The following is a 72,089-nucleotide window of genomic DNA, read 5'->3' as shown; positions in this document are numbered from 1 at the left end:
ACAGTAATACAACATCCCCTAGCCCTTTCACATTTAAGTTAGATCATGTTAATAGTTTCTACAATAGCACATGTGTGGAAATGACACATCTATCATGTACTAAGACTCTTTAGAGGGAGTTTCTTTCCTTATGCTCTGTCTATACTTGGTTCTCAGCTCTCTGAATGCTCGTGGTCCAACAGAGAACTACAAAGATGACCTAGGGAGCAATAGGACTATTAGATGGAAGGAAATAAGGTTTTTTAATTACTAACCACCACATTGCACTATGATATGAATGTAAGATACTTCTTTATTTTGATAAGGCATTGATATATCTGTGGTAATGTTTCAGGTTTTAGACTTGTTGAGGTCACTGTGGTATTTAAATGAATTATGAAATACCCAATTTATCCAATTCTCCTTTTTCATAATACACCAGTGTACTCCAGTGGAAAATGGACATTCAGCTTGTCCCAACCTGGTAATGGAAAGTTTCTGGAAAATCATGAGTGCCATTTTCAATTGTAGATGGAAATGAAGAAAGCCCTCTTTGGACATACCAAATCAGTGATAATAAAGAGTACAGAGGAACAATGTAGGAGAGGCATGCTGTGGTATAGAGAAGCAGATTTAGCATGCATAAAGGAAGTTGGTTTTAGAAACACACTGTCAAATGGTCATAGAACCCCAAACAAGAAGAAACAAATGAAACTCCACATAGAAGTAGATTTGGTGCTCCTGATTTTATGCCTGAGAAACATCACCATACACACCCGGAAGTAGCTACAATAGGGAAAGGATGTTGAAAAGTTTCTTCTTTTCCTTCTGTTTTAAATAATCTAGTTTAAAATGTTTATTTTTGAAGTGGCTTGCATTAAAATTTTTTTTAATTGTAGGTTCAGGTGTCCATTTGAAGGGCTGTTCCACATGGGGTTTGTTGTACAGATTTCACCCAGGTATTATTTTTTGGTTTTTTTTTTTGAGACAGAGTTTCACTCTTGTTGCCCAGTCTGGAGTGCAATGGCAGGATCTCAGCTCACCGCAACCTCCACCTCCCAGGTTCAAGAGATTCTCCTGCCTCACCCTCCCTAGCAGCTGAGATAACAGGCATGTACCACCACACCCGGCTAATTTTGTATTTTTAGTAGAGACGGGGTTTCTCCATTTTGGTCAGGCTGGTCTTGAACTCCCAACTTCAAGTGATCTGCCCTCCTCGGCCTCCCAAAGTGCTGGGATTACAGACGTGAGCCACAGCGCCTGGCCCTCACTCAGGTATTAAGCCTAGTACCCAGTAGTTATTTTCTCTGCTCCTCTCCCTCCTTTCATTCTCCATCCTCAAGTATGCCCTCCATGTGTCCATGTGTTCCCATCACTTAGCTCTCACTTTTAAGTGACAGCATGCAGTATTTGGTTTTCTGTTCCTGAGTTAGTTCTCTAAGGATAATAATGGCCCTCAGCTCCATCCATGTTCCTGCAAAGGACATAGTCTTCTTTTTTAATGGCTTCATAGGATTCCATGATGTATATGTACCACATTTTCTTTATCTAGTCTACCACTGATGGACATACAGATTGATTCCATGTCTATGCTATTGAGAATAGTGCTGCAATGAATGTACATGTGCATGTGTCTTTATAATGGAATGATTTCTATTCCTTTGGGTCTAGAGCCAGTAATGTGATCATGGGGTAGAATGGCAGTTCTGTTTTTACCTCTTTCAGGAATCGTCACGCTGCTTTCCACAATGGTTGAACTAATTTATACTCCCACCAAGACACGGTACGTGTTGCCTCTTCACTGCAACCTCACCAGCATCTGTTATTTTTTGACTTTTTAATAATAGTGATTCTGACTGGTGTGGGATGGTATCTATCTCATTGTGGTTTTGATTTGCATTTCTCTAATGATCACTGGTTAGTGATGGAAAGTTTGATTTGCATTTCTCTAATGATCACTAGTTAGTGACCATTAGACCCGCTCAGGGCGGGACGGGCCCACAAACGCTCCAAGGACAACAGCTCTGTGGCAGGGGCAAAGGTGCACTCACTCTGGCAGCAGTGGCACACAGGATGTATGGGCACACTCACGCTGGAAGGGAAGGGAAGGCAATGTCCTCTGGCACACACACTCACTGGCAAAGGGGTGCTGGTATTAGTGTTTTTATAATTAGCATAAATAATAGGAGAGAGACATAAATAGGGGGTAGCCATGGGTGAGTGAGTGCAGGCAAAGTGGCCCGAGAGGCTGCAGTGCAGGGAGGGTGCTGGTGGGCTGGCCTGTGTCTGCACAGGCTACTCTGCTGGATCAGTCTGCTGGTCAGCTGGGGGTCCACCAGCACAGGAGCTATGATGTGGCCCCCAGGAGGTACCTGGCTAGGGGCCAAGCTGGGACCCAGGAGAGGCCAGCAAACTGAGAGGTGCTGAGGTTAGAATAGCCTCATGTAGTGGGTGAGACTGCCGTGCAGAATTCAGGTCCCATAGTTTCCATAGGTCTAAAGCTTCCTACCGGAGCAGGTCAAGCCTGGGGGGATGGGCATCCTTGGCCATGCTCCACTACAGACACTTTCACACTAAACCCTCTGGATTCCACACAGACTGGAGATCTGCCCCTACCACTTGTCTAAGCATCTCTCCCTGTCAGTTCAAGTGTTGCTTGTGGTCCAGGGGTTTTCTCCTGCTGGGATTCGGAGGCTCATGGAAAGAGAGGGTTGCTCCTTGCCCATTCAACTCATGATTTTGCAGGAGTCACTGCGGGCCAGGAATGCTTCCTGGTGTGTGGTACCCCCATGCAGAATTCCTTTCCTTCTGAAGATTTGCTAGGAGTGCACCAATATTCCTGATGTCCTGGTCCCTCATGGGAGATGTTCCTCTTGACTGCGTCTAGTGGGACGTCTTGGAGAGGTATATTACATTTTCAATCAGCTGGATACATTTCCCTGGTGCCTTATAGACAACACAGAATGAAATAATAAATGTATAGATAGATTTTCTCAGCAGAATTAACATGTTTTAATATCCACAAAAAACGTTAACCTAGGAACAGAGGGTTCCACATCTGAAAAAGAATCTCACCATTCAATATGTCGAAGACATCAAGCATATCATGTTCATGAGATTAAACACATGATATATTTTTTAAAGGTCTAGTTAATTTGGATCTGGATAAATTATTGGAATAGAAGTAAGGCAGACAAATCCACACTAAGTATTAGGGGCCTCAAATACATAGTTGGAAAATTTTTAACTCTTTCCTGAAAGTAATACTAGACAACTAAATGGTATTTAATTAACTCCCCTCATGAGGAGATGAAGAGGAGGATAAGTTTACTTAGTTTTGAAAAATGAATCAGAATGATTGACAAACAGAAGCAGCCTTCTAGAAATTAAACTGATACTCAAGAGAAGACACATCCCAGGGTGAGTCTGACTATTCCTATATAAGAGCTGTTGCTGTTTGAAACAAGCAAGCGTATTGCAAAATTACAGTTCCTGAGAAAAGGAAGAGCTTAAAAAGTTTGTACAGACAGCTTCATGCAAATCCCTAAAGGTAAGCCATAATTGGGTTGACAGACTATTTTATTTAAGAATAGTTACAAGTTTGTGGATAGAAATGCAACTAATAAAACAGAAAAGCATGAAATTTTGAGACCTTTATCTGAAAATTAATTATTTAACATATAAATCATGTAGCTCTTCACTACAAAGTTAAATAAAATTAGATGTCCGATAATGGTAAAATTGCATTAGTGATGAAAAGTCATTTAAGGCAATTTTGAAAACTAGTACTAATAGAAATGTATAAATATGAGATAGTATTTGTCTGATCACTTTCATTTATCAATGTATTAAGTCAAATGCATTGGCTGACCGGGCTAAAATAGGTATAGGTGCAGCAGATTTGAAGACACAGAAAAAAAGAATTTGTTTAGAAAGTTGGAGAACAAACGTTAAGCAAGTGTAATGGGAATTGACAAGCAGTGATTTCCTCATATTGGATGACATTGACATGAAGTGAAGCAAGACAGTGTGTTTTTGTTTTGTTTTGTTTAATTTTTTGGTCCCATTTATATGCTCTGGCCACTTAGATGGCCAGAGTAAATGTTAGCTGGGTTTAATCAAAGAGTTTTACTTTAATAAGGCAACAGGATGAAGGGAAAATAGAGAGAAGGAATTGTATTTGGTTGAAAGGAACTGTATTTGGTTATATGACAATGGAGAAATTCACTTAGATAAAAAAAGAAATGTAAAAAAAATTGTGATGAATTTCTACATCTTGATTAAGTTATAATTTAATTACTATTTAGCATTCACTGTATTCAGGGCAATAACAGGGAAAGTCAATAAACTGCCTACTGGTATTAGTGTTTTTATATTTAGCATAAATAATAGGAGAGAGACATGAAGTAGAGCAACAATAATGCATGTATTTAGTCTCTCAGTAACCAAGAAATTGTTTAAGAGAATTGATTCTCACTGGTGCATAAAAGGAAAAGTTTAAAATTCATTTTGAGTATGAATTAATCATAATATTCAAGGGCAACATTTTGAATTAAAAAAACTGGAATATGACTACCAATACAAAGAAAAATGATATTCTCAGATGAAATAGTAAAAGCCTACACTATAACTCTACTCTTAAGTGTGAAATAATAAGATGTTATTCCTCCATAATATTTTCTAAACAACAATGCATGCTTCTCAATGCCTCTGGTTGCATTATATCCCAGTATAATAAAATATATTGAGGTTTCATTTCTTAAATTGATTTTAATGCTTAATCAGTTTATTATCTAGAAACAGAGCAAGTACTGGTGAAAATGACTTAAGAGCTTAAGTAAGTATATTCCTGTATCTCATTTAGTTAACCCAAGAGGAAAATATTGTTCAAAATATGGATAAATTAACTGTCTTGAATTTGCTATATCTGCAGATGGAGAGCAAACTAAAAGAGAAAAATCAAATGTGACTACAATAATGGAATTTGTTCTTTTGGGGTTTTCTGATATTCCCAATCTCCACTGGATGCTTTTTAGTACATTTTTACTTATGTATTTGACGATCCTGATGTAAAAATTGACCCCGCTCTCCAGACTCCCATGTATTTTTTTCTTAGCAATTTTTCCCTTTTGGAAATCTGTTATGTAACAATCATTATCCCAAGAATGCTCATGGACATTTGGACTCAGAAAGGAAATATTTCTTTGTTTGCTTGTGCTACACAAATGTGTTTTTTTCTTATGCTTGGAGGCACAGAGTGTCTCCTTCTGACAGTGATGGCCTATGACCGCTACGTGGCTATTTGTAAGCCTTTGCAGTATCCTCTAGTGATGAACCACAAAGTCTGCATTCAGCTGATAATAGCTTCCTGGATCATCACAATTCCTGTAGTAATTGGGGAAACATGCCAAATTTTCCTTTTGCCCTTTTGCGGAACTAACACAATTAATCATTTCTTTTGTGACATCCCGCCAATACTCAAGCTTGCTTGTGGAAACATATTTGTGAATAAGATAACAGTCCATGTAGTAGCGGTGGTGTTTATCACGGTGCCATTTCTGTTGATTGTTGTCTCTTATGGCAAAATTATCTCCAACATTTTGAAATTGTCATCAGCCAGAGGAAAGGCTAAAGCCTTCTCCACCTGCTCATCTCACCTAATAGTTGTAATCTTATTCTTTGGAGCAGGTACTATCACTTATTTACAGCCCAAACCACATCAGTTTCAAAGGATGGGGAAACTGATTTCTCTTTTCTACACCATTCTGATTCCAACTTTGAATCCCATTATATATACCCTGAGGAACAAAGATATCATGGTGGCATTGAGAAAATTACTAGCTCAGTTATTAACATGAGATGAAGACTTGAAATTACAGAAATAATTTCTTTATAGGTTTGTCATGTGGCTTCAATGAAATTTTTTTTAGCTTTGTTCCTATGGTATTCAATAATGAGTACTGAAATTTAAATACAAACTTACATTATTTCAAGGGGTGTTTTATTCACAGAATATAGTTATGTGCTACTGTGCAGTTGGAGCACAATTTAACTCAGGTGTCAAGATCTCATTCTGAAGATCAATGGTTAACTGTTGATTAAGAGACCACCTGAGCAATAAAATGAAAAATAACTGAGTGAGTCATATAATTAGGGGTTAGGATCAGGCTCTGTAATACATCTTCTTTCACCTTCCCATTCCTTCAGATGTATTTACCGCCTTTCTCTGACCCTTGGGTTTGGATTTAACTGATTAGAAACACCAAAAATAGCTAAGATGGTGGAAACAAAGGATATGGGATTTTCTTTGCATTTTACCCTACTTGTTTCTTGTATCTTTGTCCATATATTTTTAAATCTAAATATCCTGAGAATGTTTATTCCTCTAACTGCCTACATCTTACTCTTCTCTGATAACATATTTTCTCTCCTTGTAGCTTCAGGTCTTGCTTTGTTAATATTTAGTTTTCATCCTAAACTAGCCTTACCTATGTGTGTTGGGTTGAATGTTGGACCCTCAAAATAGAAATCTCCAACTAGAACCTTCAAATTTAATCTTATTTAGAAAAACAAAGACTTTCAGCTATAGTGAAGCTAAAGATTGTAAATGAAAGTACCATGATTTAGGTTGCACATAAAGTCCAACAACAAGTGTTATTATAAAAGACAAAGAGGCAGAAGAAGTTTGAGGGGAAAAAAAGTGCAGAGAAACAGAGAAGAACATCATGTAAAGGTGAAGGCAGAGACTGGAATGATTCAACCACAAACCAAAGATGGTCAAGATTCACCAAAACAAAAAGGGGCAAGGAATGAGTCATCCTTAAAGCCTTTGAAGGAAGTGAGTTCCTGCCAACGTTGTGATTTTGGAGGAGCCTAGAGAACTGATGAGTGACTAATCTACTATTGCCTTAAGCCACCCAATTTGCAGTAAGTTGTTAAGATAAACCAGGGGAAATAATATATCACACAAATTGTCCTCTTATTTAAGTTTTTTATTTGAATATCTGGAATGAATTCTGTATTCCACCTTGCCTCAGCTGATTCAGCTGATATGCCATTCCACCCTACCCTTCAATTGTTGCATGCATTTTGGGCAGTAAATTGGCTTCTGTTTAAAAAATATATATATATATATATATATATATATATATATATTCTTCTTACTTTACAAGCTAAATCAATGAAATTTGATCTTGTAGAGGTAATATATTTTCAATAGTTATTACAAACGTGTTTTTTCAAAAACTTTTATAATGAAATTTTTTTATTGATGCAAAACAAATTTGGGAGTAAAGGGAAGTCACTCTCAGAGTATATGAAGACACTGGAGTACATCTTTACCTTACAGTAATGCACAGCCTCTCAAGATAATGTCTCAGAACTGCTCAATTGAAGAAATTCCTACTTCCCTAACATGTAAGAATGCATATGTACTTAAAAAATATAACATCATTTTTGTAAAACCAATAATAATAGCAACTATAATTTCATATAGCATTTTACATGTGCATATTAGGAATGGGATGTTTGCATATTAGCAGTGTCTAGGAGGATATGCATTAGAAGAGAATATTGGCTTCTTCATACTGGCAAGAATTCAGAAGATTTCTGTTTTATTATATTTTAATTTACAATTTATATTTACTACATGGGGAATATAAAGTTAGATCACAAGAAATAATATGTTTTGTTATTATGAAAATATAAAACTATATTACAAAGAAAATATTTGCATTTCTCTTTTTTATTTCTACTAAATGTCTTAAAGAATATTTCCCATCAAGTAGGTAAATTTTTTACATCAACCAAATCTAATTTCGAAAGAAAAATAAATATATTTTGATCTAACAGGAATAAAAACTTATGGCATTTAGGGACATTCTTTCAAAGCATAACTGAAAGTCATTTAATGATAGTATCAGAGAGAGACAAATTTAAAATAATAAAAGTGGGCATAATTAAAAACAAATGACTAACGGTGAGCCTTAAATGATGGTCAATGAAACAATCTAGAAAAAAAGAAAGAGAAAAATATGAACAAATATTGAATTGATGAGTGGATTCTTACTAATATTTAGCAAATCAAATAAATAATAAGCACAATAAAAATTTACGTAACTATTGACAAATGATTTTTCAGTCTTTAATAAATGAAATATGTAAAAATGAATTTGCATATTATCAGAAGCCATATAAGTGATGTATTTATAAAGTGAGCCCTTGTCCTTTTTAATACAAAAAGATATGTATAAATTTTTTTTCATATACTTGCTGACAATGATAATTTAAACAAATTCCAAAATAACAAAGTAAAAAAATAGCAAATATTTAGTCATTTAAAAAAATGGAATTTAAAGTACTTAATAAGGCTAATAAAATAAAGATAACATGAATCTATTTATACTTAATGACAATACAATGGGTAAGTTAATTTTCTTTCTTTTTTTTTTTTTTTTTTTGAGATGAAGTCTTGCTCTTTTGCCCAGGCTGGAGTACAGTGGCCCAAATTCAGTTCACTGCAACCTCCACCTCCCAGGTTCAAACAATTCTCCCACCTCAGCCTCCCAAGTAGCTGGGATAACAGTCACGTGCCACCATGCCCGACTAATTTTTGTGGTTTTAGAGGAAACGGGGTTTCACTATGTTGGCCAGACTGGTCTTGAACTCCTGACTTCAAGTGATCTGCCCACCTCGGCCTCCCAAAATGCTGGGATTACAGGCATGAGCCATTGCACCTGGCCGGTAAGTTAGATATCCCACCATATCAACCCAATTAAGAAAATATATATCTCTAAATATTGTCAAATCATTGATCAAATATTTCCTATCTATGTATCATTAAGCCTAAAGAAAATAAATACATTTGTATTGTTTTCTCTAATTTGAGTATTTGAAAGGATTCACCAGATTATACAGAATGTACCCAAAGAAGGATTTTATTTAAAGTCAAAGGACAGGCATGGTGACTCACACGTATAAACCTAGCACTTTGGGAGACCAAGGCCAGGATGAACACTTGAGACCAAGAATTTCAGAGCAGTATGGGCAATATAGTGAAACTGTGACTCCACTAAAAAATTAAAATAAGCTGGCATGTTGACATGTGCCTGTGGTCCCAGCTACTTGGGAGGTTGAGGCAGGAGGATTGCTTGAGCCTCGGGGTTTGAGGCTACAATAGACTGTGATCATACCAGTGCACTCCAGCCTGGGCGACACAGCAAGATCCCATCTCAAAACCAAACCAAACAAACAAAAAAAACAAATGAAGTTAAAAAATATTGTTTACGAGAAAAGGAAAACTGCAGGCATGCATTGAATGTCTTAGAGTATTCAGCAAGAAGAAATTCCCAGGGCCCTTTCTTTCCCATACACGAAATTACATTCTTGCTTATTAATAACATCAGGTGAACTGTGGAAAGAATATGGATTTCTGGAGAGGTCAGAGAGTAAAGGGAATTGAGGTGGAGTATAATTTCTGTTGTCATTTTATCAAGTCAGTTTGTCAAACTCATTACAGCAGTCACAAACCATCTAAAAAGAAAGTGACTGAGGTTCCAGAGTTGTTTTAGACCTTATACAGAATATCATATCTTATCTTATCTGATCTGATCTTATCTTCACCAAGAGTAAAAATCTAGGCATCCATACATTCCCAGATAAAGAGAGCTTTTCTAACAAAAGGTGTAGATCAACTCTATATCCACAATGGTAATGGTATATTCAATGCCTTTTAAGTGATTGCATTGCCTTTCTAATGCAGCATAACAAATGACTACAAGCTTAGCAATTTAAGAAAACATACATTTATTATCTCACAGTTTCTCTAGGTCATAAATTTGGCACAGGATAGTAGGCTCCCTGCTTAGAGTCTCAGAGGCTGAAATCAAGGTATCAGCTGGGCCAAGTTCTTGTCTGGAGGCTCTGGGGAAGAATATCTGATTATAGCTAGGGTTAGTTACATTGTTGGTAGAGTCTAGTTTCTTAGTTTCTTGAGATTGAAAGACGGGTCAAATTTCTTTTCTTTTCTTTCTTTCTTTTTTTTTTTTCTGAGACAGAGTCTCCCTCTGTCGCCAAGCTGGAGTGCAGTGGCACAATCTAGGCTTACTGCTACCTCCTACTCCCTGGTTCAAGTGATTCTCCTGCCTTAGCCTCCCAAGTAGCTGGGATTACAGGCACGCACCACCACACCCAGCTAATTTTTGTATTTTTAGTAGAGATGGGGTTTCACCATGTTGGCCAGGATGGTCTCAATCTCCTGGACAGGTCCAATTTCTTAGCTGGATGTCAGCTGAGGCCAAATCTTATCTCCTAGAAGCTAATTGCATTCCCATGCCCTCTCCCTTCTTCCATTTCCCCCACTTTAAATCTGATTTTTTTTTTTATCTCTGACCACTGTACCTAGATTTAAGGATTCACATGATTAGGTCAGGTCAACATGAATAATTACCCTAAAGTCAACTGATATTAGACCTTAATTATATGTGCATAATACTTTTACAGCAAGGCCTAGATTAGTGGTTGATTGCACAACTAGGAGACAGGTATAAGTACAGGAGGGAGCAGTAATATTTGGACCATCATAAAATTGTACCTAGTACAGTTATTCAATAAACAACAGTTAAAATCTGAAGAAAATGATAAAAATGTATAAAAGCAAAAGCTAATTAAAATACACTTTCAAATGGGATTAGTAAATTTATGTGAGAAGTTCTGTCTATCTTACTTTCAAGTAAAAATTCAGAAGGCCAGGTGTTGTGGCTCAAATCTGTAGTCCCACCACTTTGGGAGTCCAAGGCAGGAAGAACGCTAGAGCACAGGAGCTCGAGACGATCCTGGGCAACATGGATAAAACCCTGTCTCTACGAAAAATACTAAGAAATTAGCCAGATATGGTGGCCCACGTCTGTAGTCACAACTTCTTGGGAAGCTGAGGTGGGAGGATCATCTGAGCCCAGGAGGTCGAGGCTGCCTTGAGCCGTGATGGTGCCACTGCACTCCAGCCCAGGTGATAGAATGAGATCCTGTTTCAAAAAAAAAAAAAGAAAAAAAAAAAATCAACTTAGAAACTGAGGCAAGCGTAAAGAGTTTGGTCTTAGCAAAATTGGGAGAGAACGAGAAAAGGGCATGGATCAAATAACATTTTGTTTCAAATTAGAATGTGATATGGGAGTGAGTACAAAAGTCTCTGTTATACCTAACAATAATGTTCACACAGATCAAGGAAGTTGGTTAGAAATGATAGCAGGGACTGTGATAATTTTTTTTCTCTGATATATTTCAGATTTAAAATAGTTCTATTTATCACAGACAGGAGATACAGCTTGTTGTCCTTGACAAAAATAATTAACTCTCAACTACGATAGTGTTAGTTTTAAAAAGAAATAGATCATAATAAATAAAGCATGTGCATGTAATATATATGAGTCTAATGTTCCCACATTCTAAGACTCAGGTGCAAGAATTAAGGAGAAACATTAAGAAACAGAGATAAGAAAGGAACTCAAAGACACAATTTAAATATTCTCCAGGGAATTATAGATGGCATTAAGAAGTGTTGCTTTCTCAAGAGTATTCTTGCCGCTGCCAAGATTTAGTGGGGTTGGCGGGGTGGGTGGCCAGGGAACTGAATTCCACTGGATGACTGTTGTGAAGGGCAGCTTTGGCTAGAGTGTCTGTCAAAAATTCTAAATGAGTGATCAGCAGAAGCACAAAGTTAAATTTTAAGGTGACATATGGGAAATAAATGTAATCAGTAGCAAAAGAAGAATATTTTTATTTAAAGATAACATGATGTTTTGGATTTTTTCTTTTGTTTTTTGAGACAGAGTCTCACTCTGTCACTCAGGCTGGAGTGCAGTGGTGCAATCTTGACTCACTGCAACTTCCTCCTCCCAGGTTCAAGCGATTCTCCTGCCTCAGCTTCCCAAGTAGCTGGGACTACAGGCACCCGCCACCATGCCCGGCTAATTTTTGTAGTTTTTTAGTAGAGATGGGGTGTCACCATGTTGATCAGGCTGGTCTCGAACTCCTGACTTCAAGTGAGCCGCCTGCCTCAGCATCCCAAAGTGCTGGGATTACAGGTGTGAGCCACCGTGCCCAGCCTGAATACACGTATATTCTGAAAGAGACATGAGTTTCTGTCATGAGAAGAAAAATTTGTTAAAAGTATTTTATTAACACAGTATAAAGTAATGAATATGCATATTATATTACACAATATATAATTATATATATTAACATGTACTTAAACTCTTCTACTGAGAAAGCTATAACTAAATCTAGCAGAGAGCTATAACAAAATCTAGAAACATACAAATTATTTTAAATGTTATAACTTTTGTATTTGTTATTTTAAAACATTGTAGAAATATGAGAATCAAGATTCAATAGATTCAAAATTCAGCATGTAAACAAGTTTTTAAACACAAAAATTTTATTCAATCAAAGCCTTCATAGTTGGATTTCTCCCTTCCTAATTATGGAGGAAACAAAACAAAAGTAATACTAATCACTTTGAAGCTCAGACAACCCTACGTAAATACAGCTTGTTTAGTGATGGTCATCTATCAGTGGCACAATAGAAACTTATTTGGAGTAATTTCTTCTAAGGAAAATATTGGTTTATATTTACGTACGTTTCTATGACTCAATATATGACAAGATGCTCCCTAGGTTATGGGAGACCAAATTTCTAATATTTTTCTCAGACATATTTTTCCTAGATTTTCTTATAATAGTAGGTTTAAAATAATAATAACATACAAATGTGGTAGCTATCATTTCCAAGTCATCTCTTGATTTGTTTTTCTCACAGTTTTTTTTTTTAGCATCTTCAACGGTATGCTCAAAACTTTAAGCAAACACTTCAGTTTTGTTTTTTTGAGATGTAATGAAAAATTACTGAATTTCAGAAAGCCATTGTTGAAAGATTTATGAACACTGTGATTGTACTTACAGTTCATTCTCTAAATTGAGATCACACTATAATTTAAAATAATCTATAATGGATTCAGAGTCATCCTACTTGATGAGTAAAGAATGTGATAATGGACCGGGCGCAGTCACTCACACCTGGAATCTGAACACTTTGAGAGGCTGAAGCCTGAGGGTGCCTTGAACTCAGGAATTTGAGACCAGCCTGGGCAACACAGCAAGATCCTGTGTCTACAAAAAAATTAAAAAATTAGCCTGGCATGGTGGCATTCGCCTGTGGTTCCAGCTACTTGGGAGGCTGAGGTGAGAGGATCCTGTGAGCCAGACAGGTTGAGGCTGTAGTGAGCCCAGTTTGCAGGACTGCACTCCAGCAAGACCCTGTCTAAAATAATAATAATAATAATAATCATAATAAAATAAAGGAAAGGAAAGAAAATAATTTGACATTTATCTATTAAATAGGATAAAATCATATTCAAATAACATTATGCACATAAAGGAAATGATAACTACGTAAAGAAAACACTTGGTGTGTTTTCTTTTTCTGTGTTAACTAGCGCTTACCATTTCCTCTTTCCATTTGTAAATACGTATTTACTTGGGTCTCCTATGACATTGGATGTTTTGTCAGGAATTTTTGTTCTGTCTTTTTTGAGAATAATGCAGTCTTATAGTAGATTTACATTAAATTAAATCCAAAATAGTTATTCACAAAAATATTATATGCCCAAACTCATTAACACCTTCTATGGGTCTATACAAGGAAATGAGAAACACTGTCTCAGCTTTATGGGAAGTTGTCAGGCACAGAGAAGGCACATGTATAAATTGCCCTAAAACAATATCAAGTGCCAATAGCACATAAATACATAGTTTAGGTGTTAGGGATTATACATCAAGATCGCACTCTAATTTAAAATAATCTATAATGAATTCAAAGACTCATCTTAATTGATGGTTAAAGTATTTCATATTTATAAAATATCCTGGATTACTTGACTATGATGTAACTTACACATTATTATATAAAATACATATGACAGATAACTGAGAACCATTTAAGGAGACCACATCTTGTCTCATGTGTCAAACAGCATCCTGTCTGATAGCTCACTAATGAGATAGACTTTTTCACATGCTTTCTATCCAAAATGAATATTCTCTTCTTTTGATCTTTCAGACAACTATCTAAAAATTATAATGTATTATAATTTTCACATCTCAGTTTTGATTTCCATATGCTGCATCTCAGCTATATTATTAAAATGAGAATGACCCATGGCACGCAGTGAGACATCTGAGGTTAGATAAATGAGGTGAATTTCTTGAAATCATATCAGTGCAATTTATTCTATATTGTCTTCATTAATGGCCAACCACAAGGCTTAAAAAAAAAAGAAAACAAACAAACAAAATCATTTAGTAGACATTTGCTTCATGAGAAAATAGAGTAGGATTGTGAAGCATAAGAAAGCAATGATCATTTTATTTTGATAGAGAAGTGAAACAGGATATAGTTTCAAAGAGAGGTATATGAACAAAATATTAGAACCATAGTCATGTGATGTGGAAGGGAAGGCACATGCTGTACTTGCAAAAAGCCTTCATGGAAGAGTTGAGGCGTTATTGAAAAATACAATTCAAAATTTAATGGTGTACATTCCATTGGGAAATGTGAGAAATATAACTGCTTTTGCTTCAAGATTCTTTTTGTTTATATGTGTGATAAGAAGCCTCACTTTAATTTGTTCATATACAAGCAAAAATTGGAAATGCATAATTCTAGAGCCATTTGCTGTCATTCAAATGCAAATCTAGTATTATATATAATTATTTTAATATGTTAAGGATTTAGTGTGTATTTGACATTAGACTTCAGTTGTGTTCTTTGATCATAAGATTTAAAATAGTAGAATAGAAATGGAGATGATAAATTTTATATGCTACTCATTCAAACGCCTCTAGTGGTTTAAAACCAAGCCAAAAGGATAAATAACTAATTTCACTGTTTTCACAGACTGAAAGCTAACCATGGGAAGTAAATTTCCTTTCAATAAAGGTATACATTCTTTGGAGATTTTTGATATTCTCAATCTCCAATATTTATTTTCTTTCTTTTCTATGTGATAATCATGATGGGAAATGATAGGAAATAATGAAAATCATATTTTAATCATCAGGATTGACCAGGATCACCTGATTCCTATGTATCTTTTCTGCAGTGTTTTTTCCTTCTTTAAATATGTTTCACGTCTCTCACTGTACTTAGAATGTTCATAAAGCTTTGGATTCAGAAAACAAATATTTATTTGTTTGCCTGTGTTAAACAAATGTGCTTTCTCCTGATGTTTGTAACTATCGATTGCTTTCTCTGGACAGTGATGACCTATAACCGCTTTGTGAATCACAAGGTCTCTAACTGATGGTTGGCTCCTAGACTGTCGGAGTTTCAGGGTAGATAAGGCAGACATGTCAGGCTTTCCCCATGCCCTTTTGTGAATCTTATTTTTTTTTAATTTTTTTTAAATTTTTGAGACGGAGTCTTGGTCTGTCACCCAGGCTGGAGTGCAGTGGAGCGATCTCGGCTCACTGCAAGCTCCGCCCCCTCGGTTCACGCCATTCTCCTGCCTCAGCCTCCCGAGTAGCTGGGACTACAGGTGCCCGCCACCACGCCCTGCTAATTTTTTTGTATTTTTAGTAGAGATTTCGAAGTGTTTGCCAGGATGGTCTCAATCTCCTGATGTCGTGATCTGCCCACTTCGGCCTCCCAAAGTGCTGGGATTACAGGCATGAGCCACAGTGCCCGGCCGTGACTCTTATTTAAAAAAAAATAACCTATGTGACATCCCCTCAATACTCAATGCTGGCCTGTGGAGATACTTTTGTGAATGAGATGTTGCTCTTTACAGATGTTGTGCTGTTTGCTATGAACTCTTTTATGATGATACTTGGCTACTACAGGAAAATCATCTTCACCATCTTGAAGTCTCCATCAGAAACAGGACAAGTCATAGGCTCCCCCACCTGCTCATCTCATGTCATAGTTGTGGCTTTATTCTGTAGATCCAGAATCATTACATACATATGACCTAAATCCAAACATTCTTCCATAAGATGCAAATTTTTATCTCTTTTCTATATCATTGTCAACTCAGTGTTTAACCTCATGATCTACAATGTGAGGAAGAGATTAAAAATGGTTTTGTGAAAATTCCTGCCTATTTAATGCATTAGCTACTGATTTATCCATTTTCTCACTTAATTCTGCCATTATCTTATCAGAAATTGTTACCTTATTTTCCTGACTTAATGTTGGCTAATTTTGCTTTCTAGTTACAGAATTTCTCATTTTATGCTGGACTTTCTGAAATCATAATTATAACCAAAGAGGTGGCAATTTCAATGAATAAGTTTTCAACAAACTTATATTTACTCCACAAGTCCCTGCACAAATTCATTAGTATCTTGGGACTATTTACTAAAAAACATAGTATGTCTTACTGAGGGAGAAGAAAAGGAAAAATCAGTTAGGTAAAAGGTTAAGGCTGGTCCTTGGAGAAGCAGCCTGCCTGAAAAATCACAGCTACAGGCAAAAATAGAGCAGCCTGGAGAAAAGTCAGACTGCACCTGCACAGATAAGCAGCACAGAAGCCTTTTGTTCTTTGTGTAACTGGTTTCCCCCCCCTTTTCAGGTATATACAGAGTGGGCTCCGTGGGAAGTTACACAGGGAGGAAGGGGGTTTACCTAAAACAAACCCACAGTTATACAAACAAGAGAAGCGGTGCTTTGTGCCTGCCTAGAGACATACCACAACTACATAGATAAGGGGGAGTTGTGCAGACAGATTTTCAGATAAAAAAAAAGTCACTCAAACAGCTACATAACTGAGAGGAGTTTCTTATAAAAGCTTTTGGATTCAACTGTAAAAACAGAAAAAAAACCACTTGAGCTTCCCTCTCCCCTGCAGAGAGCTTTCTTCTTTCACTCATTAAACTTTTGCTCCAACCTCACCCTTTGCGTCCACACTCCTTAATTTTCTTGGTGGTGAGACAACGAGCTCGAATAACACCTTAGACAATGAGAACAGTGACCTCGACCTGCTTCCTTGTCTAGCCATTCATATCTCAATATTTCCCCTAAAAATCATAGTGTAAATTCTTATTCCTCTCATCCTTTATATCATTATCATTAGCTTTTTAAAAATATGTCAACTAGTAAAGAGTACTGTATATGTTTGCTTTTTGGATACTATTTGTTGAATAACTATAGGCTTATATGTTTAGATGTTGTATATAATCTATACCTTCATGTTGCCTCTTCATGATTTAAAGAATAACCCACAGTAAAGACTAACAATAGAACCTCAGCCAAAGTGTTTCTACACTCATGATTCCAAATAGTACACAGAATGTTTAGGTTTCAATAAAAAAGAGATCTGTGTTATAATCTGAATTGTAAACACCATACTTAAGTGAAAGGATGTTGAAATCTGTATTTCTGCAATTGAGACCAAGACCAAGAAAAAGATGCTCCTTTTTACAGTTTTTATTAAATAATTCTACTAGAGATGGTAGATTATGCATTTTAAGAAAGAAAAAAGTCTGAAAAATTGGAAATAAATCTAATCACTGACAGAAGAGATAAACATATATATATAGAACATCTTTAAGAATCTAAAGATTATTAGAGTTAATAAATGAGTAAACATGTTTTCTCCATACAGTCAAAGATGTCAATTTCCCCCGATATGAACCACAATTGATTAAAATACAATGAAATCCTATTCTCTTTGTGTGTGTGTGTGTGGGTGTGTGTGTGTGTCTAATTTATCACCTGCTTCTAAAACTGTGGAAAGAAAACAGCTAATAGTAGCCAAGGCCTCTTGAAGAAGAGTAAAGAGGGAGGAATCACTTTACTGGGCATCAGGACTTATTTCAATATTATTTCAATGCTGCAGAAATTCTGACAGTGTGATATAATTTTACAGTAGATAAAGGAACAGATGGCACATAATAGAGAGCGCAAAGCCCACTCAGCACATGGACATACTTAAATATGAAAAAAGTAGCGCTGCAGATTACTGTAGAAAGTATGTTTATTTAATAAGTTTTACTAAATTAATTAAATGTTTATGTGTAAACAGGAAAGAAAAAAGTTAACCCTTACTTCACACTGTTTATTAAAACCATAATTTCAGGTAGCTTGTAAACCTAAATATGAAATATAGTACAATAAATATTTCAAAGCTTATGTATCTTATCTTCAGGATTTTGGCATGAGAAAAATATTTTAATACAGTTATTTGCTATAGTGGAAAACACTGATAAATTGAACTTCATTGGTTAAGAAGTTATCTTTCTCCAAAGAAGTAATTCAGAATAAAATTTTACAGTGCAAAGTGATTAAATCCACCATACTTAACGTGCTACCAATCAAAAACACAGAAAATTTGGGAGAAAAATTGATAAGAAACATGAAGGAGCACTTCACAAATGGCCAAGGAAAAAAAGACAATAATCCATTACTAACCAAATGATAATTAAAACCAGATGAGATCCATAATACTCCTATCAGGATGACTCAAATGAAGAGGGAATGATACAGAGAAAGAGAGGGAAAAGAAGAAAAAGACATTGACCACACTGCTTGTATATAAGATGTGAAACAATGGGGACTCATCCAATGCTGGCATGTAAATTGGTCCACCAATTTAGCAACCAGCTTGCCCCCATCCAGAGAACCTAACTGCTACGTCTCTACCCAGCAGAAATCTAATTGCTAGGTGTCTACCCAGCATGGAAGGGAACTCCTGCTAGAATGTTCATCTTAGCATGACTAAGAGTTGCAAATACTTATCGAATTAGAATGGAAAAATGATTGTGATAATTTCACAGAAGGGAAAATTAGAGAATGATCAAAATGTACAAACACAAACATGTACAACATTGATGAAGTGTATCATTGAGCAAAACAAGCTATATTCACTGTATATTTCCTTTTAAATAAGTACAGAAGTAGACAGTATATAAGGATGTCTGATAATTACAACACCATATGACTATATGTATATTATGCATACATAAAAAATATATTTTAGAATTAAATTTATATATTGTAAATTAATATTTTAATATGAATTTTTATTACATAATATATAATTATATATATATTCCTACCTTTGATTTCCAAATTTTCTTTAACAAATGTATCATGTTTATAATGGAGAGAAAAATCCAATACTCTTTAACATTTTTATATCATGTTGCTATTTTTGCCTGAAACAATTCAGTAAAGCAAATTTCCTTTTATCTTCTCCAAAAAATAACAATTGACAACAAAATATGACCTAAGTAATGTGACACTATTGAACCATTTTGGGAAATGAATAATAATTTCTATGAATAGATACACTTAAAAACCAAGCCATATATAATTTCCAACATTTAACACAAAGAAATAAACAACTTCACATCTAATTAAGATATACTAGATCACAGTAAGCTAGTGTTTTTTCTGGAAGCACTGGAAAAATCTGAAGAAATTATAATACTCATATTTAGTGGCATTCACTAGCTATGGAAGAAAAAACAATAGATAACACTGTTAAATTCAAGGCTGTCATTCAGAGAGAGAGAACTCACAAGATGGTTCGCACTTAGTTGGTTTGCTCTTTTTCAAGTATAAACAATACTCCAACATCCTGATACTGAATAAATATTCATATGCATGCATGATTTATGGATTGATTCAAAGAGTGGACACACTATGATGTTAGTCAAAGATGCCATATTCCTACCTATATGTGGAATATATAATGCATAGGAGAATATCTTATAATTTTTTTAAACTGCATCAATGTTCAGATTAATTTTTTATGAATGAAGTTGAGTATTTGTACCTATGATTGAGGGATGATTTTCCTCCCTTTTCTGTGAACTGTTACTTAAATTGTTTGGTCTACTTTACTATTTGTATTTTGGACTTTTCCTGGATATTTGAAACATTGTTCAGAAGGGCAAATAGCACTTTACTGGAGATATACTTTGTATTTTTTTCATTCTATCAATACTATTTTACTTTACTTTAGGGCTCATTTCTTTTAACCATGCAAAATTATTTATTTTTACACATTTTTTTAAATTGTGTTCTACATTCTAACATTTGGGTCATTGGTAGATTAACTTTCATTGCTCCAGAATTATAAAAATTTTTGCTTAGATTGCTATTATTTGCTTTCATTGTTTTACTTTCTAAAATACCTAAACTTGTATATGATTTAAAGTTTATCATATTGTAGTATGAACTATGAATAAAATGTGTTTTTTTCCTGAAATGTTCCCCAGGTATCCCAATAACGTGTATTTTAAATGTCAAAATTTCATAAATTTGGTATGCATTTTTTATTAGGCAATAAATTCTCATTTCTATTTGAGTCTTTTTTTTCCTTGGTTTCCTATTCTATGGCATCAGAAAATATCTCTATCTATGTCAGTACTACACTGTCCTTACATTGAGACTTTAGAAATCTTTTTTCAGCTTAGCTACCTGTTACCTGTGCACCTGAAATAGTTCAGCTATGGCTGGCATCTCAATATTCTGCTTTGCTTGGACATGTCTGGCTCCCCTTTGAGGTATCACTACCTGCTCCTCACCTCCCATGGTCTCTGGCACATGGCTCCTGATACTTTGTAATAAACTTTCCTGATTCCTATTTGTTATCACAGTAATATAGAAGTTCCTCTCTTGGAAATATTTTCTATTAATTATCAAAACCACTAGAAATAACCATTTACTAAATATATAATACGAAGCAACATTGATTAGTGACATGAGAAACCCGACTTCAAGACAAGATTCTTAAACTACCTAATTCAGGAAAAAAAAAAATTGTTATTCACAAATTGATGCCTAGAAGAGACAGAGAGCTTTCCTGGTGTTTTTACCACTATCTCAGCTGGACTTATTCCAGATTTTGATTTTATCCTAAGTAAAGATTTGTTTTTTGTAACAGATTGTTACAACTGTTACACAGGCTTACCACAAATCTGGATCAGGGAAATCATTTTAGGAAGACAAAATTACAAATAAAACATATTTAAGTACTCAGTTTAATAGGAACAGAGGCTCCATATTAAGTAGAGTAAAGCAGTAACTGGGAAAAATTAAATAAAGCAATTTAGTGGATGCAAAAGATACACCGAAATTTTAATTATAAATCAAAAATTGTAATGTGTCAGGCAGGAGAGGTCCTAGGGTAGAGATAACTGCTACAGTTTTATTTAAAGAGCGTTTTATGTTTAGAAAGAATGGAATGTTTTCAAAGTGGGTTGAATATGTTTGATGTACAAGTGCTTCACCAAAAGTAATTTAAATATCTAAATATTTAACTCCTCTACAGTGAGAAAAACATCAGCATCAAACTATATAAGAAAAGTAAATATGAACTGTTTTATACTGATCTGAAGGTTCTGTTTATAATATTTGAAAATTCAAAATTAATATTTAACTTGTAGCAGGAAATGTATTATTATGTTAAAGCAGTTCTAACATATCCTTCCTGATGTATAAAGAAAAATGATGTTAGAAATCTTATCTGAAAAGCTGTTTTAGGGGGAACAATTGTGAGGCACAAACAGTGCACAACATTTAACATAACGGGCTAATATCTTTTCTCCTCATGCCCAGCACACCTACTCACAGGTATCATCTATGCCACATAAGCTATTTCTGTTTCCCCCAGCCATACTCCCTTTATTATTTCAACCTGGATCCATGTTCCCAGGCTACTTTTTCTGAATAAAACTCTCCTATATTCTCCACCTAGTATCATACCAACAGATACTGTTTTCTTCCTCTAAGTGCAATAAGACATTCTCTCATTTTGTTATTGTTGTTGTTGTTGTTAAACTGCCTAACAATATGAATGCTATGATAAGGATAGCTATGGTCAAATAAAGTGATGAGAGGGAAATGGACAGTTGGCATAGCCAGGTAAGAATTCAGGAGATAAGGCAATGGATGATATAGTGCTACTGAATCATGTAGAGAGAAATTACAGAGAAGTTGTACTAGTCTGTTCTCAGGCTGCTAATAAAGATATACCTGAGACTGGATAATTTATACATGAAAGAGGTTTAATTGACTCACAGTTCCACATGGCTAGGGAGGTCCCACAATCATGGCAGGAGGCAAATGAGGAGCAAAGTCACGTCTCACATGGCGGCAGGCAAGAGAGCTTGTGCAAGGAAACTCCCATTTACAAAACCATCGGATCTCGCAAGAGTTATTCACTACCACGAGAATGGTAAGGGAGAAACCACCCCCATGACTCATTTATCTCCATCAAGTCTTGCCCTTGACACATGGGGATTATTACAATTCAAGGTGAGATTTGGGTGAGGACACAGCCAAGCCATATCAGAAGTAAAATAGAATTTTCAAGAAAAGTAAATAAACAGATCATATGGAAAAACTGTGGGCCTTCAGCAGTTGCAGTGCTTATGCTGAGTAGGGTAGTTTGGTTCATCCTGGGCTGTTTTCAGAGATATAATGGCATAATTCTTTTTATTTATTTATTTATTTATTTATTTATTTATTTATTCATTTATTTATTTGAGATGGACTCTCGCTCTGTAGCCAGGCTGGAGTGCAGTGGCATGATCTTGGCTCACTACAACCTCCACCTCCTGGGTTCAAGCAATTCTGCTGCCTCAGCTTTCTGAGTAGCTGGGACTACAGGTGTGCGCCACCATGCCCAGCTAATTTTATTTTATTTGTTTTAGTAGAGACGAGATTTCACCATATTGGCCAGGATGGTCTCGATCTTTTGACCTTGTGATCCGCCCTCTCGGCCTCCCAAAGTGCTGGGATTACAGGCCTGAATCACTGCGTCCTGCCCATAATGGCATAATGCTAAAGAAACTTCAGGGACCCAGCGCAGTGGCTCATGCCTGTGATCCCAGTGCTTTGGAACTTCAAGATGGGACTCTTCAGGCCAGAAGTTCAAAGCCAGCCTGGGCAACTGAGACCCTGTCTCTGTAAAAAAACATGGAGAAGGAGGAGAAAGAGGAGGAAAAAGAAGAAGGAGAAGAAGAGGAAAAGCCAAGAGTGGTGATGCAGGATTCATAGTTCTAGCTATTCTGGGGACTGAGGCAGAAGGATCACTAGAGCCCAGAAGTTCAAACTTACAGTTAGCTGCTATGATTGTGCCACTGGATTCCAGCCTGGATGACAGAGTGACACCCTGTTTTCAAAAAATAAAAAATAAAAGTAAGAAAATCAAGAAACTTTAGAGGCATGTGTACAGTGATAAGCTATTGGTTCTGACCTGGAAAAGTGGGAAGTATATGAATAGTTACATTCTTATATTGGAAAAAATTGCAGTTATTATAAAAATTGATGTGGATGTCCTGATACATTTAGAGAACAAGTATCCATCTATAGAGGCAAATTGAAAAGCACATGTTAAATTTACCACTTACATGGATGAAATACCAGCAAAAACCACAAGAAAAAAACCTAACTGAATGGAACTGAATTGATGAAACTTATTCTCTTGGGCTGTGCTGATGTTCCCCATCTCCAGTGGTATTGATGTAGAATTTTTCTTGGCCCCTTCACTGGACTCAGGGAAGGAACACCCCACCTATTCGGTCTGCTGTGCTCAACTCCTTGCTGGAGGGAACATGTGAGCGAGCAAGTGCAGGATCCATCCAGTCACTCTGAGTGTCAACAGAGAAGCGAGCACCATGCAGGACCCGTGGCTGGACCAGGCATGTTGCCTTAAGGGGAATGTGGCAGCACCCAGGTGAGAGTGCCTGTGACCCCAAAGCCCCAGAGAGGGTGTTACAGTGCTCCTTTAATTCTACCATCCACGGATAGCAGTATGTTAGCAGCTCAGTTGATCCCTTGCCTCATCACGTGGGGTGGCTGCCCTCCACTGGTGAGGCAAAGGGCTAGTGTGACAGCCTTTTCTGGTATGGTGAGTCCTGACTCTTGTCCAGCATCTGGAAGAATGAGGCACATGGCTCATTGAAGGATGGTGAACCTGGAGAACTTTATTGAGTGATGAAAATGGCTCTCAGGGGAGAGGGGAGCTGGAGAGGGGACAGGAAGGGCAGGTCATCTTCCCTGAAATGAGGTTGTCTCTTCCTCAAAGTCAGGCCAGCTTCTTCTCTACCAAGTGACTCTGGGGTCTTTATAAGCACAGTACGGGGAGTGTGTGCTGATTGGTTTGTGAGTGTGCAAAAGAGGTCAAAGCAAAGACACCACTCAAATGTGGGCACAACAGTGTAGAAAACCAATTAGGAAAGGGAAAGTATATGTAAAATAGGTGAAGTATGGGGATCAATCAGTGGAAAGTATGCCAAACAGGAAGACAAGTTCTCAATCCAGTCCAAGGACTTAACTTGTAGCTTGGCTTTCAGGCTTTAAACTGTCTTTGGCTTGGAGGTGGGGTTTCACAGGGTACCTGCCCCTATCTGCCTAGGCATTTGGCTACCTTCTGTAGCTATTAGACAGTGGTACCATTGTTCTAATAACAAAGCTGGACCTTAGTCTCCAAACACCTATTTTTTTTTTGGCAATTTTTCCTTCTTAGAAATTTGTTATCTGTCAGTTACTCTCCCAAGAATGCTCATTAATCTTGGGACCCAGAGTGGAATAACCTCTTTAGTTGCCTGGGCTACACAAATGCGCCACTTTCTTATACTGGGAGCCACAGAGTGCTTCTTTCTGGCTGTGATGGCGTAAGACCGCTATGTGGCCATTTGTAACCCTCTGCACTATCTTCTCTTCATAAACCATGAGGTCTGTACCCAGATGGTGGCTGGCTCCTGGATCACTGGAACTCCTGTCTGGATAGTGCAGACATTCCAGGTTTTCTCTTTGCCATTTTATGGTTCCAAACAAATCAAGCACCTGTTCTGTGACATTACCCCAACACTTACACTGTCCTGTGGGAACATGTTTTTGAATGAGATGAATCTCTGTATAGGTACTGTGTTGCATGTCCTGGCTCCATGTCTGTTGATATTTATCCCTGGCGGCAAAATTGTCTGCACAATCTATAAATGGCCATCAGCTACAACTACGAGTTGTGTCAAAGTTTTCTCCATCTGTTTATCTCATCTCACAATTGTGGCATTGTCATTTGGATAAGGCTTCATTACATACTTAAGACCCCAAACCCGTCATTCAGCAGGAACTGACAAAATGCTTTCTCTTTTTCGTACTATTGTGACTCCATTATTAATTCCATGACATATAGTCTAAGGAATAGGAATGTGTAACGGTCTTGAAAAAAAATCACTATCATGATCTTGTTTTCTTATATATCTAAATTGAAATTTCAAAAGATATATGTTTTTAGCTGTATTGGATTTCTTATCTGTATTTAGAGTGGTAAGTATTTTCAAATTAAACTTATTTTTAATTTTGAGAGATGTTTCTATCTTAGGTTATAACAGCAATGTATGTGTCAACAAATAGCAAATCATTCCACTGGTAATTTTATAATTTTTTGTGCAATTTCTTCTTTTAGTAAAATCTTTTGACAAGGACTGATGTAATAGACTCAGTTGTAATAGGAACTCTATTATATGCTGTCGTGGATATCATATCATGCATTTCCATAGATTCTTAACAGTCCCTTTTAAAGGCAGGTTGAAATAGATGTTATATGCATATATACACACACTTACATACATTTTCACCTAGCATCGACTGTCCAGAGAAATCACTTCTTAGGGAAAAAGTACCTTTTTTTGGTAATGTACTTTCACAAATGATGTTGTTATATAAGAGCAGTAAATATTAAGCATAATTTATGTATAAATCAGACTAAACATTTCTACATGCTATAACTCTGTAACTTGATAAAATACAAATTTTATTAAAATATATGCATATAATAAAAACTTGAAGAAATAAGTGTGGAGAAATTAACAATTTTAATTGAACATTGACAATTTTTTTCTAAATATATTTTCCTGGAGATGATACAGTGATAGGAAAATTAGAAAAGATAAAATAAGTTTTATAAGAATATCTACTATAAAATAAAAGATACCACACATGTACCTTGTACAACACATATATACACAGCAGTCAACAGACATAGGAAAAATGCTCCAAATCACTAATCATCACAGAAGTGCAAATAAAAACCGCAATGAGATATCATCTCACACCAGTCAGAATGGCTTTTGTTAAAAAGTCAAAAAACAACAGATGTTGGTGAGGCTGCAGAAAAAAAGTGAACTCTTATACAATGTTGGTGGGAATCTAAATTCGTTCACCCACTGTGAAAAGCAGTTTGGAGATTTCTCAGAGAAATTTGAATTACCATTTGACCCAGCAATTCCACTACTGGATGTACCTCCAATAGAAAACAGATTGTTCTACCAAAAAGACACAAGCACTTGCATGTTCATTGCCACACTATTCACAACAGCAAAAACATAGAATCAGCCTAGATGCCTGTCAACACTGGATTGAATAAAGAAAATGTGGTCCATATACAATATGGAATACTACACAGTCATAAAAAGAATGAGATCATGTCCTTTGCAGCAACATGGGTACAGCTGAAGGCCATTATCCTAAGCAAATTAGTGCAGGAACAGAAAACCAAATATTGCATGTTGTCACTTATATGTAGGAGCTAAACATTGGGTACTCATGGACATAAAGATGGAAATAGACACTGGGAAATACTAGTGAGGGGAAGGTTTGAAAAACTAACTGTTGCCTACTATGCTCACTACCTGGGTGATGGGACCATTAATACTGCAAATCTCAACATCATGTGATATACCCAGGTAACAAACTTGCACATGTATCCCCTGAATCTAAAATAAAATCAAAGAAAAAGAAAATGATGAATGAAAATATAATAGTATTCATTATAGATAATATAGAGTAAAATATTCTTTTACTTTTTTGTTTTATAGAAAATTTTCAGTATACTACAGTTAACCTGTGTTATCATTGTAATAAGTAAAAGCTAACAATAAATATTGATTCTTTGTTGGTAAAGAAAATGGTAATAGTTGCTTGGGCTATAACCCTATTAATTTTGATATAATTAAACTTGTTCTTTTTTAGTATTTCTTGTTTTTCTAATGAACTTTTCATATATGAAAGCAATAAATTTCTGAGAAGCCACTGTCACTAGGATTTATATTTTTAAAAGACTGTTACAGAGTTTGCATCTGCTTGAAAAGCTTTTGCCCATAAGTAAATAAAGTCAGTTTTGATCACATTTATTTGTACATACCTAACTCTAGCTAGATAGGCCCTAAATACAATAACAAATATCCTTATAAGAGGGTTGTAGAGGGAAATTTGACCCACAAAAATTAGAAGAAGGCAATGTGGCCACAGAGGTAGAGAGGAGAATGATGAAGACACAAGCCAAGGAATGCCAATATTCACCAGAAGCTAGAAGAAGCAGAGAACAAGTTCTCCCCTGGACCCTCTGGCCACAACACAACACTGTGGACACCTTGACTTTCCATAAGTAAAATTCATTTCCCACTTTTAGTCTGTAGACTTGTAAAATAAGAGATTTATTGTTTTAAGCCATTAAGTTGGTGGTGTTTTGTTATAGCAGCTGTAGGAAACTGATGTTCATTTTAGCTCTATCCCCCAAGAAATAGGATTCTGATAATTTGGATGATTCTGATGTTAATTCTGTTTATAAATAACTATAAGAACAGTTTTTATATTTTATCTTCACGTTGAAAATCAGATTTTCTTCAGCCTCGAAGAGCGTGTTTATGTAAAATTAAATGAGCACTGGCAGCGAGCTGCACTATTTTTTCCTAAATGTGAAAAGGTTAAACTGTTTTCTTAGAAAGGATGACTTAGAGAACAATAACAGCAAGAGCCCAGATAACAAGAGCAAGACACACACACACACACACACACACACACACACACACGCAATTATTACCAGGCCATGAAAACTGAAAATTTGCAGGGGGTGGGGGGGGGTGGGTGTTGAACAATTGTAGCAGACCAATGACTTCTTTGCATTGTGTATTTTAAGAAGTCCTGCCAGCAGGTCTTCTTTTCCTGCTGACTTTGATGGAAAAGGCAGTAATGTTGGGAAACAATGAGACAGGGAACTGAGGACAGCGGTTAGGAACTGAGGGCCAAGCCAGACCCAGTGATTCTTGCCTGTAGTCCCAGCTACTCCAGGGGCTGAGGTGGGAGAATGGTTTGAGTTCAGGAGTTTGAGGGTACTGTGATTGCACCTATGACTAGCCACTGCACTCCAGCCTGGGCAATTTTGTCTGCTACAAAAACCGGAAAACAAACAAACAGTAACAAAGGAACTGAGGGCCACATCCTCAACCAATACTCAGAAAAATGAGGCTCTTATTTCTACAATGGCAAGGTAATTTGGCCAACAATCTCATGGATCATGGAAATAAATCATTTCCCAATCTTGCATTGAGATCATGCCCAGCCCCAGGCAAGTCTTGTGGAGGGCCCAGCTAAGCTGCACTAAGACTCCTGCCCCACAGTAACTGTGGTGTTGATAAACAGGTATTATTTCCATCCTCTAAGTTTTTGACAATTTGTTACTTTCAGAAAGTACATTAAACTGTAATGTTCTCTCTTTTCGTAAAGTTCTCAGGTTTTGGTTTTAGAGTTATATTGGTTTCATACAAGTATGAAAATATACTATTTGTCTCTGTTTTATTTTTCATAATTTGAAATTGTTTACTGCTAAAATATTTAGAACTCACCATAGAAGTTTGGATGGCTGGTAATATGCTTGTGAGACAGTTTTTAAGGATATATATTTTTCTGAATAGAGGATAATAGTTTAAGTTTTAAATTTTACCTTTTCAAGTTGAAATTCTGATGTGTCGAAATCCATTATTTTGTGATGAGAAATCAACTATCATTTTAATGTTTGTTTCATTTGATGGTGGTCTATTTATAGCTGTTGTTGTTTTGCTTTTTTCCCCTTCTTAACTATTATTTACATAGATGAGATTTATTTTGCAATTATTATCCCTTCTGTACTTTGGGAATCCTAGATCCAAGAATTGATGTATTTTATCAATTTTAGTCTCAGATACTATTTCTTCAACTGTTATTAACAATATTAGTTTGCCCATTCTCACAATTATATGTGTGCTAAGTCTCTTGATATTTTGCCAGATAATTAAAGTCTTGGATCTGGGATCTTTTTAAGTTTACTATTATTTTTTCTCTGTGCATCAGATTGAAGAACTTATATTGACTGATATACAGATATTTATTTATCTATTTTAATATGTTCAGCCTAATATTAGGTCTATTAAGTAAACTTTTTATTCCTCATGTTATTTTCACTTTTAGAATTTCTATGTGGTTCTTTCTTTTAGTTTTTAATTATCTGCTAAAATTTTCCACCTGTTAACGAATGCTATTTACCTTTTTTCTAGTTGTTTTAGTTTATTTATCACAGTTATATTTTACTTCTTTATGTAATCATTATTACATCTTAATTATTTGTGTTATCATATTAAAATTTTTTTCTTTATTAGGGAACATTTCCTGCTTCTATATGTATCTCCTGTATTTTTCTTCATTTTATGCTTGATATTTTGTGTAAAACAAGAGTGAAGATTCAGGTAGATAATATTTGTCTTCAGAATCATGTACCTTTCTCTGACTAGCTATTAGAATGAGGTGCTAAGTCAAATCTGTAGCTGCATTTTCTCTAGGCTTTGTTGCAGTTTCAATCAGGATTCCTTTACCCACTGACTCTAAATATTGTATTATCTATACATAGTAAAGTGTTAAAGATATTTTCTTCTCCAGTGATTTGTCTGGTAATAATAATCTTGTCAGTTCTTTCATGCTTTTGAATAAATTAAAAATGGCTTCATACAACATTTTTATTTGTTTCCAGTAAGAGTGTTGGTATGAGTATCATAGGGTGCCATATTTCCAAAAGAAGAGTCCTCTTACAAGGTATTTTGTTAATTCATGTGAACTAGATTTTGCTTTGACCATTTCTCCAGGACTGATTTATAGTTAAGTTACCCTTACCTTTTACTAGTTTGATATGTATCTAGAATATAATTTCAATTTTAATTAAATTACCTTTTAACTAGTCCATCAGAAAATTAATTCATCCTATAGAGGTATTGATAACAAGGGCAGGGCCGGTATAGAATTGGGTCTTTTTGTTTGAGGATGGTTTCCTGGGACCTGAGGATGAGAGTATCATGTAAAATAGAAGTGATAGGCTATTAAAATAATAGAAGAGTTTCTTAAAAGAAAATAAATCTATCTATACACACACACACATATATATATACACACATACACACACGTATACACAGTGAGAAGCAGAATACTGTTAAGAGACCTTTATTACAAGAAATATCTCCTAAACCCTGAAAAATTAGGGGATTTTTCAGGATATAAACTTGTTTACTAAACAGGTGGTTATGTAATTGTCTCTGGTGCCATCTAGTGTGTGGAAATTGTAAAACTCTGTAGGTTATGTAGCAAAGGGACAGCACTTTGAGATCATTTATTCCCAAGCAGTCCCAATGTGAAAGAGTAATTGCTGTAGAAAACCAGTTTCTTAAGGCTGGTTCAAGGTGGGTATTCTAAGTATTTGGATAGCAGCATATATTTTTCTGATGACCTTCTATACCACATTAGTTGCAAGTTTCAATATCTTAATAAAAACCCTCTTGACTCACCTAACTTTCCATCTGGTTCCCTGTATTCTTATAGTCAATGTACTGTTAAATCCATTCAATAAGTTGTTCATTCTAGATATTGCATTTTTCAATTCCATTTAACACTTTTCTGTGACTTCCAATTTCTTTGGGGATCTCTTCACTCTTTTGTCATTGTCCAATTCTGTTTTAAAATAGCATTTTCTTAAATATATTATAATTAAAAACAAAAAAAAAGTTGCTTGCCAATTTCAATTTGTGAGTCAACATGCATTTCGTCTTTTTAAATTCATGCTTATTCATTATAAGGACTTGCCTATTTTTATATTTAGTAATTTGTTTCTTATTACATGCCAAATAGTGACTACAAAAAAAAAAAAAGATATTCCCGAAGATTTCTTTCACCAGAGCGTTCAATCCTCTCTGTAATGAAGTTAAGGCTGATAAACTTAATCCGATCAGAAAACAATTAGGGTTTGATCATACTTATTGTTTCGGTAAGGTGCGGTATACCTCCAGTTCACCCTATGTCTAAGGCATGTTCCTTCCAGCTTGCACTTAAGAACTTGGACTTTCTATGGCTCCTCAACAAGAAGAGACTACAAGAATGTCCACTCTTGTGTTTTCAGAGGTTTCTGGCATCTTCAATCTAACATTACACACAGCTTTAAAATTTGGCAAATCTTGTGGAAGGAAGATAACTGTATCTGAGGCCCCACATGTATGCAGTTTGTGCACTCTAATCCCATGCAATTACCGCAATTTCTGCATGTTTTACAGACTCCAACTGATATAGTTTGGCTGTGTCCCCAAGTCACAATTCCTCCTGGGTTTTATATTTTCTTTAATTCTCAGAATGCAAATCCACTGCAGTTCTTTATGTCCTTAACACTAAGAGATTTGAGAAAATACCAGTTTATTTTTCCAATATTTTCTATGTCTTTAGTTTATTACATGCCAAAATTTGAATTTAAAATATCGTGAATAGGAAGTCCTTCATTTGTTGGAGATCCTCCCATCAGTTTAGGTATTTCAGCACTACATAATTGCCAAAAACTGTGGACAAACCCACGTTCTATCTCTTACTCATACTCATAATTGATAAATACCTGCAGGGACATATGCAGGTCTTCAGCTGACTTCTAACTAGATATACCTTTTTTTGAATTATACTCATTCTAGTACATGTGATGAGTGTATACATATGATGCAAAATCTAATTCCCCAAATATCATCAAAATAACAAGTTCATAAGAAAGCCATTTATTGTTTACCTTGGTAAGGGCTAATACAACCTCAAAAAGTTTTGACAGTGTCTTGGGGTAAGGAAAGGCAGGAAAATAATTTATTAATAATTGGACATTTGTTTTGAGTTTTTCCAAGCAAAGATTTGATTGGATTAGATCAAGATATGGCAGTCCAAGTTAGTGGAAATAGAAGGCAAGGGCTTTGAAGCAAGGAATTGAAACAATCTAGGGAATAAACTTTCTTTCTGCTGATGTTTCTCATTGAATAATCCATGGGGTGTTCAGAAAATATTTGTAATGAGCAGCCAAAATATTTGCCTAGGCAAAATCTCTAAAAAAAAATAAATAAAAACTAGGGTGTGCGAATGAAAATAAAGGAACTTCAGAGTCATAATAATGCGACTTTAGGTGTGGTTTTCATTCTTACCTTCTAGGTTGTGTATAGGGATAGACAGTTTCAGGTCTCAAAGATAATTATAATTTATTCCTTTTTTTCCCTGTAAATTCTCAGTGGAAGTGATAAACTATAATTAATTATTATATCCTACCTGAAGTGGTAGTCTCATAATTTTTAAAATATCTTTTTAAATAGAGATAACAGAGGCTATTTAATTATGTATATACTATGTATCTTTCTTCTATCAGTAATCCATACATGGCCGAAACCTGATCAGTTGACTATAAACCCGATCAGTTGACTATGCGATTAGCTTATATCAGATAATATAATGTTACATGTACCAGAGCCAAATTATCTTCAGTGTCTTCTCAGATCTAACACTAGCAGCCACTATCGTACTTCTATCTTCCAGTTGATCTGATGTTAAAAAGAAAAATCTCAACTATGTCTATATACCTAAAACCTGTGGTTTTCTAGAATACTTGAATAATAAGTACAATTGACTTATGTCATATGAAATTTTCCCTTCCATCTTTCCTTGCCCTCCATGTCTCTTGGATACTAAGTCAGGGAAATTTAGAATCACAATAAAGAGTAGTGCAAAGTCCAAGAATTAAATAGGGATTGCAAGTGTTCTTCTGCAGAGACAACGCTACAGATACTGGAGAGAATAGTCTCTTCTTACAACCGTCTTACAGGCTTGGACCTCTGCCCACAGATTCTCATAAATCACTCAACCATTAGAATATTATATTATCACTTTCCTTTCTGAAGAGTAGGATTAGCAAAAGAGAATGGTTACTTTTTTCCTTTAATGAATGAAATTATAAATAATTAATTTTTAAAATTTAAATTTGTGATTTCTAAAGAAGTATATTCAAAAAACTAGATTTACGGAGTAAATTTTTAAAATGTTTTTCAAATAACTTCATTACCAAAATGATAATTACCTCAAAATTTTTTTAAATGATAAATTCCTTGTATGAGCATATTATACTAAAATGACAAACTCTCATTTTTTCTTTATAGAGTTAACTTTCAGTTCACCAACTCTATCACTATATTTTCCTAAATCACAAAATAAGTTCAGTATTGTGTGCAGTTATGTAGAAGGATCATACCACAAATAAAGAGGAAATATGAATTCAGATTTGAGCTCACAGTAACTGAGATTTTTTTTCAATAGTTAGAATGTACACAGTGGATTGAAGTTGTGAAATTATTTTCCTAAAAAATAATTAAGCTGAGGCTTCAGACCATGTTTTAGTAGGTTCATAAATGGATTTTTGCAATGGATATAAGTTTTAAGAAGATTTCCTCTGTGATACTCCAGATATAGGCATGATAAATAAACCTGTATTATACTGTGAAAAAATAGAGACTATAATTGGTGGGGTTGCACTAATTACAATTAGCTATTAACTACAGTTGTTTGAATGAAGCTATCTTATACAATGTATATCAGAATAATGAAGTTGATGATGACAACCTGTGTTTACTGAGATGACCTTGCCATTGTCCTGATACATTTTGGTACCAGGTGTTATAAAGTCCTCTGTCTTGTCAGAAAACATCTGGTGATACTAAGCTCTACAGAAGCTTTCAATGCCACAAAAATAATTCATTAATTTTCAGTACTAGTAATCATAAATAATATTTTTAGAGTTTCCATGTGGTTTTTGAGAAATTTAAATGGCAGTAGTTACAGTTTTAAATATTTGAACTATTTGTAAAGAACCTCCACAACAAAGACGGTCCTTTGTAGAATGCCAAGTGTTAAAAACAACCTCCTCGATATTACTGAAAATGAAAATTACCTCTTCAAATTAACACAACAGCATTTCCATGAAAATTATGAATGTGTTTTTAGAGAAAATATTTACATTGGCAATAAGCCTAGTAACTATTCTCTAGGAGTCTCTCAGAAATTAACATGCTTGGAATCCTTCAATTACTAGGTCCCCAGTGACATAAGAATTCATGTAAAAGCCCTTGGTTGTATTGGTGAAATTATTCCCTTAAGCAACTTGCAACAGTTCCTTCCTCAGTAAGTAGCTTCTGCGGTTATTGGACTGGCTTTAATCATGCAAAAAAAAAAAATCAACTTTTGTTGATGTGAGAGCAAGAACCACTGATTTGAGTACAAATAGTTTTGAAAGTACATTTATCATTCAATATTGTACTGACAAGGTAATCTATCTTTTATCACCCTTTCTGATATAGCTTCCACAGGGTCTAAAATATCTTTTGTTTAAATAAGCCTTTTGTTACTGATAGGAGAACCAAAGCATATCTACCTACCTTATAACTTGAATTAACTTATTTTATAACATAAGATTGTTTTGTTATGTTTGGAAAGAACTTATTGAATCATAGTATTTTAGTAAGATTTATTTGTTAATTCCCTTTTAAAAAGAAGAATCCAAGAATCACTGTCTTTTCCTACCACTATCCTCATGCCTCTTCTCTTCCTTTTAATATTTCTCTAAATAGAATTTTTTGACTATCAGAAGGAATGACCAATGTGAAGTTGCCAAGAATACATGCCCCGCATTTTTGGGAAGTATGCGAACCATAGAATGGTCATACTGTTAATATTCTCCCCGTCCTCATGCTTGCTTTCATGGGCTTTGATTTCATACACCCCTGAGTTTGAATTGCACTGGTCAACTACATGTTGAATGACCTTGAGATACTATCCTAAGCATTAATGTTCTCATCCAAAATATGGAGCTAATAATAAGAATCCTGTTTATAGAGAACCAGTGTATCATGTGGCTTTGGAGTCAGAATTTTGGGTTCTAATCCTGTTTCCATCACATCCTAAATCTCAAATTCTCTCTTTCTTAGTTTCCTTCATCTATAAGAAAAAGATCATAATGATAGTAACTCCATGGTAATTTTGTTAGTTTTTTGGTGACACTTAAATGAGTTATAGGTGAAGTGTTAAGAATATTGCATTACACATAGTAAGCGTTATACAGGTGAAAATTATTGTTAGTAAAATTTGACAGGTAGCTCTAGTCATAAGCTAAGAATAAAATGGCAGCGTGGCAATCAAAACTAATTTTTGATGTTATCTACTGTATGTCAGTCTCCCTAAAGAATGACACATGGAAAGATAAGTAGGTAGATAAAGGGACAGAAAGGGGGGGCAGAACATTTTCCCTATTTAATCCATACAGAAACACTATGAGATATTTATTATCATTGTTGTAGTATAGATTAGGACAATTTATATTAAGTGGCACAAGGTCACACAGCACCCATGCAGCCAAGATGGGCATCTAATCAAATTCCTCCTAAATCGAAGTGATGTCTTATATTGTCTAAATACCTTGACTATTTTCAAACAAGCAAAATGAGAATAACCACTGTCCTGCTGTAGTGCTGCATCTCATTCACACGCTTTGAGGTGATAACATAAGGCAGCACTTTGAGCACGTGATTAACCCTTCTGATTATCAATAGGCTTCTCAGTGTTTATGTCATTGGGTAGTTTTATTGCTTACATGAGATAAATAAATTGTCTTTAGCACTGTTATTGTCATAATATCTATTATGTAAATGAGGCAGTGACTCAAATATTTTTAATTCCCATCTTGGCCCTCTCAACATGAACTATAGAGATTGATGCTTTGCTTGCTTTTTGTTGTTGTTGTTTTGTTTTTTACGTATTTCCAAGTCTATCCTTCATGGTCAAAATCAAATTATTTGTACTTCAAAGTCAAGTTAAAAATTTTTATAATTCTGTAAGTATTTTGAGACCTCGGAAGCAGTGTTTAACAGATTTTTCTCACTCAACACTTTGTATTATACTACCATAACAATAAATGCAACAATTGTTCTTTACTTATAAAATTTAATCAGTGATGATGCCATAATAGTAATGTTATTTAATTGCAAGTTAACATATAACTAAATGTTTTGCTGACTGTACTTGGTCAGTCCACTAATGTTCAATGAGCATTTCCGGGAAGCCAAGGAGTTCGATAAATGCCAGAAGTATTGAAACAAGTAGTTAACTAATTTTATCAGCTTAGTTTAGTATGTGAACAGGGTTTATGGAATTACACTAAGCTCTTTTCTGTCAAAAATATCCTCAGAGCTGGTATTTACTGACATTTGTTTTTATTTCGCTAAAGCTTCTGCTTTATAGTAAAAAAAAAAATTAGCCGGCATATTTCATCACACCACTCTATTTACTCAGTCAACAGACACAGCATACCGGTATCTATCAAATCCTGAAAACAAGAAGCAGATGTTCTAAAATTCTTATTCAAAGGAACACTCTATAAGTCAGTTCATTTTTAATAATATACATATTTTCTTAATGTGATCATCAGTCTGTTGATTAATTTATTACTTTTTTAATACTCTGGGCCAGTAATTGTTTAATATTTTGGGTACAAAATGGTAAGCCAAATCAGACATGATCCATGCACATAGGAAGTCAACTGTTCAATGGAAGAAATAGTAATCAAATAAAATATAACCTGCAACCATGAAATATGATATTACTAAATTCTGAAATATATTTCTCAGAGTTAATAGTTCAAAAAAGTTTGAGCTTGCTTTCTTTATCTTATTGCCATTTATTTATTTTTTAAACAATAAAATAATTTTATAATTACATCTAATTATTTTTCTTTTTTCATCATTATAGCATTGTAGGGTATTAGAAATTCTCATAAAAGGAAAACAACACAGAAGATGGAATTTACAGATGGAAACTACACGTTGGTCACTGAGTTTATTCTATTAGGTTTTCCAACTCGCCCTGAACTGCAGATTGTCCTGTTCCTCATGTTTCTGACATTGTATGCTATAATTCTGATAGGGAACATTGGATTGATGCTGTTGATCAGGATTGATCCTTACCTTCAAACCCCCATGTATTTTTTCCTTAGCAACCGATCATTTGTAGACCTTTGCTATTCCTCAGACATTGTTCCCAAAATGCTGGTCAATTTCGTCTCGGAGAACAAATCTATTTCCTATTATGGGTGTGCCCTGCAGTTTTATTTTTTCTGTACTTTTGCAGATACAGAATCCTTCATCCTGGCCGCCATGGCCTATGATCGCTATGTCGCCATCTGTAACTCTTTATTGTACACAGTTGTGATGTCTAGGGGCATCTGTATGCGGTTGATTGTCTTGTCATACCTTGGAGGCAACATGAGTTCCCTGGTTCACACATCCTTTGCCTTTATTCTGAAATATTGTGACAAAAATGTTATTAATCATTTTTTCTGTGACCTCCCTCCCCTGCTTAAGCTATCCTGCACTGACACAACAATTAATGAGTGGCTCCTCTCCACATACGGCAGCTCAGTGGAAATTATTTGTTTTATCATCATCATCATCTCCTACTTTTTCATTCTTCTCTCAGTCTTAAAGATCCGCTCTTCCAGTGGGAGGAAGAAGACCTTTTCTACATGCGCCTCTCACCTGACTTCAGTGACGATCTACCAAGGGACTCTCCTCTTTATTTACTCCCGGCCCAGCTACCTGTATTCTCCAAACACTGATAAAATTATCTCAGTGTTCTACACCATTTTCATTCCAGTGCTGAATCCGTTGATTTATAGTTTGAGAAATAAAGATGTAAAGGATGCAGCTGAGAAAGTTCTAAGATCAAAGGTAGATTCTTCATGAGATAAAGCATCTCAAGATACATCTAATTTCTCAATCACATACTGTAATTGGGAACTTGCAACAACCTTACCTGTACACACACACAACCTCTCACACTAGGAATTTTATCAAGCACTTTGTTTCATGCAGCCAAATGAATTTCATAGTCCTAAAATATTTTTAAAATCATTTAAAAGTTTCGAAGTTCCTGCTAAATGCTAGTCATACTACTTTTCAGTTATTACTAGCTTGAGATTTATGCTAAAATCAATTTCATCAAGCCATCTTAAGGGATATAGTAAATATTTCAGAAAAGTATGCATGCATGTACATGTGCGTATCTATCTGTAGAATATCTCAATTGTAAGTGTAGATTACTGGATAACTGGATAAGAAAATAAGTCAGATTGCTTTGATTTATATGCCAGATCTATACTTGGCTAGTGAGTGGCATATTGAATGAGTTGCTTAATTTTTCTATGCCTCATTTATCTGTAAAATGGGATGAATATTGCACATATGCTATTGATTGTTTGATGGTGAACAGAGTTAATACAGTTAAGAGCTGAGAATAGTGCCTGGACATTATATACACTTACATGTTTGTTATAAGATATGTTTTTATAATATCTCACACTAATTAAAATGCATGTAATAAAATAAGATGATAGAGGCTAGAATGTTAGAAAAGCAATCATAAAAAGCCAAATAATATTTTTTAAAATGCAGGTGATAACATGTTGGTAACTTTCTACACCCAATCTATCATAAAGCAATTTGGAAACATTTTCTTAGTGGCTTGAGCAATATAGGTTAATTGCAATGCAAAATATTTGTTTTACTATCTCTTGTTTTTAAATACACCAATGTGTTACTGAATGTGAGGAATGTTCTTTGCTGGAATCTCAGAAAAAGAATACTATCTCTAATTTATTACACTATCCTAATTGTATCCTTATAGGGAGATCAATCCAGTACTGTGGTAGAAAACCATGCATGAAATGTGTTTGAAAATTGAGATTGAAGGATGTGTAGAAGGATGTGTATTATTACAAAATGTATTTCTGTAACTAATATTGTGTGCTGCAAATCATTATTATGTATGATAACTGTTTACAAGTTATGAAATGGAAATATGAAAGTTTACAGTTATGCAAGCATGTATCATTTTATTTCATTTCACAGATATTGTTTTTTTTCTTCACAAATTAAAAGTTCAGGACCACACTGTGTTAAGCAAGTCTACTGGCACCAGTTTTCCAGCATTATGTTCTCATATCGTGTCTCTGTGTCACATTTTGGTAATTCTTACAATGTCTCAATCTTTACATTATTATTTTATCTATTGTGAAGATCTGTGATCAGTGATCTTTGATGTTACTATTGTCATTATTTAGGGGCACAATGGACTGTACCCATAAAAGACAGTGAACTTAATCGATAAATGTTATATACATTCTGACTGCTCTGCCAACTGACCTTCTGGCTCTCTCCCTTTCCTTTGGCCTCCCTATTTCCTGAGACACAACTATATCAAAAGTAGACAAGTTGCAATTAACCTTGCAACGGCCTTTAAATGTTCAAGCAAAAGGAAGTATTGCACATCTCTCACATTAAATAAAGAGTTAGAAATAACGAAGCTTAGTGAGGAAAGCATGGCAAAAGACGAGTTAGGCTGAAAACCTGTGCCAGGATAACTGCCACATTGTGACTAGAAAGATAAATTCTTGAAGGAAATTTAAAATGCCACTTCAGTGAACATGAGTGATAAGAAATAAAACACTCTTATTGCTGATATGGGGAAAATTTCAGTGGTCTGGCTTGAAGATCAAAACAACCACAACAATCCATTAATCCAAAACCTAATCCAGAGAAAAGCCCTAACTCTCTTCAATTCTGTGAAGGCTGAGAGAGGTGAGGACACCATAGAAGAAATAATTTAAGCTATCAGAGGTTGATTCCTGTGGTTTAAGGACATAAGCCATCTCCGTAACATAAAAGCACAAGGTGAAACAGCAAGAGTCGATGCAGAAGCTACAGTAAGTTATCAATAAGACCCAGCTAAGTTAATTGATGAAGGCTGCACTAAACAACATCCTTTCAATATAGAGGAAACAACCTTATATTGGAAGATATCACCTAAGACCTTTATAGCTAGAGAGAAGTCAATGACTGGCATAAAACCTTCACAGAACAGGCTGATCTCTTTTTAGAGGAAACTGCAACTTTAAGTTGATGCCAATGCTCATTTACCCCTCTAAAAATCCTAGGGTTCTTAAAAATTATGGTAAATCTTTTTTGTCCATGCTTTATAAGTATAATACCAAAGCCTGGATGATAGCACATATGCTTATAGCATGAGTCACTGAATATTTTAAGCCCATTGTTGAGATCTACTACTCAGAAAGAAAAAGATTCCCTTCAAAATTTTACTGTTGTTTGACTGTGCACTTGGTCACTCATCAGCTCTGATGGAGGTGCTCAAGATTAATATTCTTTTCATACCTATTAAGGCAACATCTACTATGCAGCCTGTGGATCAAGGAGTAATTTTGAATTTCAAGTATTATTATTTAAGAAATACAGCCTGTAAGGCTAGAGCTGCCATAGCTTGTGATTCCTCTTCTAAGAAAATTAAACCAATAACCTGGAAATAATTCATCATTCTAGAAGCCATTAAGAACATTCACGATTCATGGAAGGAAGCCAAAATATCTATACCAACAGGAGTTTGGAAGAAGTTGATTCCAACCTTTGTGAATGACTTTGAGGAACTCAAGACTTTAGTGAAAGAATCAACTGCAGAGGTAATGAAAATGATAGTCTGTTCAATGTAGCTGACATGAAAACAAAAAAATTAGAATATTACATAAACATAATTGATAAAGATGCAGCAAGGAGAGGATTGACTCCAATTCTGAAAATTCTACTGTGGGTAAAATGCTGTCAAACAGCATCACATGCTAGTAGCTTGTAGAAATCTTTTGTGAAAAGAAGAATCAATTTATTAAGCAAATTTCATTGTTGCCCATTTTTTTAAATTTTATCTATTGACCAAATAAGTGATGAGTTTTATTTTTTATTTGTTCATGTTTTAAAAAATTTTAAATTCAGGAGGTGCACGTGTAGGTTTTTTACATAGGTATATTGGGTTCTGCTGAGGTTTGAGCTTTTAATGAGAACATCACCCAAATAGTGGGCACAGAGCCCAATAGGTAGTTTTACAACAGTTGCCCCACTCCATTCCTCTCCTCTTTTTGGAGCCTCCAGTGTTTACTATATCCATCTTTATATTTAAAAAGAGCAGGATTTGCTATGCTCTTCTTCTCCCAGATAAAACAGACTTTAAATCAACAATAGTAAAAAGAGACAAAGGGCACTGCACAATGATAAAGGGTTCAATTCAACAATAAGTTTTAACTCTCCTAAATATATATGCACCCAACAACAGAGAGCCCAGATTTATAAAACAAATACTGGTAGTCCTAAGAAAATAGATCAACAGCCATACAATAACAGTCAGGGACTTCAACACCCCACTGTCAGTACTGGGCAGATTATTGGTGTGGAAAACTAACAAAGAAACTCTGGACTTAAATTGGACTCACAACCAAATGGACCAAATAGCTATCTATAGAATACTCCACTCAACAACCAAAGAATATACATTCTTCTCATCTGTGCACAGAACATTTTCTAAAATTGACCAAATGCTTCGTCATAAAGCAAGTCTCAATAGATAAAAAAAAAATTGAAATCATATCAAGTATCTTCTTGGATCACAGTGGGATAAAATTAGAAACCAATACCAAGAGGAACTATCTAAACCACACAAGTACACAGAAACTCAGCAAGCTGCTCCTGATTTACTTTTGGGTAAACAAAAAAATTAAGGCATTGCTGCCTTATTTTCAGAACTTGCCATAGCCACACCAGCCTTCAGCCACCACCACCCTGATTAGTCAACAGCCATCACTCAAAGCAAGACCCTCCTCCAGCTAAAAGGTTACAATTTGTCTAAGGCTCAGAAACAGAAAGTCAAATAAGGCATGTTTTCGCTTATAAGTGGGAGCTTATTAATATGTACATGTGGACATAGTGTGTGTAATATTAGTCACTGGAGATTTTGAAGGGTGAGAGGAGGGTGAAAAATGAGAAATTATTTAATAGGTACAATGTACACAATTTGAGTGATGGTTACAATAAAAGCCCAGGGTTCACCACTATGCAATATATCTTTGTGACAAAACTTGATTTGCACCTCTTAAATTTATACAAATTATATATATGTGTGTGTGAGTATATGTGTATATATATATCTCAAATGGACAAGCTTTTAACTAGACTAAGAAGAAAGAGTGAAGATTCAAATAAATAAAATAAAAAATGACAGTGGAGAGACTGCACCTGATACCACAGAAATATCAAGGGTCATAAGAGACTACTAGGAACAACTTATGCCAACAAATTGAATAACCTAGAAGAAATGGATAAATTCCTAAACACATACAATCTACTGAGATCAAGTCATGATGAAATATAAAATCTGAGCAGACTAATAACACATAAAGATCTGGAGTCAGTAATAAAAAAAATCTGCGTTAAAGTAATATCCACAACCTAATTGCTTCATTACTAAATTCTACCAAACGTTTAAAGAAAAACTAATACCAATCCTTCTAAAACTCTTTCATAAAATCAAAGAGGAGGAAATATATCCAAACTCATGTTACAAGGCCAGCATTACCTGCATACCAAAACCAATTACATTACAAGAAAAGAAAATTATAGACCAATATCCCTGATTAACATAGATGAAGCAGTCATCAATGAAACACTGGTAAATCAATACTTAATAGCAATTAAAAGAAGCATTTATGATGATCAGGCAAATGTATCCCTGTTATCCATAGATGGTTCATGTCGATGGTGCATGTCTACAAATTAATAAATGTGATACACACATTAACAGAATGAATAAAAAAGATATATTATCATCTCAAATGCAGAAAATTATTTGAAAAAATGCAATATCATTTTATGATAAAAACTCTCAACATAGTAGGCATGGAAGGAAGGCATCTCCATAATGAAGGCCATATATGTTCAAGCCCACAGCCAACATCATACTCAGTGGCAAAAAGGTGATAACTTTTCATGTAAGATCAGGAGCAAGAGAAGAATGTCCACTCTTAACTATTTCTATTCAACATAGTAGTGGGACTTCTAGCCAGAGCAATTAGGCGCACTCATACACACACACACACACACACACACTCACACACCTACACACATGCACACACAGAAGAAAGAAAAGAAAAGAAGAAAAATGAAAATAAATGAAACGTATCCAAATCAGAAAGGAAGAAAAAATAATTTTCTCAGTTGAAGACTACACAATCTTATATACAGAGAACTCTAAGAACTTCACGAAAACCTGGTAGAACTAATAAATGAATTCAGTAAACATGCAGGACACAAAATCAACATAACAAATATCAGTAGCATTTTTACACATTAATAACAAACTATCCAAACAAGAAATCAGGAAATCAATCCCATTTACCATAGTATCAAAAATGATAAAATACTTTGGAATAAATTTAACCAAGGAATTGAAAGTTTTCTACATATAAACTATTAAATATTGATGAGATAAATTGAAGAAGATACAAATAAATGGACAGACATCTCATGTTCGTGATTTGGAGGAATTACTATTGTTGAAAGGACCATACTACCTAAAGCGATCTACAGATCCAATGTAATCTTTATCAAAATTCCAATGGCTGTCTTCACAGAAAGAGGAAAAAAGTTTTAAAATTTATATTAAAATGCAAAAGACCTCAAATGGACAGACGAATCATAAGTGAAAAGAACAAAGCTGGAGGTGTCACAGTGTTACATCTCACAATCTACCGCAAATCTATAGTGATCCAAACAGCATGGTGTTGGCATTTTAAAAGAAACACAGGCCCATGGAACAGAAGAAAGAATCTAGAAATAAACTTACAAATCTATGATCAACTGTCTTTGACAAAGGTATCAAGAACACAAAATTGGAAAAATACAGTCCCATCAATAAATGTCCTAAAGACATTTTTTTTTTCCTTATGTAAGAACACCATTCTCAACGAAAGCACAAATCTCTGTGGAAGTTCAATTAGGTTTTCCAACTTGTAATATTAATGTAGATGCATAATTTCAGGTTCTAAATGGGGGTGGGGTTGGGGAGGCCAGTCTACATGGTCTGAAGGAGCAGTCCTGTTTAAGAAGCTAAAATTGTTTTAATTTCTTGAGGTATGTTACGAAATGGACAAAACTTGAAAACATGAAGCTAAATGAAAGAAGCCAGACACAAAAAGCCACATATTGTATGATCTATTTAGATTAATACCCAGAACAGGCAAATCTACAGAAACAGAAAATAGATTAATTGTTGCCAGGTACTGTGGGAAGTGGGGAAACAAAGTTGTGTCAAATAGTTCAATGTAATAAAATGAGTATGTGCACTAGTCTAATCATAAGAAAATATTACAGTTCCCCAAATATATTCTGCTTCATTTTCTGCCTTGAAAGAATATTTAGTACTTCTCTTGCAAAATTTTCTTGACCTTATGCCACATTTTGATTTGCTCATTTTTAAATTCAGGATTATTTCAATTATACTAAGATTCACTGAGTATATACTCGTTGCTTTTATGCATATTTAGGTGCTTTGTGTTTCGTGGCAAATTCAGTAGTTTCTATACTTATATTCTAGTGACAAGTAACACATACTAGTTAACTGAGCACTCAAATAATTCACAAGACACCTGGAAACAAAAATGATATAAAAAGACTGTGGTTATAATCCAACAGCAAAATGTCTAAATCTAATGTGTAGGAGAAAGTCTTCCTGGGATGGAGATATTGTCTCAAATCTGAAAAAGATGAAACTTGGGGAGAGGAAGGGATTCTTGGCAGAGGGTTTGGCAATTAGAGAGGTCTTGAGGTGGACAGGTCCAGGTCATTTTGGAAGTGAAGTCCAACCTGGCTGGGTTATAAATGGCAATGGAAAGGGCCCCACTCAACTACATTTCTGGCTAGGTCATAAATGGCAATAGAAAGGGCCCAGCTCAAGTACATCTGTGTGCTCTAATTATCAATTATCACCTCCTTCATCCCTTTCTCCAGGAAGCTTCCCTTTTCTTCTTTCTCATTCTCAGCCCTCCTAAAATGACCCTCTTTGTGGTTCACAAACAATTCCTTAAGGCATTATTTTAATATCACCTGTTTATGAAATCATTGCTTCCAGTATGAGATTGTGAGTGTTCTTTGCTCAAGTATGGAACACTGAGTTTCATCCCTGTTATCCAAAGCACCTACATAAATGTTATTTCTGTAACATAAAATAGGAAAACAGATAAATACACGAAAACACCATATTTATGAGTGTTTATTAGATGTCAGCATAACAAAATTAATAGAAGATATGGTATGTAACTCGAATAAATATGTGTATATTTATATGTGTGTGTATGTTTGTGTGTATATATATGTGTATATATATGTATATATGTATATATGTGTATATATGTGTATATATGTATATATGTGTATATATATGTATATATGTGTATATATATATGTATATATATGTGTATATATATGTATATATATGTGTATATATGTATATATATATAAAATTGCTTTTACTATAGAACCTACAATGCTTGCACATGAACATTTATCTGTGTATGTCCGAGATATCTGCCCTTTTCATCTATCTCTGTTCTTGTTTCCTGGTGACTACAGCACTGAATCAGCTTGTTGAGAAAACATGAAGATGACCTTATATTGGAATGGATGTATAAGAGACAAGGACACTCTTAACTATTCATTGCAGTTATAGAAGCTAAATACCACTGAATATTTTAGGTTTTCTAGCTGCCAATGTGAAGTGTCCTTGTGTGAAAATATTTCCGAATAAAAGTAAAACCCAAGAAATTCCTATGTGGTAAGTGTGACATATGAGACACTAGGACATGTCAGGAGAAGGTATCATGGTGGAGGAAAATAAAAACTATGAATAATTCCTGCTTTAGATAAAAGGCTTTATGGCTTTCAAGGGTAACACGTTTTCTTAATTAACCTGTATTCTTTCACAGTTGTGACTATGAGCACTGTAATTTTTTTCCCTCATATTTTAAAATTCTAATCTCCAAAGTGATGGTTTTAGGAGGTGATGAATTTATAAGGGTATAGCTCTCACTAATGGGATTAACACCTTCATACAACAGGCCTGGAGAGTTCCTTTGCCCATTCTGCCATGGGAGGGCACAGCAAAAAACGGGGCTGTCTATCAAACAGAAAGGGACCTCTCATAAGACACTGAATCTGCAAGTGCCCTGTTTTAACTTTCCAACAACCAGAAGAGCAAGAAATAAATGTATGTTGTTTATAAGCTACCCCATGTACAGTATTTTGTTATAGCAGCCTAAAGAGACTAATATGAGTAGCAACATGGTGGAAAACGTTGCTTAACATACATTAAAGCATAAATAAAATGAAGTATTAGTTGATTGTCAATAATTTAGAAGATGTAAACATGTCATCTAATTAGCCCATTTCTCTCTCACATGTCACCTACTTGTTACATCTGAAGACTGACTTGAGCTACACAGTGGCCTCTTTTATTAGATATAGTGGATGTGAACTAAAGAGAAGGAAATTTTAAAACCTATTAAAGCGTTTCCAAAAAATACAATAAGCTGATTTGCTTAATTGTGAACTTCATCTCCCTGAATGAATGGGACTGGAAACATTATTTGAAAATTTTTAGGGAATTCATGGGTTAAATAGAATCTTGAGCAGTTGGCTTATAGTGGCTTTTATCTGAGGATTCTACAGAAACATGGAATACAGCATCAAAAGCTGTAATCTATCCTAGACTGTTTACTTCGAACCTCATCCTTTCCTTCCCTTCTTATTCTTTCTAAATCATATTTTTCATTCAAATCAACCAATGACTGATGGAAAATAGTATTGTTCAAATACAATATCACTAATAGTGACTGTGTGGATGGGTGATGTTTATCTTGAGTCCTTCCTTCATCCTTGCCACTTTAATCCCTAAACATAAGAATGAAAATATCAATCCTCTTTTATACAAAAAAAGGACTTTGTCTAGATTATTTCCAATGACATTTCCAGGCACCACAATCTATTTCTGTGAATTATGATTCTACTGCTGTGAAAACCCATCCCCAGTGTTAGAATGAGTTGGAAAAAGGTGAGTCACTTCATTTTTATACAAAAGAATCACACTATGCCTCTAGGCTGTTTTGACCTAAAATAGTGGTGAGAAAAATGCCAGTTAGATAGTACAAGTTTCAGGCCGAGTGAGGTGGCTCACACCTGTAATCACAGCACTTTGGGAGGCCAAGGCTGGTAGATTACTTGAAGTAAAGAGTTCCAGACCAGCCTGGCCAACATGGCAAAACCTTTCTCCACCAAAAAAAAAAAAAAAAAAAATAGCCAGGTGTTGTGGCAGAAACCTGTAATCCCAGCTACTTGGGAGACTGAGGCAGGAGAATCACTTGAACTGAGGAGAAGGAGGAGGTTGCGGTGAGCCAAAATGACACCATTGCCCTCCAGCCTGGGCGACAGAGTGAGACTCCATCTCAAAAAATAAATAAGCAAATAAATAAAGATAATACAAGTTTCAGAAGGCCAAACACTTAAACACATCAATTTTTACTGTTCTTTTATTCAAATTTGGATCTTCATAAACATGTCATAGTAATGATTTCCCAAATTTATTAATGCTTAAGTACACAAAAATTAGAACCTCAATGAGTATTGTGACTCACCTACAGAGTAGCTACAATGAAAACATTCAAAATATCCAGCAATGGTGAGAATTTGGCACAATCATTAATCTTACATGTTGACAGTAGAAATGGGCATTGACATTTCATGTTATAAAATTGTATGGCAGTATCTACTATAGACGGACAAACAAATGCCCTATGACTCAAAAATTTCATTCTTAGATTTATAACCAAGAGAAATAAATGAAAGACTTAAACATGTGTACACAAATCTTCACCACTGCATTATTTGCAATAGCAGTAAAATTAAAAACAACTCAATATTTTATCAAAACATTAGATCAGAAGTTGGAGACACTTTCCTTAAAGAGTTAGATATGCATGCAAATTCAGTGTGATTGGAATACTTCGGATTTCTGTATCACAGCCTATAACGAGACTGATCATTCATGGGAAATGGTCAAAGGACACCTTCTGGGTAGGGAAGATAATTTATCATTGGACATAACTAAATTAAAGAATCAAATTTTTGAAGCCTCTCAAGCTCACTTATCCTTTGTGACTGGAGCTGAGGCATTAGATCAGGTGGCAGAAAATCTTCATGGATTAAACTCCACGACTTGGATTAAGTCTACTGGGGGCTCCACTGTAGAAAATTTTGGAATTATGTTTCTCTGTTTAATCGGCTTGTTTTTAGTGTGCCGGACCAGTCAAAGAATCCTGTGTCAAAATCGGGAGAACGAACAAGACTTCATCGCCATGGCACATTTATATAAAAAGAAAGGGAGAGATGTTGTGGGAAGTCAGGAACCCCCAGTGGAGGGACCCACTGAAGCCATGGCAGAAGAACGTGGATTGTGAAGATTTCATGGACATTTATTAGTTCCCCAAATTAATACTTTTATAATTTCTTACACCTGCCTTTACTGCAATCTCTGAACATAAATTATGAAGATTTCATGGACACTTATCACTTCCCCAATCAATACCCTTGTGATTTCCTATGCCTGTCTTTACTTTCATCTCTTAATCCCATCATCTTTGTAAGCTGAGGAGGATGTATGTCACCTCAGGACCCTGTGATGATCGCGTTAACTGCACAAATTGTTTGTAGAGAATGTGTGTTTGAACAATATGAAATCTAGACACCTTAAAAAAAGAACAAGATAACAGCAATGTTCAAGGAACAAGAGATAACCTTAAATTCTGACTGCCTGTGAGCCAGGTGGAACAGAGCCACATTTCTCTTCTTTCAAAAGCAAATGGGAGAAATATCACTGAATTCTTTTTCTCAGCAAGGAACATCCCTGAGAAAGAGAATGCCTCCCTGAGGGTAGGCCTCTAAAATGGCTGCTTTGAGGGCGGCTGTCTTTTATGGTCGGAGCTGTAGGGATGAAATAAGCCCCAGTCTCCTGTAGCACTCCCAGGTTTATTAGGATGAGGAAATTCCCACCTAATAAATTATGGTCAGACTGGTTGTCTGCTCTCAAACCCTGTCTCCTGATAAGATGTTATCAATGACAATGCGTGCCTGAAACTTCATTAGCAATTTTAATTTCGCCCCGGTCCTGTGGTCCTGTGATCTCGCCCTGCCTCCATTTGCCTTGTGATATTCTATTACCTTGTGAAGCACATGCTCTCTGTGACCAACACCCTATTCGTACAGTCCCTCCCCTTTTGAAAATCACTAATAAAAATTTGCTGGTTTTACGGCTCGGGGGGCATCACGGAACCTGCCAACATGTGATGTCTCCCCTGGACACCCAGCTTTAAAATTTCAAAAACAAACAAACAAACAAAAAAGAGTTAGATACTATATGTTTTAAGGTTTGCAGATCATAAATTGTAATAATCACTCAGGTTTTCCCTTGTATCACAAAAAATCCATAGATAATATATTAATAAATTGGTATTTCCAAGTTCCAAAAAGAATTTATGGGTCATAGTTTGTTGATCCCTGCTCCAAATTAGATGAATAGCATTATGTTATGTTTTCACCTCGGCATGCTACCAACAATGAGAATGAATGCACTATCTCCACATCAACAGCATGGAGGAATCTCACAAACATAATATTGGGTGAAAGAAGCCAGACTAAAAAACAGTGTAAAAACTGATTTTACTACTACATACCTCAAAAAACATATGAGATTACCCAGCATATGGACATCAATTCATAATGCATGCAGAGACAATTTATGAGATGCTAGTAATTTTGGTTTATATTGGCCTGGTTCTGGGTGCTGAAATATTTTCCTTTCTAGAAATGTACTTGGAGTATATTTTCTAAATAATAACTTTCTATACGTATGTTATTTCCTAAAAAGTTTTGCCAAAACAAAGTATATTCCCTAAGATATTATTTTACTGCAGGATTTTTTTTTAATCTAGCAGTTTCATGTATATCCTAAGTGTTCAATATATGTTTGTAAAATTAATGCAGTGCCCAAATTTTATAGAATATCTTAATAAATGATTAATATTTATTTCACTAAAAGTTCTGTCCTGCTTGTAGAACAACAATGTCTTTATCAACTCACAGTAGCAGGGAAACTTAATGTTCTTTGGTATCAGTATCATGTAATGAACTCTGTTTCATAACATTCCATGCTTTAGGGCCTGACAACTGTTTTCCAAAGAAGGTGGTTTTTAGGAAGACAATTGCTTCCATGGTAATGGAAGTCACCACAGAAGCTTTAAATATATATACTTTTTTTTCCTTACTTACTTGGGTCTGATACATAACATTTCTCCTAAAGACAATTTTTTTTATCAGTTATGTGAGAACATTATTCTGAATGAAAACACAAATTCCTGTGGGACTTAAATAAATTTATCCAACTTGTGATATTAATGTAGCTACATTAATAAGGGTTTGCAGGCCATAAGTTGCATGGTAATTTCTAAATCAGGATGGGGGATTGGTGGGGAAGAGAGTCCACATGTCCTGGAGAAACAGTTGTATATGAGAAGCTAAAGCTGAGTCCTGACTAAAGAAAATTAACCTGCGAGAATTTAGCATTCCTGAAGACAGGGAAGCATCTGGGGTAAAAAAATGAGATTGTAAAACAGAATCAGAAGAAGGTGACCAAGGGCAACTCCATCTTCTCCAAATACACACTAGAAAAGTAAACAATGTTTGTAAAGCTCTTGGGTAATACAAATCCATCTGTTTCTTGATGTTTAACTGTTAGGACAATTACTAGCAACTACTTGGGTGGTTTGAGTTTGCCCCAGCCGTATCTCCCACAGGAGTACATTTGTTATCTTAGTATTGGTATCATCACACAAGAAATTACAATGCAATATTAAAAAAAAATCATCACTAAGAATTCCTTTTCCCCAAGTTAAAAATATACTAATTTACTGATTTTAGACTAATGGGTGTTTTAGCTTTATAGAAAGCAAGGGAGAAAAACAACAATAAATAAACAAATGAAAACAAAACAAAACAAAACAAAACAAAAAACAGAAAATGGCCAGGCATGGTGGCTCATGCCTTTAATCCAGAATTTTGTGAGGCAGACGCAGGTGGATCACGAGGTCAGGAGTTCAAGACCAACCTACCCAACATAGTGAAACCCCGTCTCTACTAAAAATACAAAAATTAGCTGGGCATGGTGGCATGTGCCTGTAGTCCCAGCTACTTGAGAGGTTGAGGCAGGAGAATCGTTTGAATCTGGGAAGCGGAGGTTGCAGTGAGCCAAGATCGTGCCACTGCACTCCAGCCTGGTGACAGAATGAGACTCCATCTGAAAAAAAAAAAAAAAAAAGAAAAGAAGAAAAGAAAAAAACAGAAAACATACACCTACCCACCGCTCCATCCACACACACACATGAAAAAACCCGTGTGTTTTTATTAAGTCACAGGTAAAGTTTCAGAAAAAGTAAAAAGTTACATGGAGTACTTCAAGGCATAACTGGTACATGCCTAATACATCTTACTATTTTTGCCCTCATATTTTGCATTTACTGGCTTAATTTCAAATAAATTAGCTGCATTCAGATTCAGAATATACCCCTGCTGTACATGATTATCATATATTGTCTTGAAATGTCAATCAGCAGTAGATATTAAATGAACATAGCGATCTGCACTTATTAGAGTACATCATGATTCGCATATTTTAAAATATAACTGAGAACATGGCTAATACAGAAAGCATCTCCAAGGCTGCTTTTCATTTCAATTACATGTAACAACCTCCCTAGAGAACAAGGCATACAATAAAATGTAAGCAGCAGTTGCAGAGTTGGTCAAAATCTTTTAGACTGTTTTAAATCTCTTACTCTATATATATAGTGTATATATGGGTACATTTTACATATATGTACATATATTTTACATAGTTTACATATAAATATCTATGTAAAATGTCCTCTTTCAATAAAGAAAACAATTATGTTAAATACGTTTTCACAGGAACAGATTTAAATGAATTTAGGCCAAGATTTTGAGGACCCGCGTATTGATCACTAGATCATTATTCAAATGTCATTCTTATTTTTTCTTCATCTACCTACAACTCTATTTTTCTTACATACCCACAGAACACAGAGGTACTTGTATGGTATTGGATATGATATTATTTGTTTTAGTCAGAGATAACTGTGGAACATAGAATTCAATAGAATTCAATTTGTCTCACAAGGTCCGCTCTTTTTAATCAAGAACAGGCATATTTCAGAGGTACACAAAAGAAATAATGACAAAGGAAAATAATAGATCAATATTACAGCTTCTGAGAAATAGGATGAAGAACATTTAAGACAAAACAATGTCTGAAGTATGAAAGTTAACTGTGAACATTTAAATATTTTTGTCAACTGTCTTTATGTCATGGGATACCTGGGGTGTTATTTCGCCAGCCAGAGACCTCTGTTGCTGGTGGCACCTTTGCCCAAGTAGGCTTTTGCTTGGGCTTGCTGAGCTCCCTCCACTGCCTTGGCCTGGCAGGCTGTACTTGGCTCGCACTACCAGCCCAGATCCCATGCCTGCCATGGGTGAGCCAGGCTGGAGTGGCGATGGATGAGTAAGCATACAAGCATGGAGTCTGGCCACTGCACACTGCCAGGCATGCCAGCTGCTGCAGCAGGATGGGCAGCTCCAGGTGCCGGATCCATGGAAGCCTGTTGCTGGTTCAGATGCACCACAAGCAGCCTCTACTGCGGGCACCCATGTCTAGATGAGGGGAACATGGTACCAGCCAGAAGCATGGAGACACCAGAAACCGAAGAGCCCCAAAGAAGGTGTCACAGCACTGGCTTGGACAGCCCTTAGTTCTGGGCCCCCTGAAGGGCCGCAGCTCTTCTCTCCTTCTTGTCACTTGCAATGTGGAGAGTGGTTTGGGGGCCACACTGAACTCATTTCAGCCCTATTTGTGTTACAGCTCTTTCTGTCCCGCCACTCGGCAGGTTCCAAGTTCTTGTCCTGCCTCCAGGAAGATTGAGGTATGCAGACAATTGGAGGGTGAGCAAGGTGAAGAGGTGCTTTATTGAGCTACAGTACAGCTCTCAGGAGACCCAGAGTGGTTAGCTCCTATCCACAGGCAGGTCATCCCCAAGAGTGTACAACTCTTAGCAGAGAGGAGACCTAGAGTGGGTAGCTCCTCTCTGAAGGCAGGTTGTCTCATCATCTGCCTAAGTTTGGCTGAGTCTGGGGTTTTATGGGCTTCAGAGGGGAGGAAGTGTGTGCTGATTGGTCCATGGGTGGCCACGGGCGGGCCCAGGAAAAGCACCATAAGTTTTCACTCTGGTCGGTGGAACTGGCCACCTGGCCCCCAGTCTTCAGGCTATCCCTGGCTTGATGTTGAAGTTTCACCAGAGACCTACCCCTTTGAACCCAGGAGCCTGTCTGAATCAATAAGTAAAGAAATAAGAAAAAAAGTTAATTTTGATTGAAAGCTTATCATAAGGCAAAAAGAAATCATTGATTGTCTAGTATGTATCTCAAATATATGTTTTGTATCTTATAATTAAGTATATAAGTGGTTGTGGATGCTAAAGGCAATGGCATATTAAAGACAAGTGTAAATTATTTCAAAAATAATTAAAGAATACTTATCGAGATTATTATAAGATATTTAGTAGCTTCCATGATTCTTCTCTAGTTTTCTGATGATCAAAGTACTGCAAGTGGCTTCTGTAGTAAACAGGGACATGGATATGCATTTGAAGGACCATATGAGAATCACAAACACTCAAATGTTTTCTGCAATTACACAGGCTAAAAGTCACTCAATATCTAAGGCTAGCTAGGTGCCATTGTAAAATGCTTTTGAGTGAAAACATTTTAGATTTCCTGTAAATCCCAAGTTGAGCAATGATACTCTGTTCTCCAGGATGACATTCTTTCTGAGATTCGGACACATAGCATGGGGAAGTATAGAAGTAGAAAACTCAATGAGGTTGCTTCCTTTTGTCATTATATCTCCTCAGTTAATCCATGTTCTTTTGGAAATTTTACCTGCACACTAGATATATCTGGAACAGCATCATGGCAGGAGTGTGCTTGAATCAGAATAAAGTCCAAGAAAAGGTGGATGTCAATCTCCAATATGCAACAATAAGAATGAATGTACTACAATTGTATGAAACAAATTGGATGTATTGCATAAATATGTCATTAAGGAAAAGTGCATACTGTAGGCATCCATTTATATATGGTTCAAAAAATATGAAAGTAATTTACTGTTTTAAACATCAAGAAAGTAATTACCCTTTGGGAGTAGGAGGGTAGTAACTTAGGAGGGATCATGTAGAAGACTTTGGGGGATTCTGGTAATATTCTTTCTTTCTTTCTTTCTTTGGGTCCTGGTTACAGGAGTATTTTTATTTTTTTTGAAAATTCATCTAGTTGTATACCTATCATTTAAGTATAATCTGTATGTATATTACACATCAAAAGATTTTCTAAAAGCAAAATCTGTTCACCATTAGACTGTAGAAATTTCAGAATGTTATTACTATAAATTTGTATTACTAGTAATTCCTTGTATTCAATAGAGTTCAGCATGTTTTTGTGAAAAAGTTGTGCAACTTTCATAAAATATTTCAGTAAATATTTATTTATTAAAATTTCTCTTTTTAAAATAAAACAAAAATGTTTTATTCAGCCTTTAAGAACTTTTAGTATTGTTTCCTGTAAAAGGGAAGCTAAGAGAGCCTGATTCTTCTTGGGACAGTACCATGCACTAAACTTATTCATAATGGTTTATGACTTAGGGACAAACAACCATGTTTTTCTGAAGGAAGAAGATTATAAGCAGACAGTTACTTACACAGTATTATCTTTCGGAGCACTGGTGACACCAGGGAACAAATTTAGATACAGATATTTTTCCTCAGTTGCTTACCTCTGATGTGAATTCCAACTAGGTTATTTTCTTCCATAATTTAAGAAAGCATCTTCAATTAAATACCAATAATTTTATCCAACTTTTTATAATAATGTAGCCACTTAGATTCAGGTTTTAATGAAAAGGGTTGAAGAGAATTTAGCCTACATGTCCAGGGACAGTCGAGTTTAGGAAGCTAATTTAGGTCTTACCTAAGTAAAGTATAACCTAAAGAGTCCTGTCATTCCTGTAAACATGTAATCACATGATATGAAAATGAGTTTGAATCAAGTTAAACGCCCATTTCCTTTAAGTATGGACCAGAGAAGTAGATGATGGTAACAAAGCTCTTGGGCAACACAAATGTATCAGTGTCTTTAGTGTAATGGGTGGAAAATTATTACAGTTAATTTGTTGGACTTGTCTTTAACAACATGTCTAATAGCCATAAATTTAGCATATTTGTAACACCACCATCTCCCAAGCAATGACAATAAAGCATAAAAAGTCATTGAAATTTAATACTAAAAAGTACTTTTCCCCCAATCAAGAATATTTTAATAATTTAGCCAGATGTAGGCTAGCTTTATAGGAATTTTGAGAAAAGGCTATGCCCCTGTCTACTCCCTGGTAAGGTTTGGGAAGACACAGAAATCACCTGGAGTGTTTATATGGATACACTGGCTTATGTCTATCACTGACTATTTTAGTTACACATTTTTCTTTCACTTTTTTGTAGTAAAAAATAGATTAACTTCCTTAAGACAGAATGTCAGTGGGAATACATTTTTGTACAGTACAGTCGACAGTAGACTTTAAAGAACACATAGAAATATGTACTTGTAAGTATCCAGCAATGAATCACATATTATAAAACACCACTCAGAACATGGCCAGTACAGAGAAATTTTTTTTCATTACACTGTAGTCAGAAACATATTGAGAGCAGGTTCTTGGAGAAAGAAAACTTCATGCCTATGAGACTCCAGAAGTTTACTCTTTACTTCTGAATTTCACTTTTGGTATCTGTATAATGAAGTTGTTAGAGATGGAAACATAAGACAATATTTGAAATATATGATAAGATATATGGAGATATAGTAATTAGTATATGGAAAACACATGGAATGTGATACACAATCCATTGTAGAATGTATTTAAATTCATACCATTTCCTCCACAAGCCCAGGCCTGAATGAAGAGGTGCTTTAAAAGCACATTTTTAGAAGGGAGAGTAGAGACAATTTTATGGCCAGAACAATGTGAATGCAGGATTCAGCTCTCTGTCCCATGAAGTTAAAGGCTAAAATAGTTGACTAAAATAGGGACGGAGAGGAGAGCAATACATAGCAGCCCTAGGGGAGTCAATGGGGTAGACACAAAATTCACACTTTGAGTAACTTCCAAGTATCAAAGGACTGCCATGAATAATAGTACACAAAACTTATTTTGGAAATAAATAGAACTTAGCTTTTTCCTTAAAAAGCATGGCCTCAACACATGTTTTCTTTTTTTTTTGAAACGGAGTCTCGCTCTGTTGCCCAGGCTGGAGTGCAATGGCGCAATCTCAGCTCACTGCAAGCTCCGCCTCCTGGGTTCACGCCATTCTCCTGCCTCAGCCTCCCGAGTAGCTGGGACCACAGGCACCCGCCAACACACCCAGCTAATTTTTTTGTATCTTTTAGTAGAGACGGGGTTTCACCATGTTAGCCAGGATGGTCTCGATCTCCTGACCTCCTGCCTCGGCCTCCCAAAATGCTGAGATTACAGGCTTGAGCCACCGCGCAGGGCCACGTTTTCTTTTAAATAATCGTCTTTGTACATATCAACTATATTAGGAGAAACAGACCTGAAAGTTTGTTTATGTTTATTCTTGGTTGAACATTACCAGCCTAATAAGCAGAAAATATTTAACATCACACAATCACATTTAAAAACATACATTACTCACACATATCTCTGTGCTAGAGATTGTGGGAATGTAGAGAGACACCTAGGCCAACAGACAAATAAAATATAAATTAAGAAAAAGTGTGTTCAATGTGACGGATGTTGTACATCCATAAAATAATTGAAATGAGGGTAGTTGTCACTGTAGTTGGGGAAAAAGTAATCAGACAATGATTAATGAAAAAAAGCAGCATGTTAGATTATCATATTTCTAAATGGGAGGTGAAGGAGATTTTCAGAAGTGGAAGAAACAGGATGAGCAATGAAAAGGACAAGAAAACCATTAAGTCGAAAATCTACTCAAGTTTCATTGGCTGTCTTATTTCATGATAACCATGAAGCATACTGTTAAATGAATTCTGATAAATTTCTAACATTGGTCAATTTGGTGATAAAGCTGAAAAATTAAAAATGGAGCCTTTGGTAAACTAGTTGCAGCATTCACTGGGGAAAATACAGAACTAGGAATCTAATTAATCATGTTTGAATAACATAAAGGAGTGAAGGCAGAGGCTTGAGAGATTTAAGTCCCAACAGTTACCAGTAAAAATAAAATATGATCTGCCTATTGTTCACATACCAGAGGTAAGGACAGAAAGACTTGCTCATCTCAGGTAGGTTTCTGAATGATCAATTTAAAGGACAGAGGAAAAATTTTGGAAAAATAAGAAATCATGTATTAAGGAATTTACAAATGAATGATTTTATAGATGCTTACTCAGTTGAAGCACCTCTGGAATCTAATGGCCAAACAATGATATTTTCTTATTGGATCTGTGTGAATTTGACTGACCTTACTTGTCATTGTAAGAGGATAATATAGATTTCACCCATTTATATTTTAATCAACCTTCATAAGTAAATCATTACTTTAAAAAATCACTGTACATGTGATATTATTTTAGATGTAAATTTAAGATAGGTTCTAGATTTACTCAAATAATAATAGAGGTAACACATTACGGATATTAATTTATGAAAATTCAAGTTCTTAAGGTACATGCCATAATATTTAAGTCTAGAAGAAATAACAATCAGACCCACCCCACATTTCAATTTTCATATAACAGACACACACAGGCACACACACACACACAAGAGTAAGTGCACATATAACACAAGCAACAGAAGCCTATATATTTCAGAAACACTTATTGTTCTTCACATTTTGATTTTAATAAAAAAGTCAATTATAAGCAAATATAAATAGTCTGTTGTTCACACTTCTTTTACCACTTACATTTGGCTTTTGTTTTTTAGAACCAGATAAGTCATCCAAATGGATTATAAATGCTGTGACAAACCAGTGATGATGAGTAACAGTTAAATAAAACATTTTTCCTTTCCAGTAAGCACTAACGACACCACATCAAAAACAGTACCATAATAATTTTCTCTTATTAACTTACATGTAATATCACTGTCAGTGGTAGAAAAATGTATATATTTCTTGAATAATGCAATAAATATGATCCTTTTTTGTCAAATATATGAGATGCTTAGTCCTATATGTTCTGGCCCTTGTGACTCTAACTATGGTGTTTCTTTCACATCCTTTTGGATCTGTACTGAGCTTTCAGTTTAATCAAATTGACTGCCTTAGATTGTACAATAGAAGCAAAGACAAATGATATATGTCAGAAATTGCGTGTAAGTTTAGATTCAAAGTTGATCAACTTCCTTTGGCAGACACTTTTAGGGTTTTTTTTTTTTTTAATACAGTAATGCCTCTTTGAAAGTGACACTCACCTGGGATACTTTTTGAGGGTAAAGAAGATAATTTACATAAACAAATCTTGTTCTACTTTACAGATAATTTTTTTTTTGATATCTTGGAAAGTCAGGTTCTAGCCTGTCATTCTCGTAATGATTTCTGTAGCAGTTTGAAACAAGAACAAGGAAGAATGGACTGGGAAAATTGCTCCTTATTAACTGATTTTTTTCTCTTGGGAATTACCAATAACCCAGAGATGAAAGTGACCCTATTTGCTGTATTCTTGGCTGTTTATATCATTAATTTCTCAGCAAATCTTGGAATGATAGTTTTAATCAGAATGGATTACCAACTTCACACACCAATGTATTTCTTCCTCAGTCATCTGTCTTTCTGTGATCTCTGCTATTCTACTGCAACTGGGCCCAAGATGCTGGTAGATCTACTTGCCAAGAACAAGTCAATACCCTTCTATGGCTGTGCTCTGCAATTCTTGGTCTTCTGTATCTTTGCAGATTCTGAGTGTCTACTTCTGGCAGTGATGGCCTTTGATCGGTACAAGGCCATCAGCAACCCCCTGCTCTATACAGTCAACATGTCTAGCAGAGTGTGCTATCTACTCTTGACTGGGGTTTATCTGGTGGGAATAGCAGATGCTTTGATACATACGACACTGGCCTTCCGCCTATGCTTCTGTGGGTCTAATGAGATTAATCATTTCTTCTGTGATATCCCTCCTCTCTTATTACTCTCATGCTCAGATACACAGGTCAATGAGTTAGTGTTATTCACAGTCTTCGGTTTTATTGAACTGAGTACCATTTCAGGAGTTCTCATTTCTTATTGTTATATCATCCTATCAGTCTTGGAGATCCACTCTGCTGAGAGGAGGTTCAAAGCTCTCTCTACATGCACTTCCCACTTATCTGCGGTTGCAATTTTCCAGGGAACTCTGCTCTTTATGTATTTCCGGCCAAGTTCTTCCTATTCTCTAGATCAAGATAAAATGACCTCATTGTTTTACACCCTTGTAGTTCCCATGTTGAACCCCCTGATTTATAGCCTGCGGAACAAGGATGTGAAGGAGGCCCTGAAAAAACTGAAAAATAAAATTTTATTTTAAGGAAATAGTAAAAATACATGTTTATACACACAAAAATGCATATTCATACTGGTGTTTTCTTCAAATTATATATTATAACATAAATTTGTCTCAAATACCCTAATTTAATATAATACATATTTTACTCAGCCACAATCTAGCAATTCTCTGGAATTTTCTAAATATGCTATTTTTTTAATGTGTTTTCAATTCAGGTAAGGTAATTTCTCTATATTTGAAAAATGCTCCAGTCTTTGAGTTAGTGGGGCAAATTTTTATTTGTTTAATATATATTTCAGAGTAATTTTTCTTTTTTTCTTTTCTTTTTTTTGTGTTGGAGTCTGACCCTATTGCCCAGGTTGGAGTGTAGTGGTGCAATCTCGGCTCACTGCAACCTCCGCCTCCCTGGTTCAAGTGATTCTCATGCTTCAGCCTCCCGAGTAGCTGGGATTACAGGTGCCTGCCACCAGGCCTGGCTAATTTTTGTGTTTTCAGTAGAGATGGGGTTCCAACATTTTGACCAGGCTGGTCTCGAACTCCTGACCTCAGGTGATCCACCCATCTTGGCCCCACAAAGTGGTGGGATTACGGGCGTGACAGGCAGTAATTTTTCTAAGACTTATTGAGTGTTTAGTACATGCCTTTCACATTGCTGTGTACTTTGCATTTCATGCTGAATCCACTATATTCTGTACTAGTGAGTCATAGAATATAGTGGAAACTGCAAACATTTAATTAATCAAACTAACCATTAATTCATAATAAACTATAAAAGGCCATGAAGTCAAAAGGCAGGGTACTGTAAGCATAAACAATATGTCTAACTAGAGTGAAGAAAAGAAAAGATTCTTTGAAATGGGGACATTTGGTTTTAGATCTAAAAATTCATAGAGATCCAATGGGTGGGTGGAGAGAAGAAAGGATTCTAGATAGAGAGGCTGAAAATTAGACATCCTGAGGTGGACAGGGCAATGCCTTTTTAGAGGAAAGGAAGTCCAACGTGTAAGAATTGAAGGATAAAGTGGTACATGCAGTAAAGTCTAGTTGAGTTGATATTCTCTATTCATTTCCACTCTGCTTCTCTTCCCTTCTTCCTATTTCTAGCCCTATTTAAATGTCCCTCTTGTGGTTCATATATAATACTCTTTCAAAGGTACTATTCTATCTATCAGTCTGTTTATTGAACAAACACCACGAGTGTGAGACTGCAAGCATTCTTTGCTCAAAGACTGCATGTGTTATGCCTGTCATCCCAACCAAAGCATCTGCATGGTTTCTGGGTCACCAAATGGAAAAATAGATAAATAATAAAAACCAACACACGGTATAACATTTTTGAATGTTTGTGAGATATCAAAGTCTAGTTAAGTGAGGGTATAATGTGTGCTTTGAATATATATTTTATAGGTTTTTAAAAAACATTTAAGTTTAGGGTTACAAGTGAAAGTTTGTTACATTGGTAAACTTGTGTCATGGGGGTTTGTTGTACAGATTATTTCCTAACCTAGGAATGTGGCCATATATTTGCAAAATCATACAAAACCCAGGTAAAAAGCTTAGTACCCATTAGTTATTTTTTCCTAATCCTCTCCTGTCTCCCACCCTCCACCCTCCAAAAGGCCCCAGTGTGTGTAGTTTTCCTCTATGTGTCCATGTTTTCTCATCACTAAGCTCTAAGTAAATGAAATGGTTATGGATACCAAGGTGATGAGTCTACAAAGACATGCATAGTAATTACATAGGAAGTTACAGGCATTCATGTGGGTGCTTTCTTCATGTTCACCTACTTTCATTCAGCTCTGCTCCAATGTATAATGCTAAAACCCTATGAGAAACTTGTTGAGAAAACATGGCTGAGGCCACATGTTTGCAAAATCATACAAAACTCAATGACACTTTTCATTAGCCCTTATGATTGTGTAATCTAAAAGACATTGAAAGTCTTAGGTTTTTTTGCTGTCCTTGTAAAATGTCCTTCTGTGAAAACATTGCAGAATGTAAGTAAGGCCCAAAACACACCTCTGCTTTGCAAGGTTTCATTTGTGGGACACTGTGACAGGCTATAGATAAGTATGTTGATGCAAAAAAAAAAAAAAAAAAAAAAAAAACTACGGGGAATGCTTTATTTTGGAAAACAGGTTTGGAGGGTTTCCACTTGTGACATGTTTTCTCAATTTACTAATACACTTCTGTTAATCTGTTTTATGAGCAGCAGCAGGGTAGAAAACACCCTTTGAAATATTATTAAGTCCAGACAGATTGGAATGTTAGTGAATTGCTGCTAATATATAAACATGTCATCTCCCTTCCATGTAACATATGACAGTTATGTCATGAAAAGGTTGATTTGATTTGCCTTTTGGCTACTTTAATCATGTATAATGAGTGTTGCCTAAAGAGAAGGAAATTTCAACCCCAACAAAGGCAAGGTATTAAGCTCAATAAACATAGGTCTAAAAATGGAGGAAACCGAATTAATTAATTGTAACCTTTATTTCTCTGAATTTGTACAATTAAAGGTTGAGAAATCGCTTATTGGGAATATTGCTTAGGACATTCATGACTTGAATAAAGATTTGGGCCAGATAGCCTGATATAACAGTTCCATCCTGGGAGTCTACAGAAATAGGTAAAACATTTATTACAAGGCTTTGATCCGTTCTAGCTTGTCCACCTCAATTCCCACCATTTCCTTCCACTCTCTGTCTCTCTAAATCACTCTCTTATCACACAGTCACCAATGACTGATGAAAAATAGCATTGTCCAAATTTGATATCACCCATGATTTTGTGTAGTGGGTTAACATGGTAGGAACATTTCTATATCATGAATCCTTTCCTTTAGCCTTGGCACTGAAATACCTAAACATAATAATAACATACGATGGTAGATTTGGATATACATGTAATGCAATGAACAGACATACATAATGGTCATAGGTTGTATAACTACACTTGTTAAAGTAGAGCAGTACTAATGCTCAATGAGGCAGAATATGGGAGGTCCTGTGTTGAAACCAGAGGCAGTGACTTTTAACCTCCCTGAATATCTCTCTCTAGAAACATGTTATGAACTAGGCACTCGATGCAACTTTAAATTACTGTGGTATTTAACAAGACTCTTCCTCTCTAGAAATGAGTCCCGTCTCATCACCCCCCATAATAAAAAGCCTCATGCTAGTATATTTATAAGATACTTTTCAGTTGCCACATTTTTTTTCTATATATCTATGAGTCTACTGACATGTAAACCTATTCCCACTATTGGATATGCAGTATTTTAAAAGAAATACAAAAATGATGAGTGTCTTCATCTTTCTTTTTTTTTCTTTTTCTTTTCTTTTTTTTTCTTTTTTTTTTTTAGATGAAGATGAAATCTCACTCTGTCTCCCAGGCTGGAGGGGAGTCGTGCGATCTTGTCTCACTGCAACCTCTGCCTCTCGAGCTCAAGTGATTCTCCTGCTTCAACTTCCCGAGTAGCTGGGATTACAGCCATGCACCATGACACCCGGCTAATTTTTGTATTATTAAGAGAGATGGGCTTTCACCATGTTAGCCAGGCTGGTCTCAAACTCCTGACCGCAGGTGATTTGCCCACCTTGGCCTCCCAAAGTGCTGGGATTACAGGCGTGGAGTGGCTTCATGTTTATACAAAAGGACTGCCTGTGTCTCCGGGCTGACTTGACCTGAAATTGCAATGACAATGGTATTAGCTAGAGTGTATGAGTCTTGAAAGGCGAGATATTTTAAAGGAGCATAGCCCCTTTAAATGGCCTTCCATTTTGCATTCAGACTTTCATAGACACATCACAGAATTGGTTACATAACTATTAGTATTCCAGGAAATAAAAATTAAAATCTTAATGCAGTACTATGACTCATCTAAAAATCAACCAAAATAAGTATGATCGACAATATTAATGTCAAGTTTTGGTGTGGATGTGGAAAAATCATACCTTGTACACATGGGTAGTAAAAGTCAGATTGGCATTCACCTTTGGAAAACTAATTGGCAGTTATCTGCTATGGCTGAACACATGCATATCTTATGACTCCAACATTTTGTTCCTTGTTTTATACTCAACAGAACTGAGTAAATATGTCTACCTAAAGACTGTACAAAAATAATCACAGTAACATTATTTGGAATTTGTTGAATAACATTTGATTTGTTTATTAGGATGTTACACAACAATGAAAATGGAGAAACTACCACTACACGCAACAGTATGGAGGAATTGCACATAAAATGAGTGAAATAACCCAGGCATGCAAGAATACAAATTCAATGATTTCATTTCTAAATGATTTTTGAAATAAAACTAATCTATCATATTGGATGTCAGTTTATGTTTGGGTCCAGGGACAGTCTCTGAATTGCTGGTTATGTTCTAATTTTTGTTCTGGGTTTTGGATACAAAAATCTTTTCATTTCCGAAAATTCACTTGATATTTACTTTAAATATGTATATACATGTACATATATGTGTGTATATATGTATACTTTAAAATGTATGCATACTTTAAACATTTTTCAAACAACAAAGGGTATTTACTATCAGATTGTGGACAACTGCAGGATTTCATAATCACTTTTTAAATCTCTAGCAGTTTCTAGGACAAAATGTATTTTCAAGCTATGCTTGTAAAACTAATAAAGCACACAACTCTCACAGAATATTTGATTAAATCATTATTCTTTATGTTACTAAAAATGTGCTGTCTTGCTTATAAAACAGAGATGCTGGTAGCGCAGTCACTGCTTGTTCTCAGCAACAAGGAGATTAATGATCCTGGTTTTCCTTGGTACCAGTAAATAAGTTAACGCACTGACCTTATTTGATAATGGCCCATGATTCAGGGCCAGGAAACTATTTTCTGACGGAAGAACTTATAAGTAGACAGTTGACTATGTAGTATTGTGTTTAGCGGCACCCGTGACATCATTTAGATACACACGTTTTTGTTTTTGTTTTCTCAATTGTTTGTCTGCGAAATCTTAAATTTTTCCTTAAGTCTTTTTCCCTCATGATTTTAAAAAAGTCATTCTCTAATAAATTGCAAGTCCTTTGGGAGATAATTTAAATTATCCAATTTTCCACAATATGTTGATATTCATGCTCTAGTGTAAATGGGGAATGGGAATTAGACTATGTTGTCTGGAGGGGCAGCTGTGTTTATGAAGTTAAAATCTGAATCCTGCCTAAACAGAGTGTAGCTTAAGGAAATTTGGTATCTCTGGAGAAAAGCACCCATGGGCAATAAACGTGAGCTTGGAAAGGAATTAGAAGAAGGTGACCTGCAGAGCTTATAGCTTTCGGTGAATGCCAAGAATGAGTTCTCAGACAATTCCAGCTTAGCGGGACGAGGGACAGCTCTTCTAAGAGAATCCGCCCCAGCATCCATCTGCCAAGCATTTATTGAAAGGGCTTGTTAACCCACAAACGTCCAATAGATGGTTTTTTTGAGGTCTGTTCGTGAGACACCTGTGGCCTTGTAAAAGCACTCAAACCGCATTCTCAGGAGGCTGTTTTCAGCGTTCCTTATTGCACCAAACACTCCACAAGGAGTTTCATTCTCATGCACAAAATACATACAGACAGTGCCTCAGTATTTTTCCATGCCCCAACCTCAAATGCCATGCACACAAGTTGAATATGTTGCCATGCACCCCCCACAGTGACCAGAGACACCTCCACATCCTCCAAATGTGCGCCAGGGAAGCACACAGTGACAGGAAACTCTTGGGTAACAAAAATACTACTTTACTGAGTTTACCTCATGGAAGACGATTAGCAATTATTTAGTTGGTGTGAGCTTTGCTTCAATATTCTCTCCTACAAAAGTACATTTGGCATTTTACTATTGGGATTGTCTCACAAAAATGACAATGAAATATAAAAAAAATAAAAATTGTCACTAAAAATCACTTTTCCAAAAACTGTAAATACATTAATTTCAATGAATTTCACCTAAGTATTCCAGCTTTATATAAACCAAGTAGGAAACACTATAACAAGAAGCAAGAGAGACAAATAAAAATAACAACAACAAATCTATGACTCCTCTTTACTCCAGGTGGGGTTTCAGAAACGACCTGAAGTATTGAAGTGTATAAACTTGTACATGTCTTCCTCATTTTACTGTTTTGCTGTTTGAATAAATTTTGCATATACAGAATTTGTGGTAATTAAATTAATCACATTACAACTCAAGAACTACAGCTAGTATACATAATTGTTGTGCATTTTCTTGAAATATCAATCAACATTAGACATTTAAAGATCACATAGTAACCTAAGCTTATAAGCACACTGTAGTGATTAATGCATTATAAAATACCACTCAGAAGATGGCCAATACAAAGGATATATGCTAAAGGCTGTCAGGCTGCACGACTTTAGGGGGCACTGATTTCTTTATTTTCTACTTGTTTCCTGCAATTTTTCAATGCAATGACCTGCCACATCACTTTCTATTGGCACCAATATTAATGACCAAGTGCCTAGTTGATATAAACAAGATAAATTACTCTCCGTATAGCAAACGTTATTTCTTCCTTCTATCTTCAGTCACTTCTGGGATCCTCCTGCCCTGCTTGAGAAGTGACATGAGTGATCTTTGAGAGTTTATGGGCCGTTAATTTTGTGAAATTTCTAACATCACTTTAACATAAACACATTACAATATTCTGTAAGAGTATTTAAGAAAACTATCTTTTAAGACAGATCTGTTTTATTGTATTTTATTAAAAGATATATTATGAGCAATTTCTATGGATACAATCAAACAATGTCTATAAGACTATAAGTTTACTTAACAACTCTGGGCTTCAGGTTCTACATCATATAATGAGGTTGTACGAGACAACTCAGGACATATGTGACAATATATGAAACATATCATAATATGTGATGATAATTAGATAATTATAAAACACCTGACTTGGCAAGAAGGCAAAAATTGCCTTTAATTAAGATCAAATCTTTTATTTTTACAGGCCATTTTTAAAAACTTATTTTAATGAAACACTTGGATATGATAAATTATGTATATATAATTTTAGTCATATCAGACTTTCTGTGACATGAAGAATTATATATAAATGAAATGGCCATTAATAGAGGATTGGTCAAATAAATTAATGTACATAAATAGAAGTGAATGCGTTTTCCTCTAATATTATTTTTTTATATATAAAAAGTGTTATTCTGACATCATTTTTTTTTTTTGTTTAAAAAGCAGAAATCCAATACCAGAGACAACAGAACCTGCTTATCCTTATGCAATGTGATTATGCCTACTTTTGCTTTTTTTACTAATATCTTTATTTTCCAGCATATTGTAGGAGTGTTGTTTGTACATTTAAGTGTGTTTGAGGGGGGTATTTGTTTTGTATAATGTGCAATTAAAAGAAAATGCCTATGTAGAGATTAGTGAACTGGAAATGATTAATACTGGTTGACTAGAGTCATTTTACTACTGCTAATTAAATATAATATTGAGCATAAGCTAGATAGAAACAAAAGGAATACTTTAAATGGTCGGTATTTTTTTTTCTCAATCATTACCCTACCTATATAAAAGACCAATTGTTAAACCATATTCTTATATTTGTCACTTATTCCTGTGAGAGGAAGTGTCCAATACACAAGAGTCATACACAGAGCTACTTATATAATCCAGGTAGGTCAGGAGACAATACTGAACCCTTGTGCAGAGGGGATTGCCTCCAGTAAAGAAATCAGCACTTACGAATCAGGTACTAACTTTTGCTATTTTTCTGGTTTACTTAGTATATTTCTTTAGTTCTTTTATTATTTTCCACTAAAAGTATCATATAGAACTAAAGGAGACTGTAAAACAATGTGAACATTTATTTTACTAACTTTAATCTAATTATTATTTTAAACATATATACATAGCTGGCAAGGAATGGGATAAAATGCTAGCACTGGCTGTAGAGATTTTTAGACATTATTAGCATTTCAATATCTAATCTGTACATGTATATATTTAAATGTTATATTGTAAAGAAAATCATTATTTTTAAAGATGTGTCTACAAAGGCAGCTTTTTAAATAAATTTAGACTGAAATATTAGAGACCTGCATGTTGATCACTAGACCATTTTTCAGATGTCATTCTTTTTCTGTTTTTCATCTATCTCCAAGTCTACTTTTCTTTTATGTCACAGAACAGAGGGAGACATGTATGATATTATACAAGATATAATTTGCTTAGATGAAATGTAACAATGGGATCAGTCATTAAAACGGCCCTCCAAAGACAGCCAATTTATTTTTAACTGAAGTCTAGCAGGTTTCAGAGGTATAGAAGAGAGGAGTCAAAGAAAACAAACAAACAAAAATTTGTTACCACTTCCTGGTAATTGGGATGGGGAACATAGCTCAGAAATGAATTTGTCTGAGGTTATGAGACTGTGGACATATGAATATTCTTGCACGTCTGATCTGTTGGTGAATGGATAATATGGATTCTATTTGATCAGGGAAGAGGGACCCATATAGTAAATCATAGTCTCTTTCTCTACCACCAGTGCTGTGGCATGACTGCAATTAGTTTCAAAATGTTCTTTATAATCTCCTCTGAGCAACAGCAGCTTTCAGAGGAGAGCATAGTTAGTTAGCCCTGGCATATTCCTGTCTGTCAACCCTAGCTTACTGATCATGGTGACTTTTCTACTCACTTTTCATGCAACCATCACCCTTCCTACCCCAGTGGTTTGTGAACTACAGACTGTCTCCATCCCAGTGACAATAGGATGCAGGTTTGGTTATTAACGCTGGATAGGACCTGGGGAGTTACTGGGAAAGTTAAGGAATGTTATATGTAAGAACCTGTCATTGCCCTGCCTCCTCCACATTTTTGGATGATGAGAGAAACATAATGGGATATACTCATTACCTGCACCTATCACTTAACTATGCTTGTCTATTACGAGATATCACAACCTTTCTACAAAACTGAAAGGAAAAGCAATAACAATAATCTTGCCATAAGATGTGGGTCATCTGGTCAAACTAATTACAAGAAAAGTTACCTTGAACTCTGAGGACATCAATTTCCTAGTCTATAAAAGAGAAGTAGCAAAAATCACCATAAATAAATAATGCATAGGTTTTCATGAAATTAGCATGATTTAATTTAAATGAAAGTGTGCTACAGCCTCTGTACATTGCCATACAAATATAAGAGATATTATTGTGATCATTTTGTTGATTTACATTAAATTGGATATTTTTTAGTAGTTTGTTTATATCTTTATTTTTAATTACTGAAAAAAGACCATCAGTTTGACTATTAATATAGTAAGATAATATTAACCCTTCACTTCCGTTTTCTTCTTTCAAACCAGGGATTTCCAGATCTGAATGATGACTCTTAAGAACTGCACTGTGTTTACTGACTTTATATTCTTAGGACTTTCAGGTACACAGGATATACAGCAGGGGCTCTTTGTGCTTTTCTTCCTGATTTATGGCATAACTGTGATTGTCAATCTAGGGATGATCCTACTGATCAAGATGGATCTCAGACTTCACACACCCTTGTATTATTTCCTGAGCAATTTGTCTTTCTGTGATGTCTGCTACTCTTCCACGTCTCTCCCAAATGCTGGCTGATTTCTTATCGGACCAAAAGTGGATTCCGTATAATTTATGTGCCATTCAGATGTATTTATTTGGAGTCTTTGCAGATGTGGAATGTCTCATGTTGGCTGTCATGGCCTATGATCGTTATGTTGCCATTTGCAATCCACTTCTTTATACGATCACTATGTCCAGGAGGATCTGCACCCAGCTAGTGGCTCTTGCCTATGTTGTAGGTTTGGTGGATTCTGCAATCCACACCTGCTGCACATTCAGATTGTCATTCTGCAATTCTAATGTCATCAATCACTTTTTCTGTGACATCCCACCCTTGCTAGCCCTTAATCCTACTATTAATTGCTATTAATGAGATAGTGATGTTCACATTCGTTGGCTGTGTTGTGGGGTGCAGCATTGTCACTGTCTTCCTCTCCTACAGCTACATCATAATTACCATCCTTAAAATGAGCTCAGCTGAGGGCAGACGGAAAGCCTTCTCTACCTGCACCTCCCACTTGATGGCCGTGGCTGTATTTCATGGCACACTCCTGTTCATGTATTTCCGACCCAGTTCAAGTTACTCAATGGAAACAGACAAAATGGCCTCTGTTTTCTACACAGTTGTCATACCTATGTTAAATCCACTGATCTACAGCTTAAGGAATAGGGATGTGAAAGGTGCTCTGAAAAAAGCAATAAGCACTAAATTATATTCTGTATGAAACTGTGATTTCCATTCAAAAATAATAAAGTTCTGAGACTTAAAGTTCATGTAAATCGACATATGTTTCTGTAGTCTCACCCATACAGCCCTCAAGGTATTTTTAATTACTTACCATTGTGCTTAAATTGTGTGTAGTGGGCAGGAATTATTTGTCTTAGTCTTCCTTCTAAACCAAGGAGGAGTAGAAATAGATCCTTTTGTTGTTTTGCAGAGAAGATCCTTTTATATTTCCCCACTGTGTTCATGAATATGCCCCAGTGCTGTTGTGGGTTATAGTGTATCCTCTTCCCGCATCAATTTAAGAACCTTCCCTAAATTTCCAATTTCATAAAAAACATGCTGTATAAATACAGTTGCTCAGTTAAAGGGAGTTTTAGAGAATCAAACTCAGTCTGGTTTGTGTTCTTGCTATGTATGAGTATCATCCTATAAATGTCCAGCATATACTTATGAGTAAATAAGTAGTAAATAAATAAAAATAAATAAGAAATCTCTTGCCCTAGACATGAAATTCCATAAAGGTAATGTCTTTTCCTATCTTGTTCACCATTATTTCTGCTTTGTTATTTTTAATATTTGGCCCCAGGATACAATTTATAAACAGTTATTCAATAAACAAATCAATGTTCCTCACAAAATTCGTGCAAAAATGAGGCTTTGTACATTTACCAGAAAAAGAAATCCCTTTCATTTCATTCTAGTATGTTCACCTTGGATGAAATCCATCTGTACCTCTTGTCTTTTGGCCTAGGTTTGAAATAAGTTATCAGAAACGGAGATCATTTGATGTACTGAACACTTTTTCTCAGATCCTCTGTTCCTCATGACGTCAGCAGACATCCCCAGGATCACCAACCCCAGATTTTTATTGCACTTCATAGTCTCAGCACCAGGCTCTGGACTTCCCTCCTGCCCTTACTCTGGGGAGCAGGCATGCTGCTTTTGACAACCTACAGGACTGTACAATTGGAATTAAGGATCTGGACTTTCTCCAGAGGTCACTGGAAAAACAGCCTCAGTCTCCCTTGATGAATTTATAGCATTATACTATGTTAATGGTTTATACTATGTTTCATGGACATGTATATGTATACATGTTTTAACTCATGTGAGTCATGTGAGTTAAAATTTCAAAACTGAAATGTCCAATTGATATAGGTTAAGTTGTAAAGTATGTTCAATGGAAAAAACACACAAATGACAAGTCATATTTACATTAGTATATCATTTATAATAACTTATATTGCTTCTTTGTGTACTTATGAAACAAACTGGAATCCTATTATAAACAAAATATTAATAGTGGTCATATCTAAGTGATTGGCTATTAGGTAATCCTACCATATGTTTCAATAATTTAATTAATGGCATATATTGTTCTCACTGAAATCATTTAGAAATTTACCAAGTTATGAAAAACTTAACACGATTTTCAATTCTAAGGGTTATTCATTTTATTTTAAATTGTCATGAAGGAAACACGAAGGCACTCTTCTCTGGTGCTAGGAAGAAAAGGTAATAAATTATACAGGGTTTCATTTAAGCCTTCTCCCATAATTGTATATATAATTTTAGTTATAAATTGCATTGAGTGTTATATGCTTCAAAGCATCATAGGAGTGAAACAATTAATTAAAACATAAAACTTTTAGCAGAATATTTGTTTTGCATTACTAATTGAACAGAATTTTAAGACAAAAATATTTCACTATCTCTTAAGTGTTTCTTTTCCTCCATAATTTTAAATGGCATATTGATTGTTCATAGAATGTATCACTTATTAGGACCCCTCCACCACTTCCCAAATCATTCCCTAATGCAATGTACTTTTTATTTATTTTTTTTTTATTTCATTTCTGTTTATTAACTAAGCACCACTATGTGTTAGGCACTCTGTTGAGTAACAAAGATGAATACAGCACAGTCTCTGTTCTCCA

The 72,089-nt window shown here is 35.4% G+C and overlaps 3 protein-coding genes across 3 annotated transcripts; all 3 read left to right on the top strand.

The window, feature by feature from the left end:
• The first annotated feature begins 3,513 nt into the window (after positions 1-3,513).
• LOC100987415 (olfactory receptor 10AG1) lies at positions 3,514-5,837 on the top strand. The gene is given in 3 exon segments (XM_008964314.3): positions 3,514-3,529; positions 4,913-5,047; positions 5,050-5,837. Coding segments are annotated over 3 exon segments (939 nt in total).
• A 31,135-nt stretch (positions 5,838-36,972) lies between these two features.
• LOC100987067 (olfactory receptor 5I1) lies at positions 36,973-37,917 on the top strand. Its single transcript, XM_003811931.4, has one exon. It carries the CDS (start codon positions 36,973-36,975, stop codon positions 37,915-37,917), a length of 945 nt encoding a protein of 314 aa, XP_003811979.4.
• A 20,584-nt stretch (positions 37,918-58,501) lies between these two features.
• Positions 58,502-60,542, top strand: LOC100986734 (olfactory receptor 5W2). Its single transcript, XM_003811930.4, has one exon. The coding sequence runs from the start codon at positions 58,903-58,905 to the stop codon at positions 59,833-59,835; it is 933 nt and encodes a 310-aa protein (XP_003811978.3). The 5' UTR covers positions 58,502-58,902; the 3' UTR covers positions 59,836-60,542.
• The last annotated feature ends 11,547 nt before the right edge of the window (positions 60,543-72,089 follow it).

The sequence above is a fragment of the Pan paniscus genome, chromosome 9, assembly GCF_029289425.2.
Source record: "Pan paniscus chromosome 9, NHGRI_mPanPan1-v2.0_pri, whole genome shotgun sequence".
In the NCBI taxonomy this organism is placed as follows: Eukaryota; Metazoa; Chordata; class Mammalia; order Primates; family Hominidae; genus Pan; species Pan paniscus.
This window is presented reverse-complemented; position numbering and strand designations above follow the sequence as displayed.

Excerpts from the sequence above, each read along its gene's own strand:
- LOC100987067 (XM_003811931.4), top strand. The coding sequence starts at position 36,973 with ATGGAATTTACAGATGGAAACTACACGTTGGTCACTGAGTTTATTCTA.
- LOC100986734 (XM_003811930.4), top strand. The coding sequence starts at position 58,903 with ATGGACTGGGAAAATTGCTCCTTATTAACTGATTTTTTTCTCTTGGGA.